This window comes from Bos taurus, chromosome 5 (genome assembly GCF_002263795.3).
Source record: "Bos taurus isolate L1 Dominette 01449 registration number 42190680 breed Hereford chromosome 5, ARS-UCD2.0, whole genome shotgun sequence".
NCBI lineage: Eukaryota > Metazoa > Chordata > Mammalia > Artiodactyla > Bovidae > Bos > Bos taurus.
In genome coordinates this window covers 32,449,826-32,518,867 of record NC_037332.1, presented here as the reverse complement: position 1 = coordinate 32,518,867, position 69,042 = coordinate 32,449,826, and the positions used below count along the sequence as shown (strand labels likewise).

General features: G+C 54.9%; 2 protein-coding genes and 1 long non-coding RNA gene across 16 annotated transcripts; 2 read left to right on the top strand and 1 right to left on the bottom strand.

Annotated features, from left to right (window-relative positions):
- The first annotated feature begins 11,041 nt into the window (after window positions 1-11,041).
- SLC48A1 (solute carrier family 48 member 1) lies at window positions 11,042-19,884 on the top strand. The gene is made up of 3 exons (NM_001191205.1): window positions 11,042-11,267; window positions 16,892-17,059; window positions 17,679-19,884. The coding sequence occupies exons 1-3, from the start codon at window positions 11,132-11,134 to the stop codon at window positions 17,813-17,815; spliced, it is 441 nt and encodes a 146-aa protein (NP_001178134.1). The 5' UTR covers window positions 11,042-11,131; the 3' UTR covers window positions 17,816-19,884.
- HDAC7 (histone deacetylase 7) lies at window positions 19,851-56,653 on the bottom strand. Of its 14 annotated transcripts, XM_010805039.4 has the most exons (27): window positions 50,740-50,862; window positions 50,451-50,534; window positions 40,234-40,284; window positions 36,765-36,952; window positions 36,576-36,666; window positions 36,157-36,268; window positions 35,250-35,365; window positions 34,954-35,079; window positions 34,525-34,616; window positions 34,241-34,336; window positions 33,923-34,103; window positions 33,543-33,739; window positions 33,145-33,318; window positions 31,761-31,980; window positions 30,092-30,225; window positions 29,819-29,939; window positions 29,528-29,577; window positions 28,246-28,353; window positions 27,332-27,387; window positions 27,048-27,135; window positions 25,572-25,691; window positions 25,253-25,350; window positions 23,954-24,072; window positions 23,198-23,331; window positions 22,796-22,880; window positions 21,203-21,341; window positions 19,851-21,058 (listed from the first exon to the last, which is right to left on the bottom strand). In XM_010805039.4, exons 4-27 carry the CDS (start codon window positions 36,903-36,905, stop codon window positions 21,013-21,015), a joined length of 2,844 nt encoding a protein of 947 aa, XP_010803341.1. In that variant the 5' UTR covers window positions 36,906-36,952; window positions 40,234-40,284; window positions 50,451-50,534; window positions 50,740-50,862; the 3' UTR covers window positions 19,851-21,012. The 14 variants fall into 14 exon arrangements, 13 of the variants coding, with proteins under 13 accessions (XP_010803341.1, XP_005206426.2, XP_005206429.1 ...); XM_005206369.3 differs by lacking the exons at window positions 50,451-50,534; window positions 50,740-50,862 and adding an exon at window positions 56,350-56,653; XM_005206372.5 differs by lacking the exons at window positions 50,451-50,534; window positions 50,740-50,862 and adding an exon at window positions 56,336-56,557.
- Window positions 50,776-64,465, top strand: LOC101905666 (uncharacterized). The gene is made up of 4 exons (XR_009494495.1): window positions 50,776-50,856; window positions 51,147-51,588; window positions 55,049-55,249; window positions 59,986-64,465. It is a non-coding gene; the product is annotated as an uncharacterized lncRNA (long non-coding RNA).
- The last annotated feature ends 4,577 nt before the right edge of the window (window positions 64,466-69,042 follow it).

The window sequence follows — 69,042 nt, the reverse complement described above, 5'->3', positions numbered from 1 at the left end:
AGCCCAATCTTGGCACAGCTGAATCTCAAGGCACAAGATTGGAGAATGCTGCCCCCTAGAGCCAGGATTAAAGAATTCTTCACAGACAGCTGGCCATTCTTTCCTTTAGTTACAGAACAAATATTTATTGAGTCCCTACCTAAGCCCCTGGCATTACACTAGGAACTGGGAATTCAGAAGTGATCATGGCAGGCAATAAGACCTCTAACCATGAGAGTTTTCCATAGACTCAGGGATTTCTTGAAATGTTGGACCTGTGATGGTAAACTCAGCACAGTCCCAGACAAAACTAGAGGAACTGGTCCCTAACAGATAAAGCCCCCCACTCCAGTACTCCTGCCTGGAAAGTCCCATGGATGGAGGAGCCTGGTGGGCTGCCGTCTATGGGGTCGCACAGAGTCGGACGCGACTGAAGTGACTTAGCAGCCTTCATGGAGGTTTATATTAAATGGGATGGCAAGGGTGAGGGTGAAAAGATTAAACAAATACATAAGACAATTTCATGTAGTGATAAGATGTCACTTATCACAAGGTGTAAGACAGAGTAGGGGGCTGTGCTGCTGCTGCTAAGCCCCTTCAATTGTGTCCGACTCTATGCGACCCCATAGATGGCAGCCCACCAGGCTCCACTGTCCCTGGGATTCTCCAGGCAAGAACACTGGAGTGGGTTGCCATTTCCTTCTCCAATGCATGAAAGTGAAAAGTGAAAGTGAAGTTGCTCAGTCATGTCTGACTCTTCTCGACCCTATGGACTGCAGCCTACCGGGCTCCTCTGTCCATGGGATTTTCCAGGCAAGAGTACTGGAGTGGGTTGCCACTGCCTTTTCCTAGTAGGGGCTGTACTTTAGAGAATAAGGACAGGATTGCCTCTCTGATGAAGTAACATGTGACCTGAGGCTTGAATGATGAACAATCAATCTTATGAGCACTCAGAGAAGAGTTTTCCAGGACTTCCCTGGCAGTCCAGTAGTTAGGACTCCACACTACCACTGCTCGGGGTGTGGGTTAGATGCTGGTCAAGGACTAGGATCCCACATCCTGCTTGCTGGGCTTTCCTGGTGGTTCAGACAGTACAGAATCTGCCTGCAATGTAGGAGACCCAGGTTCGATACCTGGGTCAGGAAGATCCCCTAGAGAAGAGAATGGCAACTCACCCCAGTATTCTTGCCTGGAGAATCCCATGGTGGAACCTGGTGGGCTATAATCCATGAGGTCACAAGAGTCAGACACAAATGAGTGACTAACACTTTCACTACTTTTTACTTCATCCCGTTTGCCACAGTTCAGTTCAGTTCAGTTCAGTCACTCAGTCATGTTCTACTCTTTGCGACCCCATGAACTGCAGCATGCCAGGCCTCCCTGTCCATCACCAACTCCTGGAATTTACCCAAACTCATGTCCATCAAGTTGGTGATGCCATCCAGCCATCTCATCCACTGTTATCCCCTTCTCTTCCTGCCCCCAATCCCTCCCAGCATCAGAGTCTTTTCCAATGAGTCAACTCTTTGCAAGAGGTGGCCAAACTACTGGAATTTCAGCTTTAGCATCATTCCTTCCAAAGAACACCCAGGACTGATCTCCTTTAGAATGGACTGGTTGGATGTCCTTGCAGTCCAAGGGACTCTCAAGAGTCTTCTCCAACACCACAGTTCAAAAGCATCAATTCTTCAGCGCTCAGCTTTCTTCAAGTCCAACTCTCACATCCATACATGACCACTGGAAAAACCATAGACTTGACTAGATGGAACTTTGTTGGCAAAGTAATGTCTCTGCTTTTCAATATGCTATCTGGATTGGTCATAACTTTTCTTCCAAGGAGTAAGCGTCTTTTAATTTCATGGCTGCAGTCACCATCTACAGTGATTTTGGAGCCCAGAAAAATAAAGTCTGACACTGTTTCCACTGTTTCCCCATCTATTTCCCATGAAATGATGGGACCAGATGCCATGATCTTAGTTGTCTGAATGTTGAGCTTTAAGCCAACTTTTTCACTCTCCTCTTTCACTTTCATCAGGAGGCTTTTTTAGTTCCTCTTCACTTTCTGCCACAAGGGTGGTGTCATCTGCATATCTTCCAGCAATCTTGATTCCAGTTTGTGCTTCTTCCAGTCCAGCATTTCTCATGATGTACTCTGCATATAAGTTAAATAAGCAGGGTGACAATGCATGGCCAAAAAAAAAGAGAGAGAGAAGAGCTTTCTAAACACAAAGTTACTAACATCCTAGAGCAGGAACAACCTTGGCACACTCAAGAAACAGAAAGAAGACCAGTGTACCTGAACAGAAATGGGCAGAGGTGAGACTGGTTGGAGTTGGCAAGGCTCTGATTTGCTTACCTGAATTGCTACGGAAAATATTGAGGGATTTAAGCAGGGGAGAGCTGTATTCTCGGAGAAGGCAATGGCACCCCATTCCAGTACTCTTGCCCGGAGAATCCCATGGATGGAGGAGCCTGGAAGGCTGCAGTCCATGGGGTCGCTGAGGGTCGGACACGACTGAACGACTTCACTTTCACTTTTCACTTTCATGCATTGGAGAAGGAAATGGCAACCCACTCCAGTGTTCTTGCCTGGAGAATCCCAGGGACTGGGGTGCCTGGTGGGCTGCCGTCTATGGGGTCACACAGAGTCAGACATGACTGAAGTGACTTAGCAGTAGCAGTAGCAGAGCTGTATTCTGGTTGTTATCTTTAAAAGACCAGTCCAGCTGCTGGCTGCAGAGTGGACTGGAGGGGCAAGAAGGAGCAGAGGAAGATGGGTTAGGGAGCTGCTGCAGAAGGGTAGGTAGTGACAATGGTGCTTAGACTAAGCATGGGGACAGAGAGAAAAGAGAGGGCAGACCCAACTGTGCTTGCTAATGAATTGGACATAGGGGTGAAGCCATAGTGAATAAGGATAAATCCCAAAGGACATCAGAGTTCCCTCCATGTGGGGATTAAGAAGCAGCGAGGAGGAAGCCCTGACACATCCAATAAACTCAATCAACTGGCGTATAGCTCGGTAGCATTGTGCTGTTGTTGTTCAATCATTCAATCATGTCCAACTCTGCCACCCCATAGACTGCAGCATGCCAGGCTCCCCTATCCTTTACTGGCTCCCAGAGTTTGCTCAAATTCGTGTCCATCAAGTCAATGATGCCATCCAACCATCTCATCCTCTGTCACCCTCTTTTCCTGCCCTCAATCTTTCCCAGCATCAGGGTCTTTTCCAGTGAGTCGGCATTGTGGGAGGAGATCTATGTCTGGAATGTGCCTGCTTAGGAGGAGTGAGAAAGAAATGTCTTAGGAGACAAGATGCCTATGGGTGGGAGTTAGGAGTCTGTCTTAATATTGATGTGGTCCAATAAAAAAGTGACATCAGAGGTTATGCATGTAAGAGATGTTTACATGACCTGAAATGGAATGAGGGATGGTAAATTAGGGTAATGAGGTTAATTGTAACAAGGCTGAAATCTCAGTGACTTAGTGCACACACACAAAAAGTGTTTTTCATTCATATTACAGTCCAGGGAGGGTCTGGGGAATGGAGTGCGCAGTTCTGTTCATTCATTCATTCATTTAAGGGTCCCAGGCTCTTTCTGTCATGTGGCACAGCTGTCTTCAACATGTGGCTTCTAAAATCATCACAGAATGGGAAGAGGGAATGCACGGTGCACAGGAGACTGTATGGGTCCAGCCTGGAAATGGGGCACATTGCTTCTGCTTTGATTCCAATGCTCAGAACTTTCTCTGATAGCATCAACTTAACTGCAAGGAAACTGGGACATGTTCAAAGTTCCAATTCAGTAGGTCATGGGCCAGAAAAAGAGATGCTCATGATGAGCACTGCTGGTCTCTGCCACAGGCAGGGAGAGCGGCTGCCTCTCTTAGGGATGTTGGGTGAGGGGGGTGGTGTTTTCTTGAGTTAGGATTGCAATGAGAGCTCGCTCTCTGAAAGCCCCTTGGAAGGGAAGCTGATGTGGGGAGAAGAGCATGTGTGATGCACACCTGTGTGTTTGCAGCTTCATAATCCTTCCATGCTTTCACCTTCTCCTGGCCTTTCTCCAGGTAAGATTTTTTTTTTTTTAATTTGGCTGCTCCAGGTCTTAGTTGTGGTATATAGGCTCTTCAATCTTTGTTGCGGTGTGCAGGATATTTTAATTGTGGCATACAGGATCTAGTTCCCTGACCAGGGATCAAACCCAGGCCCCCTACATTGGGAGCTCAGAGTCTAAATGACCACCAGGAAAGTCCCCAGATAAGATCTTTATCCCACATCATATCATTAAAATAGCATTGTGGATGCTTTCCCCTCTACAATTTTCTTTTCCCATCAAATCTAACTTGGATACTAAAGTCTAAATAATCTTTCCTAAGACATGGTTTTTGTTGTGCTATCCCTGTTCAGTAATAACAATAACAACAATTTCAAAAATGGCAATAATAATTTGTCAGATTACCGCGTTGAGTACTTTAACTTCAGCATCTCAATATTTCTCAGTTGCTGTAACAAGCTGATTACACATCATTCCCACCCTGCAGATAGAGCAGCAGAGATTCTGAGACGTTCCTGTACTGTCTAATGTGCTGCTTAATATGGCAGCCACTAGCCATGTGTAGCCACTAGCCACTAGGTGTCTGGTCCCATCCCTTCATGGCAAATAGATGAAGGAAAAGTGGAAACAGTGGCAGATTTTATTTTTTGGGCTCCCAAATCACTTCAGATGATAACTGCAGCCACGAAATTAAAAGACGCTCCTTGAAAGAAAAGCTATGACAAACCTAGACAGTATAGTAAACCTAGACAGCATATTAAAAAGCTGCATAATCAAAGCTATGGTTTTTCCAGCAGTTGTTGCGGATGTGAGAGTTGGACCATAAAGAAGACTAAGTACCAAAGAATTGATGCCTTTGAATTGTGGTGCCAGAGAAGACTCTTGGGAGTCCTTGGACTGCAAGGAGACCAAACCAGTCAATCCTAAAGGAAATCAAACCTAAATATTCATTGGAAGGACTGATGCTGAAGCTCCAGCACTTTGGCCACCTGATGTGAAGAGCTGACTCATTGGAAAAGACCCTGATGCTGGGAAAGATTGAGGGCAGGAGGAGAAGGGGGTGACAGGAGGGGATGAGATGGTTGGATGGCATCACTGACTTAAGGGACATGAGTTTGAGCAAACTCTAGGAGATAGTGAAGGACAGGGAATCCTGGTATGCTGCAATCCATGGGGTCACAAAGAGTTAGACACAACTGAGCAACTGAACAACAATAAGCCATGTGTAGCCATTTAGATTAAAATCAATTAAAAATTTAGTTCTTCAGTCATATTCAGTTCAGTTCAGTTTAGTCGCTTAGTCATGTCCGACTCTTCAGGACCCCATGAATTGCAGCATGCCAGGCCTGTCTATCCATCACCAACTCCCAGAGTTCACCCAAATTCATGTGCATCGAGTTGGTGATGCCATCCAGCCATCTCATCCTCTGTCGTCCCCTTCTCCTCATGCCTCCAATCCCTCTCAGCATCAGGGTCTTTTCCAATGGGTCAACTCTTCGCATGAGGTGGCCAAAGTATTGGAGTTTCAGCCTCAGCATCAGTCCTTCCAATGAACACCCAGGGCTGATCTCCTTTAGGATGGACTGGTTGGATCTCCTTGCAGTCCAAGGGACTCGCAAAAGTCTTCTCCAGCACCACAGTTCAAAAGTCATATTAGGTACATATCAAATACTCAACAGCCACATGTGACCAGTAGCTACCAGTGTAGAGAGGGCAGATATAGAAAATTATTTTCCTCTGGGCAGAAAGTTCTCCTGAGTTAGGGGAAACCTACTCATGTGACATAGTAAGTGGTAACCGCATCTGAGCATGAAATTCTTCAACAGCTCCTTATTGCTTTCACAGTTAAGCCAAAGTTTCAGCCTGCTTTTAATCTTCTTGTGTTATATTCTGGGCCCAAGCTACTGTTACATAATTATCTCTCGTTATTTTCTTGCACAACCTCACTCTCCAGTGTAACGAGTTTGTTCACTCCTCTCCAATAGTCCTGACATGTGCATTCATAAATATTTTTGCTCTCCTCCTTTCTATCTCCCCAGCTAGTTAATTGCTACCTGACCTTAAGGTTCAAATAGCATAAATATTTCTTGAATCAGTTCCCTCTTTCCCATTCTCGCTGACTCAGCCTGAACCACCTTTCATTCTCCCCTCACCATCTCTTGCCCTCACAGCCTTTCCACTGCTACTAACCATACTCGCTGGTGTTTATGAAGCACCTGCTGCATACTAGTCATTCTTCTAAGCACTGACTCCTCACAAAATACTTTGAAGCGAACAACACAGCTGTTTGCATTTTACAGATGGGACAACTAAAGCATAGGGAGATGAAGGATTTGAATGGCCTCTCCGCTTTCTGGTCTTTTCAAAGGAAGTTCATCCTCACACTATTACCCTGGCCACATTTCTTAAACACAGAACTGTTACTTCCCTCCCCTGGCTCCACAGAGAGGGGGAAACCTTCTAAGAAGAGCAAGCAAGGCCATTTTCGTTCAGAACAATTCCAACCTCAAAACCCTTTACATCACCCACAGACCACAAACTACTTACAGTTTCCCAAACCTGCCATGCTCTTTCTTCCTTCTGGGCTGTCACCCAGGCTGCTCCCACTGCATGGAGCGCTGCCCTGCAGGCCAGCTCTGAAGTCATCCACGGCAGTGCACTCTGGACCACAGGGCCTGCTCCCTCCTCGGAACAGCCAGCAGTAACTCCCTCCATCCGCAGCTCCCAAAGGAGGGCTGGATACCAAGCTCACCAAATTAAAATCACTTCTCATTAAAAAAAAATATATACTTCCAAGATTCAAACTTAATAAGGCAGAGGTGGATTCTGGGGTCTTTTTTTTTTTTTTTTTTTTTTTTAAGAAGCTCCCCCGACTATTCAGAAGTGAAGCAAATACTTCCTTTGTAGCTCAGAGGATAAGAATCTGCCTGTCAATGTTGTTAGATCCCTGGTCTCAGGAAGACGGCACATGCCTCAGAGCAACTAAGCCCCGGCCACAACTACTGAGCTGGCACGCTAGAGCCTTCTTCTCCTGTGCTCCACAAGAGGAGCCACCGCAATGAGAAGCCCCTGCACCCTAAAGAAGAGTAGCCCCCACCTGCCGCAACTAGAGAAAGCCTGTGAAAAAGCAATGAAGATCCAGTGCTGCCAAAAAAAAAAAAAGTGAGGCAAATGTGGTTTACATCATTCACTTGGCAACTAATCATGTCCTGACTACATTTCTTGTATATGATCTCCTTTATTGTTATTTAATTCTTACCTTCATTCACTCACATTCATCCACTCAACAAATGTTTTCCAAGGGGATTTGATGTGCTGGAAACTCTTTTATGTGTTGGTGTGAATGAAACAGGCACAGTTGCTGTTAATGGAGATGACATTCCAGAGAGATGTGATAGCTGAATAATGGGCCACCAATGAAGCAGGGCAAAGACTAATAGAGTTTTGCCAAGAAAATGCACTGGTCATAACAAACACCCTCTTCCAACAACACAAGAGAAGACTCTATACATGGACATCACCAGATGGTCAACACCAAAATCAGATTGATTATATTCTTTGCAGCCAAAGATGGAGAAGCTCTATACAGTCAGCAAAAACAAGACCAGGAGCTGACTGTGGGCTCAGACCATGAACTCCTTATTGCCAAATTCAGACTTAAATTGAAGAAAGTAGGGAAAACCACTAGACCATTCAGGTATGACCTAAATCAAATCCCTTATGATTATACAGTGGAAGTGAGAAATAGATTTAAGGGCCTAGATCTGATAGATAGAGTGCCTGATGAACTACGGAATGAGGTTCGTGACATTGTACAGGAGACAGGGATCAAGACCATTCCCATAGAAAAGAAATGCAAAAAAGCAAAATGGCTGTCTGGGGAGGCCTTACAAATAGCTGTGAAAAGAAGAGAAGTGAAAAGCAAAGGAGAAAAGGAAAGATATAAACATCTGAATGCAGAATTCCAAAGAATAGCAAGAAGAGATAAGAAAGCCTTCTTCAGCAATCAATGCAAAGAAATAGAGGAAAACAACAGAATGGGAAAGACTAGGGATCTCTTGAAGAAAATCAGAGATACCAAAGGAACATTTCATGCAAAGATGAGCTCGATAAAGGACAGAAATGGTATGGACCTAACAGAAGCAGAAGATATTAAGAAGAGATGGCAAGAATACACAGAAGAACTGTACAAAAAAGATCTTCATGACCCAGATAATCACGATGGTGTGATCACTGACCTAGAGCCAGACATCCTGGAATGTGAAGTCAAGTGGGCCTTAGAAAGCATCACTATGAACAAAGCTGGTGGAGATGACGGAATTCCAGTTGAGCTATTCCAAATCCTGAAAGATGATGCTGTGAAAGTGCTACACTCAATATGCCAGCAAATTTGGAAAACTCAACAGTGGCCACAGGACTGGAAAAGGTCAGTTTTCATTCCGATCCCAAAGAAAGACAATGCCAAAGAATGCTCAAACTACCGCACAATTGCACTCATCTCACATGCTAGGAAAGTAATGCTCAAAATTCTCCAAGCCAGGCTTCAGCAATATGTGAACCGTGAACTTCCAGATGTTCAAGCTGGTTTTACAAAAGGCAGAGGAACCAGAGATCAAATTGCCAACATCTGCTGGATCATCGAAAAAGCAAGAGAGTTCCAGAAAAACATCTATTTCTGCTTTATTGACTATGCCAAAGCCTTTGACTGTGTGGATCATAATAAACTGTGGAAAATTCTGAAAGAGATGGGAATACCAGACCACCTGACCTGCCACTTGAGAAATTTGTATGCAGGCCAGGAAGCAACAGTTAGAACTGGACATGGAACAACAGACTGGTTCCAAATAGGAAAAGGAGTTCGTCAAGGCTGTATATTGTCACCCTGTTTATTTAACTTATATGCAGAGTACATCATGAGAAATGCTGGGCTGGAAGAAACACAAGCTGGAATCAAGATTGCCGGGAGAAATATCAATAACCTCATATATGCAGATGACACCACCCTTATGGCAGAAAGTGAAGAGGAACTAAAAAGCCTCTTGATGAAAGTGAAGGAGGAGAGTGAAAAAGTTGGCTTAAAGCTCAACATTCAGAAAACGAAGATCATGGCATCCGGTCCCATCACTTCATGGGAAATAGAAGATGGGGAAACAGTGGAAACAGTGTCAGACTTTATTTTTCTGGGCTCCAAAATCACTACAGATGGTGACTGCAGCCATGAAATTAAAAGACGCTTACTCCTTGGAAGAAAAGTTATGACCAACCTAGATAGCATATTGAAAAGCAGAGACATTACTTTGCCAACAAAGTTCCGTCTAGTCAAGGCTATGGTTTTTCCTGTGGTCATGTATGGGTGTGAGAGTTGAACTGTGAAGAAGGCTGAGTGCCGAAGAATTGGTGCTTTTGAACTGTGGTGTTGGAGAAGACTCTTGAGAGTCCCTTGGACTGCAAGGAGATCCAACCAGTCCATTCTGAAGGAGATCAGCCCTGGGATTTCTTTGGAAGGAATGATGCTAAAGCTGAAACTCCAGTACTTTGGCCACCTCATGCGAAGAGTTGACTCATTGGAAAAGACTCTGATGCTGGGAGGGATTGGGGGCAGGAAGAGAAGGGGACGACAGAGGATGAGATGGCTGGATGGCATCATTGACTCGATGGACGTAAGTCTCAGTGAACTCCGGGAGTTGGTGATGGACAGGGAGGCCTGGCGTGCTGCAATTCATGGGGTTGCAAAGAGTTGGACACGACTGAGCGACTGATCTGATCTGATCTGAAGATGTCAGTGTCCTGATCCCCAGAATTTGTGAATTTATTGCTTCACATGCCAAAGGGATTTTGCTGGTGTAATTAAGTTAAGGATCTTAACGGGGAAATTCCTTTGGATTATCCAGGTTCTTAGTCACAAGGGTCCTTATAAGGGAAAAGAAGGAGGCCGCAGAGTTAGTGAGAAAGTAAAGATGATGTAATGACAGAAACAGAGGTCTAGGTGGTGTGACTGTTGGCTTTGAAGATGGAGCTGGCTTCGAAGACACTCAGGAATCAAGGGATGTGGGCAGCTCTAGAAGCTGAAAAATGCAAGGAAACAGCTTTTCCCCTCATGCCTCCAAAAGGAAGGCTGCGCTGCCCTCCCCTAGATTTTAGCCCTCTGAGTTCCACTTTTGGACACCTGACCTAGGGAACTGTGAGATAATAAATCTGTGTTGTTTGAAGCCACTAGATCTGTGGTAATTTGCTACAGCAGGGAAAAGAAATAAATACAAGGTATATTGGATACTTACTTCGTGCCAGTATGCGATGAACCTCCTCCACTATATTTTAAGTGTTTGAGGGCTCCGTGTGCTACATTTTGATCTTCCCTGCAGGCTCCCAGCATGGCGCTGGGCCCGCAGCCGTAGCTCAGTACACACCTGCTACAGATTCCAGTCTCTTCCTTGGCTTTGTCTGACTCTGATGCAAGTGGCGTTCGGGTAGATTTTGGGTGGGAAGGGTACGCTTGTGGAGATGAAAGAAAGGAGCTGTCCTTGACGGGAAGGAGCCTGAGGTCAGAAGACGAGAAGGGTTCCGAGAGAAGCGTCTGCTGAGACTGCTTAACGCCTGAGGAGGGAACCTGATGGATAGATAGGCGCGAAAGCAATCATATTCGCTGTATAATTTCCTATATCTTAATTTTTTATAATTGATTTTTAACGAGAAATTTACATCTGAAATTTTAAACGAGAACGTGATAAACTTTAAAAGCAAATACCGCAGCTGGTTTGTAGAGCTGAGTGTTTCCGGGCCCCGCCGAGGCCTAAATATCCTGATACTGTAGCTCAGACGACGGGCCCCAGAACCTGCCCTTTAAGGCGGCATCCCCAAGAGATCCGGGCCGCAGACTGCAGGCAAGCCCAGGACGCGCTCGCCGCGGTGGTTCCGGGCGCGGGCGGCCTCCGGCCGGGGAGGGCGCTGTGTCGGCGACGCAGGGGGCGGGCCGGGGGCGGAGCGCGGGCGGCCGGCGGCTCCGGCTCGGCTCGCGGCTCCCCGCTCCGGCTCCGGGCCCTGCACCTGTGACCAGCGGCCGCGCTCGCCCTCCGCGCCCGGCGCCCGCAGCCCGCAGCCCTATGGCCCCGTCCCGCCTGCAGCTCGGCCTTCGCGCCGCCTACTCGGGTCTCAGCTCCGTGGCCGGCTTCTCCATCTTCCTCGTCTGGACGGTGGTCTACAGACAGCCGGGCACCGCGGCCATGGGGGGGCTCGCAGGTACCCCGGGGCGCGCGGGGGGCGCTGGGGTCCGGCTCCCGCGGCTCGGGCGCCCGGCTGCGGGGAGGCGCCGGCGGCTGCTCCGGGAAGCTCCTCCCTGGCGGCGCTTCCCCGGGGAGTGGGTGGCGTGTTTACCCAAGACTGGCCGTGGGCAGAGCAGGCCCCTCGTGGGCCCGGGCTTCTGGGCATCCCTAGGGGACCTCGGGGACCCAATGCCCGCCCCACGCCCAGGGCCCCGATGTCCCGCCTCTGCCGTTTTCACCAGCCCCGCAGCCCCCAGGTTAGCCCGTCCGCTCTCCACCCTGTGCCTCGGTGACAGCGCCCCTGTGCGCCCGCTGCCCTCGCCACCTCCTATGGGCGGCCAGGTGTGAAGACACCCAAACACACACGCACTTGTTCTGGGGGATCCGCGCCCCTTCCCTGGAGGCTGGGTGAGCTCGGAGAAGGAGTCAGTGGAAAGGAGGGCTGGGTTTCCCGGGGAAGCCCGGCTGCCTCCTTCCAGGGTGGAGCCCAGCCCCGGCAGAGTCCTCAGCGGGGGCTCAGGACTGCGCTAGGGGTTTGAGGGAAATTGACGTTTTCTTTCCACCACGTCGGTGTCTCCGTGCCACCCTCAGGAGCTCTGGCTCCTGAGTCAAGGTCCGTTCAACCCCGCCGGCCTCCCTTTCTGTGCCTCCAGTAGGGCAGAGGAGGCTAGCACTGGTGTTGAGAGCGTCAGCGCGCTGGTGGAGGTCCCGTGCTTACCAATGCTGCGCTCGCTCTGCATCTTTGGGCATGTTGTTCACTTCTCTGTGTTGTAGAGTTGGTGAGAAGACGAAACATATTTTTTCTACTTGCTCACTTTTTTTTTTTTTTTTTTAAACGCTTTCTATGTGTCGGGCACCCTGTTAAGCAAACTGCTTCTGTCATCTCATTTAATCCTTAATTAGTCATTATTCCTGTGTCCATTTTACAGGTCAGGCTTAAACTGAGGCTTAGTGTAAATAAATAGCTTACCCAGGGTTACACACCTCCATGAAATAATATGTGTGGGAAAGCACTCTGGGAAAAAAGTACATGTGAGGATAATGCTTCTACATTAGGATGATCTTATTGGTAACTAAACTCTGCCAAAAGAGCCCTAAATGGACTAACTAAAAATAACTAGATTTGCTCATTGCCCTGAAGCTTACTGACTACGATCTGGATAGAGAAGGAACGGAGGTGGGGTTTCTGCCTTGTAAGAGGGGCATAGGTTACCGCAGCCTAAGCAATGCCAAGCCGAGCACTGGGGGTCTCCAAGGAAGGTGAGTGGGTGCCCGGCTGGGCTGCTCCTCATGCCCGCCTGGACTCCCCACCTGTGGGTTCCTGTCCTCCTGGGGGGAGCCTGCCCACCTCTGCTCAGTTATCTGCAGTCCCCTGGCCCCTTTCCGCTCTGCACCCCGCTCCCCCCGCCTGCCATGCTCCTCCTGGTTCTCTTGTCCCTGTAGAGTATTCCCATTTCCCTCGGCCCTGCTGCTTTCCCCTCTGGATGGCAGGGTGACTCCTCAGGTGAGACCCAGGGGTTGCCCTGATGAGACCGGACAGGAGGGGGCTGCTTGGAGCTGAGGAGGAAGGGCCACCCCTGGAATCTGAGCTGGGTGTGTGGAGTCTGACCCATGGAGGCGTGTGACCGTAGGCACATCAATGCCTCCTGGGCTCGGTTTCCTCTTCTGTTAGGAATGGGAGGAGATGCTGCCTCACAACAGGCGTGTTGTGTGAGGCCCCCATTCAGGTCTAGAATGTAACAGCTGTCTGTCCTCTCCCTGAATCACCCATCTTGCAGCTTCCTGTTGGGGGGCAGCCCTGGGGAGTCCCAGGGTTTCCCTCTAACCCAGTCCTGCCTTCTCTCCCTCCCTGAAGACATCCCTTAGCCTCCAAGACAGGCCAGCTATGTATGGAGCTGCATGCAGGGAGAGGTGTGAGGGCAGCAACAGCTGGGGCAGGATCCTGGCACCTCCCTGACAGCCATTGCAGAACCGAAGATGCCCGGTGATGGTGGGAGCGGCGGCCGTGGTTGTGGCCCTCGTGGTAGCAGCGGGGCAGGTGGGGGAGGGGCAGTGAGGGCCACACGCCCGCTCCACGTGAATGAGTGCTGAGAGTGTCTGCAGCCAGTCAGCCTCTTCCTCTTTTGGGGAGAATCATCAGCAGATTTGTGAGCACCCCACTTCTGACTTGGCATTTTCAGAAACTGCCGAGTCACCAGAGGGCAGCCCCAGTGCACTCCTTCCCCTGTGTGCCGGGCGGGGCTGCTGGGGGGGTGCTGGTTTCCTGGAGCCCCTGGGAAAATGTGCCTGGGTGGAGACCCACTCTCCCTGATCCTGGTGGTTGTCCAGGAAGAAGTGGCTTGAGAAGCTGGAGAAATGATTTTGCTTGGGAACCCTTGGGAAGAAGACTGACTCTAGGTCTAGTAGACCAAAATAGAGTAAGATTGGAAAGCTTGGCTGGGTATCTAGCGGGCTCTAGGTTCTTCCCGTGAGCTGAGTGAGAGAAGCTGGGGTGGGGAGAGGGGTGTGGGAACAGAGGGGGCCCCATGTTCAGTGGCTCACTCATCTGCGTTTCCCTGTGGGCCCCCCAGTCTCCTCCTGGCTCCTCACCTCTAACCCAGCCACTGGGGGTTCTTTCACTGACCAGCTGTGTGCCTTTGATGCCCCAAGCCAAGCAGGGCCCTACTCCTTGAGGCAGATGGGCTGGAGCAAGGAGTGAGGTTTGGCATGGACACGCAGCTGGGTGAGGAAACTATCCGCTCTGCCCCGAGTCATGCAGACCAGGCTTCCTGCAGTCTAGAGTGTCCCAGGGAAGGGAGCAGGGCTGAGGCGAGGGAGGGACCCTGGGGACTCTTGCTGCCTCACTGACCACCTGGGTGGAGTTAGGGGCGGTCTCTCTTCTATGGGCAGAGGCAGGAACCAGGATGAGTGGGGATGGGCCTGCTTCCAGATGTGGCTGGTGTTTATCTGGAGGCCAGGCCTGTGAGCAGGGGAAGTGAGAGGTGGGGGCAGGTTGTGCCTGCTTATTAACGGAGAGCTGGGATCTGGAACACCCTGAATGGTCATCTTCCTCTTCTTCCTGCTCAGCCCTTTTTACTACATGGATGGATGTGGGGGTGGATACATGGGTGTTTGGGAGGCACCGCTGGAGCACAGCTAGTAGACTAAGAGAGGGCATCTCACAGGCCCTTATTTCAGCGTTTCCTAACCCAGAGATTGCTGAGTCACAGGGGAATCGCTCTGACCTCCTTTTTTTTCCCCTAAGCTGGCTTCCAGAATCTTTAAGTGTAAAACATCAGAGAGCCATCTATTTCAGCCCCTCCATGGTGACAGAGGGCAAGTGGAGCTGTCACAGAGGTGCCCATCTGACGGCTGCTTGGATGTGCATAGTGACAATACCCTTCCTTCCTAGGGCCCTTTAAGAAACCAAACAGCTCCCCCAGTGAACACTTAGGATGCACGTGAGATGATTGGGAAAGATTTCTGGGAAGGGTGACTAGCACAGCATCCATTCAGATCATGGAAGACGTACGCAGAAGCTGGGGGGTTGGTATTCTGTCCTTCTCTGGCCTGGACCCGCTTCCTGCCTAGGCAGGGATGAGGACATGCTTGTCCTGGCTCAACCTGACTCTAGGGCCACATTCCAGATCCCTAACCCCTGAGGGAAGTAGGGGTTGAGCGTGGGTCAAACACCATGGGAGAGGAAGCCGCAGGTGTTGGCGGAGGTGAGTCCTCACTAGCGGGGAGCCTTATGTCACCCAGTTTCCAGGTTGGTGGGAACTTCGGGCGTCTCTTCTTTCAGATGTGGAGGCTCTGAGAGTCACGAGCAGCCCTGCAGTGCCAAGCCCAGGCTTCCTGGCTGGCAGCCTCGTGGTTCTCTGTCCCTTGCCAGGCTGCCTGAATTGTGACAGCTTCTGAGGTGGTAACCAGAGCAGAGATCTGTGATGACTCCCCCTCCACCTTCTTATTTTCCCCCAACTTAAAATATTATGAAATATTTCAGGCTCATAAAAAGGGATAGACAATTTAGTGAACTCCCTTAAATATCGTAGATTCAGTCAAAGCATTCTCCCCCAGCCCGATCTCCCTATCTGCTTCCCCTCCCTCTCTCCCCTGCCAGAGCTGACCACCGCTTCCCCCAGCCTCCCAGTGCCCCTCTGCGTGTAGTGTGTGCGGCTCACTTTCTGGAAGGCCTCCTGACTCTCAGGATACAGCAGCCTCCACACAGCTGACTCTGCCTCATTCCTCATTCCTCCCTTGTCGGGACCCTGCAGCTCTGCCCCAGACCCTTACCAATGGAATTAATATTTGCTTCTCTCTTTGGGCTGCGGTGGCAGGCAGCGCCTGGCACAGAGGGCACTCATTGTATTGGCTGACTGGCAGCTGGCATTGGAGGGGAAGAGCCCAGCCAGGCCCAGAGGGCAAACCTACGACCAGCTGGGGGCAACTGGCCTGCCCTTTCAGCAAACAACTTAGGAAATGGAGTCTAGCAGGGGACTTCCCTGGCAGTCCAGTGATCAAGACTCCACGCTTCCACTGCCGGGGGCATGGACTGATCCCTGGTCAGGAGACTACAAGCCTGAATGCCACATGGCACAGCCAAATAAGTAAATAAAATGGAGTCTGTCCAAGAGCAAGAAGAAGGCCACGTGGGAACTGGATGGTCCTGGGGGTTTTACCACTGGGCCTCCCCATCCCATAAAACCAATACATGGAGTTTGGGAAGAGCCCCACTGCCCACGCCATTAGCCTTTCAATGTGGTGGTGGTGGCCTCTGAAGGTGAGGGAGCAGGAGCATCAGAAGAAGTGCTAGTCACTCAGTCATGTCTGACTCTTTGTGACCCTATGGACTTTAGCCCCCAAGCTCCTCTGTCCATGGGATTCTCCAGGCAAGGATACTGAAGTAGGTTGCCATTCCCTTTTCCAACGGATCTTCTCGAACCAGGGATGGAACCTGCGTCTCCTGCATCACAGGCAGATTCTTTACCGCTGAGCCACCTGGGAAGCCCAGGAGGAGCACCAGGGTGGGAGCAGTACCCCCACATCTGTGGCCCCAGGTTGGGTAGTAGGGAGTCCTTGGAAAGCAGGTTGGACTGCAGTGGTCCCCAAACTTTCTGACTTCAGGACCCCTTTATGCTCTTAAAATGTGGGGAAACCCCAAGGAAATTTTGTTGATGTGGGTTATATCTATCAATATGTACTGTATTAGAAATTAATACTGAGGAATTAAAAATTCTTAACTATTTTAAACTATAATACTAAAAATAACATTGTGATAAGTAACTTTTTTTTTGGTAAGAAATACTCAGGTTTTCCAAAACAAACAAAAAACTAGGGAGAACGATGACATGGTTTCATATTTTTGCAAATCTCTTTAATGTCTGGCTTACTGGGAGGCAGCCAGAATCTCTCAGCTGCTTTTGCATTCATGTCCTCTTTACATCGCAGGCCACTGTGGACTCCAGCAAACTCCGCTCAACAGGGACAGAGAAAAGGCCCATACTACCTTACTGTTTTTTTTGTGAGAACAGTCTGGTGTGGGGGGACCCGCAGGGCCCTGGGGGTCGGCATGTGAGGACGGAAGGGCCCCCGCCTGAGCCTCTTTCGGTCTCTCCCCGGCAGGTGTGCTGGCGCTGTGGGTGCTGGTGACGCACGTGATGTACATGCAGGATTACTGGAGGACGTGGCTCAAGGGGCTGCGCGGCTTCTTCTTCGTGGGCGTGCTGTTCTCGGCCGTCTCCGTCGCCACGTTCTGCACCTTCTTGGTGCTGGCCATCACTGGACACCAGAGTAAGGGCTTCCGCCGCGGCAGAGAGTGGGCGGGCCGCTGGGTGGGGCGCTCAGTAGACCCCAGATTACCTTGCTACGTCCAATGTTTATGCCCACAGGACTGGGCAGATCACTTAACTTCCCTGTACCGAGGTTTTCTCATTGTTAAAGTGGGGAGAATGGACCCCCGCACCCCAGCCTCTGGGTTAGAAGGGGTAAGTGTGAGCTGCAGTCAGCATCCAGGAGTGTGTGGTTAGCAGTACCTTTAAGCCTCCTGCCCAGCTCCGGGATGGGAGCGCCCCCTGGTGGCTACAGTAAGCAAGTAGCCAAAGGCCCTTCCTGCCCGCTCCGATGCTGAAGCAGATTGGAAAGTAGAGGTCTAAGGTCAGTGTCACAATAGCAGGGTGGATGATGATACAGACTTGTGATTAGCCAGCCCTGACCTAGCCTCATCCCCACTGCTTCCTGCTAGCAAACTCTGAATGCTCTGGAACCTCTATTACACCTAATCTCTCCACTGGATCGGTTCAGCCTCTGTTGGAGACTGTGGGGAAGAATGGCCCGGGGCTTGTGGCATGGTGGCTAGGGGTCAAGGCCAAGGTCCTCTTGAAAGTCACAGTTGGATTCTTCTGCCCTGCAGGCCTCACAGACCCCAACAGCTACTACCTCTCTTGTGTTTGGAGCTTCATTTCCTTCAAGTGGGCCTTCCTGCTTAGCCTCTACGCCCACCGCTACCGGGCTGACTTTGCTGACATTAGCATCCTCAGCGATTTCTGACCCCACGGGATGAGGGTTCTGCACCCTGATGGTCCTCAGGACCTGGACTCAGCCTCTGAGACATCAGGCGGACTTGTACACCCCCTGGGAACCCCAGAACTGAGGCGGAAAATCTACAGCAGGAGGACGGATGGTGTTTGTGAAGCTGTCCTGTCCCCTTTGGGGGAGCCCTGGCTGCTGTGGGGAGGGGCCCCGCCGTGTTGCTCATCAGCCTGGCTGGAGGGCAGCTTTAGACCTTTAAAACGTGGCTCTATTTTCTTAGCACTCAGCGGGCAGTCTTTGTAAGCAGGCCAGGGCTACAGTCAAGGCAATGGAGGCCGTGCCTGGGGCCCAGGGGCAGGCAGTATGGTCTCTGCTGCCCTGGGCCCTCTCCCTCAGGCAGGGTGGGACCCTGGGGAGGTCAGGTCAAATAAGGGGTCTCTAGTAAAGGCTTCTCAACCCCCTATCCCAGCACCCCCATCCTTGTGTCCCCCAAGTGTCAGGTAGTTGAACTCATTGGTCCCAGGGGTGGGTGACATTGGCTGTCTTTTCCCAAGGCCTGGGGACCTGGGGGGAGTTCAGTGTCCCTCTCCCCACTCTGTTCCCACAGCACTGGCTCCAAGATTGTGCTAGAGCCGTTGCCCCTTCACCACGTACATCAGAGCAGGATGCCCCAAATGAGGCCAGACTCAAGGTCTTGGGGGAGGTGCTCCTGCCCCCTAAAGGGCTTTGGGGAAGGGGGCAGCAGATTGGGCTAGAAGAAACTCTCAAGTGAGGCTTCTATAGCCCAACATTTCCACTCAGTCTTCTCACATCTGCTCCTCCTGGCACCCGAGTCACTGCAGCCCCCAGACGCGCCCCACCCCCATTGCCCCTGCCAGCTGCCCTTCATGAGAGCTTTTTATCTTTCAAAATCTCCCTTCCAAAGGACAAAATCTGCTTTACCACCTATACACTGGCCCAAGGGCTCACCGCACTCGGGAGGGAAGGGGCCGCATTAATCTTTTCTTCGGCTGCCATTTTGCACGGTCCACCCCTTTCCCACCCGATGCGTCCTGCCCCTCAGCTCTTTGCCTTATCTGTGTCACTGTCACTTTAGCAAAAATACAGCAGCCATTTGTATCAGCCAGCCTCCAGTGCTTTCTTGCGGGATGGACTGTGGGAGCAGTGGGTGGGAAGGGTGGGGATGGGAGGGCTCTCCAGTTGTCTCATTAAGTAAGCCATTTCTGTAATAGAGGAGGTTCTCTCCCTCTGGTCCTACTTGAGGGACTCCCCATGGGGGAACCCCCAGGCCAGCAGCACACCCCCAGCCCTCTCAACACACCCCCAGCCAGGGTGAGGATGCCCTTGGGCACAGCTTCAGCAATGCCTGTGGGACTGAGTGCCTGTCGCCCAAGAGGCCAGGACAGAATGGATGAACATGCTTTCCTTGTGTTCTCCAGGCTCCGAAGACTTGGGGCCAGATTCTAGCTAACAAGGCTGCTGCTTCTGCTGCCTGAAGAAGCCTGGCCATCTCGGAACTGTCAAGACAGGTGCCGGCAGCCCCAGCACCTCACAGTGGGTGAGCGTGCCCAGTCCTGTAGCCTCACCATTCTCTCTTCTAGGCTCAGTAGATGCTTAAGGAGTCAAGGTACATTAGAGCAGGCAGGAACGCAACAGTGTCTATTTCAGGAGACTTCAGCTGATAAACAGAGGCCCCAGGAGGTGACTTACCTGACGTGACTTACCAGTCCCACTTGGGACTGAGACTCTTTAGGGAAGCCCGAGTGAGTGGGTCTGCAGGCCTCCATGTCCCCCACCCCTTAACCAGTCCTCTGTCTGTGGACCCAGAGCTGCCGCCTCCCTGTTACCCAGAGGTGGGGCAGGCGGGGGCAGCCAGGGTGGGTTCAGGATAGATTCTTCCTGCAAGGCAGCTGCCACATATCAAGGAGCTGGAGGGAGCTGCCTGCCAGCCCAACCCGTCCCTTCTCTTCCACGTCGAATAAGGTATAAACTGCTGTGTAGCTGCAGGCCCACTGCCCAGCCCTCATCCCCCAGAGGCCCTTTCACATGCACCTTTAAAGCAAATAAAACATTTATTGTTCAGATTTTTTTCCATTTTTTTCCTTTTTTACAAAAACATGCATACATACACAGGGTATAGTCTTGGGGAAGACACACGCACTTGCACGCACACACACTCCCTCTCTTTCACTCGCACACGCGTGCATGCACGCGCGCACACACACATACACACAAATACTTTCCTTCTTGGCCCCAGGCCTCAACCCCAGAAGCCTCGAAGACTGTGCCAGGGTAGCCTCCCCCTCCCCCATGTCTTCCATCCACTCTCCCACCCACTCTCCCCTCAGCCAAGCTAGTCCTATGTAGGGCAAGAGTCAGCTGGGGTCCAGGAGACCCCAGAAAGAGAGAAGGCTCATGGAGGGGGGCATGGTGACTGAGGGAGCCCTGGGGGGGTCATGCTGTGCTTCTGAGGAGAGATGAAGGGTTTGGCACCATTGGATCAGGAAGCACGGAACTCCAAGAGCACCTGTCTGCTCCACCAGGGCACTGAGATGGTCGACGCAGGGAGTCCTCTGGCAGGGGCAGGGCCCAGATGGGAGGCCTGCCGTGCCTGCTCTCAGAGGGGGCTTTGCCTCACTGCCCCGTGGTGGGGAGGAAGCTTCCAGAGTCATCCGAGGGAGCAGGAGAGGAGGAACTCCCCTGCACCCAGGGACATGGGACCCCTCAGCTCCTCCTAACCATCCTCCCCCGACTCCAGCCCCCAGAGCCTAGGAAGGGCCACTCTGGCAGAGGCCACGTTCACATTTCTGTGTGAAGCCTGGGGCTGTGTGCAAAGTCCGGGGTCTACAGAGCCTAGAATAGTGGTTACGGGCTGGGCCCAGCTGAGCCAGTCCTCCTCTGTGCGGTCCTGAGGAGCCGGGCCCAGCCGGGGGCCGGGACCCAGAGGGGTAGACTCTGCTTTGGGGAGAGGCCTACCGGGGCCCGGCTGGCTGCGCAGCCTGCCTTCTCCAAGGTCCTCTGGTCCCTGTCCTAGACCCCGGGCCTTCTCAGGGTCCTTGGGGTGACTGTCAAGGCTGTTCTCTGGCCCCGACTACCTGCCCGAAGGATCTCTGAAGACCCCGGGAACCGGTACTGCTGCCAGAAGTTGGAGGAGAACCAGGTCCGCGGGGTGGGGCAGGGCGGGGTGCAGCGGGTGGCAGATCCATTCTGGAGCCTCAGAGATTCATGGGTTCCTCCTCCTCCACCAGCTGCCCTGAGGTTCTGGGAGAGGGACAAGGGTGGTGCTGCCAGAGAGCTTGGGGCTGCAGGGAGGGCCGGGGCCCAGCTTCCTGAGAAGCCTGGAGTGGCTGTGCCGGGACCTGGGGGGATCCCCGCAGGGGAGGGGCTGTCAGCCCAGGCTCTTACCGCTCTTCAGCCAGGATGCCCACGGAAAGGGATGCCAGCGCCGTCACTGCCTCTACTTCTTCTGCATCGGCCCCTGGCACCCTGTGCACCCAGGAGTCTGGACGGGAGGCCAGGCGCTGCATGCAGCCCCAGTATTCACCTGGACAAGAAGCTGATTCAGAAGGGTCAGGGATACGAGGCCCCCCCACCTGCCGGCCACATTTACTAAACTGGTACTGAGGCTGCACATCTCAGGCCAAAGGCCCAGAGTAGCAGACGTGTCCTCAGCATGGGCTCAGTTCTCAGCTGCCTCCACCGCCACACAACACCCTCCCCAACTTGATCCCCACAACCGTGAGAAAGTGAGGGTTCAGTGTGCTGTGAGGAGCTCTCACAAAGCCCAGGCCACTCCCCCACCCCTACGGCTGACCCATTCCAATGGGTATAGGGCTCCCATGAGCACCATCTGGGCCTCTTTCCCCTGGATGGGGTCTGCATCACAGTGACCTCATAGAGCCCTGAGTCCCAGCCTCCTGGAGCGCAGGGTCCCCCTCACATGAAGACCCCAGCAATGCTCAGCCCAGCACAGGACAGGGGAGGTGGGAAGGACACAGAAGGGAGAGCCGGTCAACACTGCGGCCGCTCTGTATGGCCGTCGGAAGTCACTTATCTGCCCGGGGCTCCCACTGCCCCATCTAGACCGTGGACATGACCGTCTTGCCTACTGTTGTGAGAAATAATGTCCATGGAACATGCCCAGCACAGAGCCTGGCCAGCTCTGTGAGGGCTCCATGCCAAGTATAGCAGCACCTTCAGTGTCATGTATGACCCCATGCCGAGCCCAGGTGTGGGAAATCTGTTTTATTCATTTTGTATCCCTAGCACAGATCATGGGGCTTCCCCAGTGGCTCAGATGGTAAAGAATATGCCTGCAATGCAGAAGACCCAGGTTTGATCCCTAGGTCAGGGAGATCCCCTGGAGGAGGAAATGGCAACCCACTCCAGTATTCTTGCCTGGAGAATTCCATGGACAAAGAAGCCTGGTGGGCTACAGTCCATGGAGTCTCAAAGCGGTGGACATGACTGAGCAACTCACACACACACACACACACACACACACACACACACAACACAGATCATGGGTAGCATATAAAGTGCTGCATAGATGCTGAGCTGAAGTTGAAAATTTAAAGTGCTTTCCAAATGTGGGGTTAACCTAGGACTCAGCTCCCAAAGCAGGTGGAGTTCCTAAGACCCTGTGGCCAGAACTGAGGGTCAGGATGGGAACAAGCTCTTCCACAAACGAGGCCTGAGTGCTGCTGGGGGCAGGGCCCTGGCCTAGGGCAGCAGCTGGGGAAGGGAAGCCAGTCCTGCCTGGTCCCCACCGTCTGCCCATCCCTGCTGAGTCCATCTGGAAGGCTCTGAGGGTATTCACCTGTGGGGGCGCCTGCCCCCCATTACTATGGGGTACTTTACAGAATGCCTATTCCAAAGCAGCAGCAGCTCCCCTGGGCTGGCTGGGGTTGGAAGACCTGGGGCTCTGGTCCCTGGGGGCAACAGACCCCCGAGTTTTCCCCAAGTCTGGGGTCAGCCGTGTCCTCTCTCCACACTCACTGTGCACTCGGATCACAGCTTCCAGGGAGCGGATGGCATTGAGGTTGGGTTTCTGCTTCCAGCCTTCTTCTGAGAGGGGATCCACCTACAGAAGAAGGCATGCATCAGTTGCCTGCCTCACAGCGACCCATAGGCCCAGCTCTCCCCCATCCCAGGGCCCTCGCTTTCCAGGCTCAGATAGGCATGTGCTCCTGGCTCTGCCTGGGGCAGGGGACACTGACCTGAGGTCTGACCCAGAGAAGAGGCATCCACTCTGTTCCCCTCAGTCCGGGCCTGGCCACCCTTACCCTGCCCATCGGCAAGCCCCCAGGGAGGCGCCCCAACTGCCTGCTGCCTGGGCTGCTCCTGGGAAAACTGGACTGCCTGCCCCACAGATGCACGGATCGAGGGCGGGCACCTCACCTTGTTGCCCAGAAGAGCAGCCACACAGGCCTCGGAGGCATCACAGATGGCTGTGAGGTCATGGCCACCCTCCAGGGCCAGCACCACCGCACCTCCGGCCAAGCTCATGAGCTGCTGCGTCATGTACCCAAAACCTACAAGGTGGATGAGGAGGGTTAGGAGGGGCCGGGGTAGAGGAGGGGAGCCCCTTCTACCTCTGTTATTTCCCTGCTTGGCTCCTCCCTTAGAAAGAGTGACTCAGGTGACAAATCTCTACTTTACCGATGGCTTTCACACGGAACCCCCTGTGAATCCTATTAGTGTGCCTCACTGAATGCTCAATGAGGTTAAGGGTGGCTAGTAAGTGACAGGGCGAGGACTCGAACCCGGGGTAGGGACTCCAGCCCATGTCTTTTCCACTGAGACACACCATATTCCTCCCTGTCCTCCAGGCTCTGCACTGCTGAGTGGGCTCCCTCTGTTCTGAGAACTCTGCTCCTCCCCATCCACCCCCGCCCAGGAGAAGCTGCCCGCCCAGCCTGGGAAGGACACAGGGTGGGAGAAGTCCTGTGACCGAGCCTCCAGTCTGCGGGACTTGAGTCCCCAGGTGTGACTTAGGCCTTCCTCAATGAACCGACCTGACCTGTGCATGATCCCCGTCCCATGCTCATGGCCCTGGGCCAGCCACTGTCACCTCCCTCTTGACTTGGGCAGCGCTGCCCACCCCCCCGGCCCACCTTCATGCCCTTGCCGCCCCCCTAGCAGGGGCCTCCTTACACTTGGCAGAAACATGGTAGCCACCCAGTGGGGGCGGGTGACCCTCGGCAGCATCAAACCCAGCTGACACCAGGACCAGGTCCGGAGAGAACTCCCGGGCGATGGGCATCACGACTATCCTGTGTGCAGGGAAGGGGGGCTCACAGGCTGTGCAGGGCTGCCCGGCAGCGGAGGTGGAGGGCCCTACCTGGGCCCAGTCCTCTCCCACCAACTCTATGGGGGAGCACCCTACTTTCAGGACTCCCAGCAGGATGAGCGGATGCCTCTGGCTTCCTCGACCTTGGCCCACCATCCATGTCCCTGGTACAGCCTAAGGACTCAGCCACCCAGGGCTCTTAACTGGCAAGAGGCAGGAAGGAGCCAAGGATGAGGGGATGAAAGAGGAGCTGGTGCGCTGTGTTCGGTGGGGAGTGGTGGGCAGGGCCACAGGGAAGGGGCAGGTTACTAAAGCCTCAGGGCAACACCACAAACACTCAGCACTCAGCTGCCACCTGCTTAGGACTGAGTCGGCCACACGTCACCACTCACCACCTGAGAGCTGACCCGGGCAATAGATCCTCTGAGGTCCTGGGCCACCAGATCCATGCTCATCCTTTGCACCTGCCAGCCCCTCCTCATCCCTCACCCATCCCTGGGTCCACTTTGCTGTCCTTCAAGACCCTGGGTGCACAGATGCCAGGAACCCCAGCCCAAGGCTCCTACAAAATTAACTCCCATTAAGAATACTCCCAAAAAGTCTACGGAGACCTATTTCCAGGCTTCTCTTTCTCCAAATGGAATCTAGGAACCCCCAGAGAGAAATACACAACAGCTCCTGAGCCAAGTCCCCCTTCTAGAATGGCTTTTCTTAAGCAACAACCCCAATATGGACATCACCTGCTTGTTTTCCCTCTTCCTCCACAGTTTAGGCTTCTCAGCTCCTATGCAAAGTCCACCTCCTCCAGGCAGCTTTCTTTGCCTTAACATAGCAGCTCTGCTCAGTTCCCCCTGCCTGTCTCCCTGCACTCAGCTCAACACTGGCTCTTGGTAGCGTGTGACATTATAAAGTACACCTTGACCTTTTCAGTCTGTTTTCCTGTCTTCCCACAGGGACTGGATGCCCCTAGAGTCTAGTGTAACCATGCCTTTCCCTGTCTCTCAGTCCACAGACCCACTCCAGGGCTGGCTTATAATGTCTAGTGATTAGATGAGGACAAGCTGACAAGCCACCTCATCACCTCCAACCTGGTGCTGCTGGAAAAGGGGAGGAGAGGGTGGCCCTGCTGGGCCAGGCCTCCTCTGGGCCCCTAGTGAGCTTACCTGAAGGCAGCCAGGTACTCAGGATCCCCCATGGGGGGGTCGAGACCTCCAGCCCAGGCCACGTTGACATTGAAGCCCTCACCGCTGCCAGCTCCCACCTGGAACACAGGAGGCAGGAGAGATGTGAAGAGAGCAGTGTCCTGGGATCCAAACCCCTGGATGTCAGTGCTACAAGAGCAGCTCATGCAGCCCCTTCCCTTCCAAACGTAGAAACGGAGGATCAGAGAGGCTCAGCAGCCTACCCAGGATCACACAGCTAGCTGTGACAGAGAGAGTTAGGGCCACTCATGAGAGTCAGCGGGCCGGAAGATGTGGTTACCTCATCCACAGCCCCACTGCCAGGGAAGAAGTTGCCGTCGTCATGGCGATGAAGGGAGATGTACAGCACATTGGGGTCCTGGTAGAAGGTCTGCTGGGTGCCGTTGCCATGGTGAACGTCCTGTGCAGGGAGATGGGCAGTGGATTAGGGCAGGTCTGAAAGCAGAGAGATGGGGGCTAGGACAGGCTGGAAAGGTCTCCAGGTCAGTGACCATTATGCAGGTCAGGAGTCTAGACCTGGGGGTGAGAACACGGGGACTCCTAGAGTTAAACTGTCCAGGGACCCATGGGTGCTTTGTAAGCCTCAGTCTCCCCACCTTATGTACAGAAATGTACATAACACGCTAGGTGGGGGTGATGATAACATGAGACCTGGAAGGGGAGGAGCCGCACCGAGGGCAGGCCAGCCAGAGCCAGAGGGAGAGCACGTGTTGGGGGAGGGTGAGTGCCAGGAGAGGGAAGCTTCCAGGGTCACACATCAGGAACCCTTACTACTGCGTCTTGCTCAAGGTCAGGGCGTGATGCAAGCGATGGAAACCACACTCCATTAAAGAGGGGCTAGGACAACGAGGCCCAGCACCATCCTCAGAAGAGCGCCGAGCACCACCCCCAGGCTCCTGCCTGGCCTGGGAACGCGAAGGTGGACTGTGCACGCGCACTAGTGTGGCCCGTGTCTCCGTTCTGCGTTGGAACATCCCATAAGTAGATGTGAATACGAAGTGGTTAGACACAGGTGCTCCAGGGCTAAAGGGCCTCGGCTCTCAGGGCTTACAAGGTATACGGCTGTGTACAGGTTAACCTAACCGCTCTGTGCTGACTTCCCTTATCTGTAAACCAGGGCAGAGTCAGGATTAAATATGTGATGCATGAAACCATCAGTGTCTGGATTTGATTAGTGGTAACTGGATGCAAAGGCTGACTCGTTGGAAAAGACCCTGATGCTGGGAAAGATTGAGGGCAGGAGGAGAAGGGGACTACAGAAGATGAGATGGTTGGATGGTATCACCGACTCAATGGACATGGGTTTGGGTGGACTCCGGGAGTTGGTGATGGACAGGGAGGCCTGGCGTGCTACAGTTCATGCGGCTGCAAAGAGTCGGACAAGACTGAGCGACTGAACTGAATTGAGGTTGATGTTATGTGCTATTATTGGCACTCTCAGTACCTGCAGGGGAAAAGCAGAAGTGACCAGATCTACAAAGGGAAGCCAACAGAGGCCCAAAGGCAGCATTCAGATGGCTCCTCCCCTGTGGGAGCCAGTTACGGCTGAGCCCTTCCCACAGGCCAACTCCTCTGGGCCTCCGAAAGGCCCCGTGATGGGGGCACTATCCTCACCCACATTTACACACGGGGAAACCGAGGCTTGGGGAGGCAAATGCAGAACTAGGTAGGACACAAAGCCACGTCTCGGGTCGCCAGGCTCAGGGCTCTTTCCACAGGGCTCTCGGACCTGCAGGGGCCAGGAGCTGGGACCTACCCAGTCCACAATGAGGATCTTGCTGGCCTTGCCCTGCTGTTGCAGCTGCCGGCAGGCAATGGCCACTGAGTTGAAGAAGCAGAAGCCCCTGGGAGGAAAAGACAGAGGTCGTGCCAGCCTGTTCGCTCCCCGTGCCACCCCCACCCCACTTGTCTCCAGCCCGGCCCCAGAAGGCTGACAGGAAGGAGGGGGAACCTGGCCAACCAAGCCCCCCCAACCCCCAAGAGGAGGGCCGTGAGGGCCTGCCCTCCACTCCAGCCCATCTAGGCCTCCCCGGGCCTTACATGGCTGTGGAATGGTCTGCATGGTGTCCTGGGGGCCGAACCACAGCAAAACCATTCTGGAAACAGAAAGAATGCTTGTCAACCAAACAGCCAACCGTCTGACCCACACCTCTATGAAGCCGTCCCCCAGCCGCAGGCTCTTCCCCTGAGAAGGGACTGTAAGACAGTGTGACTGACCAAGGGGCCCTCTGCTGACCCCCAGGCCGTGAACACAGAACCTCCCATCCTGGGGGCTCCTGGCTGTTATCACTTTGTAATAACAACAGCTATTATTTATTGGGCAAAATCTATGTGCCTGGCCCTGTGCTAAGCACAGGGTTAACACTGGATTTCACCCTCAACGCTCTGAGGTAAATGTTACCTAATCTTCATAACATCTTCATAAGGTAAACATTGTGATTATCTGCTTTACAGACAGGAGAAGCCTGGAGCCTTAGGTGGATTTAATATTAATAACTCGTGCGAAGTTGCCTGATAGCAGAGCTAAGACTTGGGCCACGAGCTCCTAAACAGTGGGGGCTCAACACAAGCTCCCATAAGGTGCCAAGCCCAGAGCAAACAAGCTCGAGTGTCAGCCCGGTGTGTAAAACTTCAGCACCACGAAGGGCCACTCTGCCAGTGCGTGGGGCCCTGGAGAGGCTCCGCGACTTGCCCGCGGTCACACAGCAAATATGTTAACTGACCCCGCATGAGCATGGGCCTGCCTCTCTCAGAGACCACAGGACCAGGGGCCCAGTGACTTGATTCCTCAGCAGGTAACGTGAGCCTAGGATTCAGATCTCATCTGTCCCTCCCGAAACCCTGTGGTAATCTCCAGGAGGAATGTGATGCTAGGCCCTGGGTCTGCCTCCCCCGCTGCCCGTTCCCTGCCTCCTTCCTCCGTGACTCACCCACCCTCCACTCAAGCCTCCTACCTTTAGCTCACGGGAGGCCACTTTGAAGGCGAGGTCGGTGACGCTGCCAGCAGCCCAGCGGGCCGCGTTGGAGGAGTGCAGCTCATTCCAGATGGTGTCGGTGTCCACCTGTGGGGGCCAGAGTCAAGACCCGCCTCACCCACGGCCTCCCACAGGAGCCAGGGCCTCGGGGGCAGTGCCCACCCCATGGCTAGGACCCCAGGGGCAGGGAGCTGGGCAGATGGCTGCCTCCCCCATGCCCCACCGCCCAAAGGCAAGGCCTCCCGTGTCCCCCAGTCCCAGCACAACTTCTTCCCAGCTTCAGTCCACATCACCAGCCCGCATCTGGCCAGCACTCTGCCGGCAGCATCGCGCCTGCCCCCCCAGTCAGAGGAGGGGGCATGGCGTTACCTGGGCGGGACTTGGGGTTTGGGCCTGGAGGGGGTTTTAAGCCCCCGCTGACTCTGCTCAGGCCCTCGGGATGGTCGGAGCTCGAGGGGCCGTCTGCACCACTGTCTTCCACTCAGGGCCCCTAGCCCAGGCTGGGAGGCCCCCCAAACCCAGTCCCTGGGCCTCAAGGCTAGGGAGGGGCCGGGGGGCGTGATGGGGAGATGGGGAGGGCGAGGCGGACCGAGAGAGGCGAGGAAGGCAGAGAGAGTCGCAAGAGGCTGGAGAAAGAGAGAAAGACAGAGACAGAGAGGGAGAGGAGGGAGGAGAAAACAGAAGCAACAACAGTTGGAAAAATCAGAAAGTGGCAAGAAATGGGAAGTTGTGAACAGGGCGCTGACCGGCTCCCACACAGCCTCCCAGCGACAGTTCCCATCCCTCCAGGACTAGGCCTCCATCCCCTGCTCTACATTCCCGGCCGGGACACCACCACGGGGACATTCTGAAGGGAGGAAGGGCACTGCCAGGAGGCAGAAGTCCCCAGGCAGAATGAGAAGGAGCAGGGAAAGCTAGGGCATCAGGACATGCCTGGGTCTCCAAGGATGCCAGAGGCACCCCACAGCCCCAGGCCAGGTGGCCTGGAGGCCAGCGTGCTCTCAGAGGGAGATGAGCCCAAGCCCCAGGCTCAGCCCCGCTCTCTCAGCCTCCTCAACCTCCACCAGAGGCCTTCAAAGTGCAAGGCAAGGGGCTCTACACTCAGGAGGACAACCCACCAACGAGGAGCTTCTAGCCGGCAGAGGAGGCACTAGGGGAGAGCCCCGGCCCACTGGGCCCGGCAGGACCACCGAAACAAGCAGGCGGGGGCTGGGCCTGGGGGAATAGGGAGGGAGGAGGTCTGGAGAGCCTGCATACTTACCCCAACGCCGCCGCAAGGCAGCATCACGAACATCCGCTGTGCCAGGAGGCCTGCAGGGAGAGGCCCAGGCGCATGAACTGAACCCGCTCAGCCTCCGGCCCGGCCCGAAGCAGGGGGGCCCCGAGAAGAGGGCCGGCAGGGGCTGGCATGGGTGGAGGTGGGCAGCACGGGGATGCCTGGACGCCGAAGGGACAAGCTCGACGGAGTGAGGACGAGAGCATAGGAGGATGCTCGGGCTGGGTGAGCCGGTGGCATGGGGTGGTGGGGCAGGGAGGGTCTGGGGGCCCCTACCTGCCAGCTTCCCATTGTCCAGTTTGAGGCGGCTGAGCGGGTTGGTGCCGTAGAGGAGTACATGCCGCTCAGAGTGCACTGACTGCAGCTCCTCCAGGGAGGCCTTCCGGCCCCGGAGAGACTGAGGAAGGACCCACAGAGCCCCTGAGCCTCTGCTTTGGGCAGCCCTCCCCTGCCATTCCCACCGCCCAGACTGGCTCCAGGCCCTCCCAGCTCCTTCCCTCCCACAGCCCTCACCCACTCTAATCCCAAAGCCCCCACCTGCCTCCTCACCTCACACTGGCTCCGGAGCCCCCGTTCCAGCAGCCGGGACCAGATGCTCTGGATACGGCCCGCGTGCTCCGGGTGCCTGCTGTTGTCCCCGCAGGAGCACTGGTGCTTCAGCATCACCGAGTCATAGACCAGCCCTGCGGGGAGTGGGCTCAGGGGTCAGGGCCCTGGGGAGCCCCAGACACACCCCACAGTCCCCCATGCCCCATCCTACCCCTCGGCGCCTGCACACACACCCCTAGCTTCTTACCCAGGCAGCCTCGGGCACCTCACCCACACACCACGCAGCCCCAACCTACACAACTGCCACATACTACTGCCTTCCCGACTCACTGACCCTCCTCATGTGGCCCAAGGACCATGACCAGGACCTCAAGAGCTTGGAGCCTAACAAAGGGAGGCCTGAGGCTGGGGGCTCGCCTGGATATGATGACCCAAATAGGAGCCCCAAAACTGGGAGCTGGGAAGCCCACAGAGACACCGGGCCATGTGACAAGACAGATGTGGCTTTGGGGAAATTCAAATAGGGGAAAATGAATAACCACCTAACTGCTCGACCAATAAGAAATGTTTAAACTAAAATACTATGATGACACACTATAAAATCTCATTTTTAGGGCTTCCCTCGTGGCTCAGTGGTCAAGAATCTGCCTGCCAATGCAGGAGACATGGGTTTGGTCCCTGGTCCGGGAAGATCCCACATGCCAAGGAGCAACTGAGCCCATGTGCCAGAACTACTGAGCCTGCGCTCCACAACAATAGAAGCCGGTGCAATGAAAAACCCACACACCACAACTGGAAAGTAACCTCCACTCACCGCAACTAGAGAAAAGCCTGCATAGCAATGAAGACCCAGCACAGCCAAAAATAAATAAAATTACTATTTTTAAAAATCTTTAAAAAATTTTTAAAGATTAATTATATCACAAAGTATTCATAATGTGTAAAATGAATAGGGTATAAAATGTAGCCACAAAACGTAGTGTATATGGGATTTATACGTGTGGCTAGAACGAAGACTGGCCTGAAATACGGCATCGTTTATGAGGGGCTGCCTCTGGGTGATGGGATATTGGCTCATGATTTTTTTTTAGTAAATTTAAAGGTCACACCTATATTTTTTCCTTTCCTTTTTAAATATTTATTTATTCGGCTGCACCAGGTCTTCGTTGTGGCATGCAGCATGTGAATTCTTAGTTGCAGCATGTGGGTCTAGTTCCCTAAGGATTGGACCTGGGGCCCCTGCATTGAGAGCATGGAGTCCTAGCCACCGGATCACCAAGGAAGTCCCCTGGCTGGTGGTTTTTTTTCCATTCTTATGCTTTTCTATTATTTTTCAAAATTTCTAAAATGCTCTTGAGTTCTTCTCACAAGCAGAGCAACAATGTAATTTTTGAAAGGCCTGAATTAATTGTCAGGAGACCTGAATTCTTAGCCTGGCCTGACTGCCAGCCAGCTGTCCCCTTGATTTCCCGAGCCTGGGTCTCCTTAACTGTAACATGGATACAACCACCGGCTCCATGGGACACTGAGTAGATCTCCTCAGACTAAGAAAGGGCTCTGTGGTCTCGAAACATGTCCAGAGTGAATTATGACACAGGGAATTATGGACTCCCCTCTGAGCCCCCGTGTGCCCCGGCCTCTTCCTCCTGCCCTCTAATCCAAGCCTTACCCGTGGTGAAGGGCAGGGTCCGGGCAGGGGTCTCTGAGCTGGGCAGGATACGGGCCTGGCTGGCGGGCTCTGGGGTCGACAGCGAGGCAGGTGCGGCCGGGGATGACTGAGCCCTGGACAGGGGCCGGTGACTGCCCGGGGCCAGGGGAAGCAGCACGGAGTCTCCAGTGGCTCCTCGGGGGAGCCGCCCGGCCAGTCGCTGCTGCTCCCAGAGGAACACCTGAGGGACACAGGGGGCCTCAGGCTTCAGGTTCTCAGACCCTGCTCCATCCGCCTCTGCCCACAGCCAAGAAATCTCCCGTCAGGCCCCTCTTCTGCAGAAGCCTCTGGCCCTGCTGCCCAGCTGGGCTTTGAGTCTCTGAGCTCCCTACCCATATACTCCCCCAAAGATCTGCAGCCTAGACTGACCACCCCATTGCCCCAGTACTCCCTGAGCCCTCGAGACTCCAACACCAGAACTGGAGTGAGGGGCCTCAGGTCGGCTCTGACCAGGATCTCCTCCTGGTCTCGAGGACTACCCACCGCTCAAGGACACAGGGACCTGCGTGAGCCGCTGCACTCTGTGGACTGTTACCACATCTTATGGGCTGAGCTGTGTCCCTTCCCACCTCGTATTTAGGATAGGACACCCAGTCCCCTCAGTATGTGACCTGATTGGAGATAGGGTTTTCACAGGGGTACTCAAGTTAAAATGAGGTCATCAGGGTAAGCTCCAATATGATTCTTATCTTTATAAATAGGGGAAGTTGGGATACAGACGTGGACAGAAGACAATGTGCAGACCCAGGGAGAAGGCGGCCATCTACAAGCCGAGGGAAGAGGCCTTCCTTCACAGGGCTCAGAGGGAGCCAACCCACCAACACCCCGATTTCAGACCTCTAGCCTCCAGAACTGTGGGGAAAGGAACACCTGCTGTTTAAGGCACACACTTTGTAGTACTTGTTACACGAGCCCCAGCAAATGAAGACTCTATGGCTTGACTCGTTCAGTTGAAGGGCCAAGCCTGGCTCTGCCCCACCTCCTGCCCTAGCACCTTCCTGGAAACAGTACTAACAGTCACAGGGGAGAAGTCCTAGAGCAGGAATGCATGGGGCTCCATGAAAGGCCAGTTTCACCACTGGAAAGGGACATGGCTTCAGCCTGAGGCTGGAAGGCTGCTGGAGGTGCACATACATGTATGTGTGTATGAATGCACATATGCATGTGTGTGAATGCGTGTATGCCTGTGCGTATGTCTGTCTGTACCTCAGTGTGGGTTTGGCAGAAGAACCATGGTCCCAGAGCTGTCCCCTGCACTGACGTCCTATCTCCCTCCCTTCCACCACTACCAGGCCCCAGAGTCTCCTGACTCTACCTTCTGAGAGGCCCCTAGGCCTGACCATACCTGCTGGTGCTGCTGGAGAGGAACAGTGCCTCTGGCCTCCTGCTGCCCATGGCTGGACTCCCTATGTTCCAGGCCATCATCCCGCAGTGGCCCCACGCTCCCACCATCCGTCTCGAGGTCCTCAGCTGAGGGTATCTGCCGCAGTCGGGGCTTCTCACTCGGCTTGGCTGACCTCTAGGGGTGGGGGAGATGTCTACTGAGGAGACATGCTATGGCACAGGACGTGAGGTGGGGAGTGGTGGTTGGGGCCAGATCGTCCTGCATCCCGCTGAGACTCTAGTGGTCACACAGCCCCGGGCCCCACACATCCCCTCTCTGGCCCTGCCCGCCCTGAGTCTCCCTTCTTTCAACCCCAGTTCAGCCACCCCTCACTGCCTCCCCTACCCCGTCCCCCTCACCTTGATCAGCTGGACGTGAGGTTTGAGCCGCTCCAGGCGGGGCTGCAGGGGCCCCAGCAGTGAGGGGGTAGTGGCGCTTGGGGGCAGGGGCTCTGAGCGGGTCCGGCTCAGTGGCCGGTGGAGGCCTGATCCAGAGGGCCGCTCGGTGGTCAGTAAGGACTGGGCAAAGTGGAAGGGCAGTGGCCCAAGCCCGGGCACTGGAAAGAATGGGGTGGGGGGCATAAGGAGGAGACCACAAGGAAGAGTGGAGGGAAGCCAGGGTGGAGGGTGAGGCGAGCCAGGGACTCAGCAGCAAGACGCACAGGAGGACGGGACCCTGGCCATGCTTGGCCCTTGGCAGGGTGCTGGGATCCAGCCCTTCTGGAGAAGCTGGGACTCACCAGTCAGCAGAGGGGTGTGAGTCACTGAGGGATCCAGGAGGAGAATGGGCTGCAGGCGAGAGGGCAGGGGGCCCCCAGCCTCGGGCTCCAGGCCATGGGGCAGGAAGAGGTGAGCATGGGGGTTCCCCAGGACTGGGCCCCGAGGGCCCAGAGTCGCATGGGTCCTGCGGTCACCATCAGCCTGCGGGAGAGTGGGGGAACGTCACTGGCGAGAAGACCCTGGTGGGGAGGACAGTGAAGGCCAGGGGCGGGGTGTAGGAGAAGGAATGGAGAGATCTCAGGGTGTTTGGGGTGGGGGAGGGCGCCTCAGCCACTCACCCTGGCAGGGGCGGGCAGCCCCAGTGTGATTGTGGGCAGCAAGGCGAACGGGGCCAGAGAGGTCTCCTGCAGCCGCAGCCGCTGGCCCAAGAGCGCCTGCCATGGGAGCAGGGCAGGGGTCACCGGTTCCAGACCTCCACCCCTAGGCGCACCTTCCCCGGAACACCCCCAGAGGCTTGGGTGGGGGCTGCCCAGATGCTGAAGCCCCAGCCTGGCCGGGCTGCCTGCTGAGGACCGCTGAGCCCCAGAGATGCCCCGGGGCGCCCAGCCTGCCAAGGCCTTACCTCGGAGCCCAGGACGGGGTTGGGGCCATGCTCGCTGTCGTTGGGGGAGCTGCACCCTGATGCCGGCGTGCTGCTACTACTAGGGGAGGAGTCTGAGGGTTGGGGAGAGGGGGGTGCTCAGTTAGGAGCCAAGAGTGGCTAGGAGGGGGCCAGGAACAAGCCCTTTCCGCTGTGGATGGGCTCTGCTTCCTGCTTTCTTCCAGAAGGACAGGAAGGCCACCACCAGCCTCCAGCACCTCTGAACACTTGGTTTTTTTAAGATGCCCCTTCTTTTGGGCAGACGTCAGATTAGCCAATGGAGCAAAAGCTGGGTTCAGCCCCAACTCACCCCCTGGCAAGTGTGTAGGGCACCCTGTGACAACCACCCACAGGGGCCCTGGGGGAGGGCACCAGGCCTGCCTGCCACCCACCCACCCTGCCGGGCCTCACCGCCGAGGGTCTCTGCTGGCCGCCGACGGAGGCTGGGAGGGGCGCTCTCCTTCCGCAGTAGCGGGTTCTTCCTCCGCTCCAGGGACTTCTTGGGCTTGTAGCGCAGCTTCAGGTTGGGCTCAGAGACTGCAGGAGCGCCGGGATCACTTGGTGCACGCCCACCGGGTCTCTGCCCTAAGCCCTCCCTTCCAGCCCTCTCTGAGACAGGCAGGAGAAGGCAGTACCCCTCCCTGACCCTCTCCCAAGGCTCTTCCCCCTTAGCCCCTCTAGAGGTCCCTGCTGGCCTGTCCACGCACCTGTCTTGCGCAGAGGGAAGTGTTCTGGAGGGTCGCAAGGCAGGCTGGGAACAGGAGGCAGGAAGCTGCTGAGCATGGAACGGGCAGCTCCCTCCGTCTCCAAGGGCTCGAGAGTTCTGTGGAGTGAGCACCAAGGCTGCTTCAGAGGGGCAGGGATGCCCAGAGGCGTAGCAGCCACCTTCTTCCACCCTTTGGGACCTGTCGGGGAAGGCAGCGGGGCTTCCCAGGTGGCGCTAGTGGTAAAGAACCCTCCTGTCAATGCAGGAGACATGAGATGTGGGTTCGATTCCTGGGTTGGGAAGATCCCCTGGAGGTGGGCATGGCAAGCTACTCCAGTATTCTTGCCTGGAGAATCCCATGGACAGAGGAGCCTGACGGGCTACAGTCCATGGGGTCACAAAGAGTCGAACACGACTGAAGCGACTTAGGATGCAGGCATGCTGGAGTGGCAGCAGCCAGGAGGGCCAGGCGGAGTGCATGGCCAGTATGAACAGGGGCCATCTCCAGGGGGCAGTACTGGGCCACCCATCCTGATCTGTCCTTAGGAGCCAGGGTCCCAGACAACAAAGGGAGGAAGCTGTTCTAAGAATCTGGATATTTCTGTGCTTAGGGGAAGACACAGAGGAGAAAACCAGCGTGGTGTGCGTGAGAGAGTGTATGTGGGGGGAGGAGAGGCTTGTAGGGAAGAAGGGCCTCAGGCGGGGTGAGAAGAGATAATTAAAGGCCAGAGGAGGGCAGGTATCAGCTGGGAGACAGGGTCGGAGAGGCACTAGGATTAGAGGTGAGGGGTGAGGATTAGGTGAAGGGCAGCTGAGAGCAGCGGTCTGCGTGTGCTGTGTGCTCATTGGCGGACATCCAGAGGGGGGCGTGGCAAGGACACAAGGAGTCGGGGCGGAGAGGGAGTTACCTGTAGGGAACGCTGGGGCTATTAGGATGAACCGTTCTCTCTAGGGCCGCCTGTTGTTTCTTCAGAATCACCTCTGCCAGCTTCTGCTTGACCACACTGCTGGCTACGGCACCTGCAGGGGTGGAAATTATGAGTGGTTTGGGGGGTGGATGGGTGGGTGGCCTCCCTGGAACGTTTTCTGCCCATTGCGCTGATCACGCCCCCCGTGCCCCAGACTAGGCTTCCCAGGGCCCCTTTATGCAACAGCCAAGCCTGAGGCTACACCCCTTCTGTGAAGCCCGCGGGTCCCCCTTCACTTCCTCCCACGTTCACCCCCAGTGCCTGGCAGGCAGAGAGCGACCCCGACTGGAGCTGGCATCCTCCTTCCCCCCGCCCACACGGGGGGCCGTGGACACGCCGGGGGAGGCTTCCACCCTTACTTCGCTTGCTCTTGTCCTTATTGAGAAGCTGCCGCAGCTCTTGTTCCTGCTGCCCCATCTGCAACTCGGGCATCGGCGTGTCCATTGAGAGCTGTGGGGAGGGGGCGAGGAGTTGAGGACAGAGGTGGAGGCTGAAGGGAGGGCGGGGCCGCGTCTGGGCTTGAGGCTTGGTGGGAGCTCTAGCTTTACCCGCATGGGCTCTGCCGAGCGCTGGGGCTGCAGGCCCGCCAAGAAGAGGTGGTGGTGGAGGCGCTGGGGGTGCTGCAGGGCCAGCAGTGTGGGCTCCGGCGGGGGCTCCACCGGGGGCCGCTGGCCCACCCGCAGGTCCATGGGCTGGGGCTGAGGGCCTGGCGTGTCTGCGCGGGGCCTGGGCCAGCCTGAGGGCGCACAGAGAGGGCAGGGTGAGCGGGAAAGGCCCGCAGGTGAGCGGTTACCTAATCCGCCTCCTTCAGACTCACTTGACAAGGCACAACACCCTCCAGGGGCCTTCCCCTTGGGGGCCCTCAGCACAGTCCTGCAAGGTAGGTATTTTCAATTCTGTTTCACCCGTGAGAAAGGAGGTCATATATACCATGCCGTTAGTCTATCGCTGGTGGTGGTGAGCTGATCCTTTTGACCCCAAGTGTAGTTTTCTACTAAATATATTGCCTCTCCAGGCCACGGTTGGGGGCTGTGGGATTTAGGAATGGGCTGAGTACCCTTTAGTGATACATCCTGGGCCCTGACCTCTCCTTCCCTTCTTCCCCACTGGAGGAGGATTGGACACACATGCCCTCTGATAAACTGATCTCAAAAACAGCGATAGGACAGGCAGTTCCCTTTGTTCTGTCTCCAAGCCCAAAGGGCACCCCAGGCCCTCAGTTGCCATCCTCCCTACTTTATCCCAGGTCACAGGATAAAGAAGAGGTGCCTCAAACCCACAGCCAGCCCTGGCTAGCACCCTAGGCCTACATAAGGCCCAGGTGCCCAGGGAGCTCCTAGGTGCCCAGGGAGCTCCTAGGTACCCTCACGCCAGCTCTGGGCCAGGCATGGCAAGGACGGCAGCTTCAGGGCCTCTTCTCAAGTGTCCCCTGCACCCACACCAGGAGCACCCTGCCAAGGCCATGGACGCAGGGGCTATATATAACCAGTTGCCAGACTAGGTCCCACACCAGCACCGCCAGCTGTGCCAGGCTGTGCTCAGCAGCCAGACATTCCCAGTTATCCTAGAAAGGAGGTCACAGGTGGGGCTGGGAGCAGGTGAGATCACACAAGCGGAGGAAGCTTTTCAGAGAGGCTTCCTTCAGCTAATGCAGTGCTGGGCATCCCCTATGGCGGCAGCCATGGGCTGTCTTCCAGGCCTGCATTGAGGAGGACTGGAAGGCGCTGGGGCAAAGACCAGCCAGGGACTCAGGAAACACAGCCTCCAGGTCCAGCTGAACCATTATCTTAACATCTACAGCACATGTGCCGACTTGCTGCAAACCCTTTCACCTCATCACCCTGGGGCCCTGGGAGGGAGCTACTACTATTCCCACAGGAAGAAACTGAGGCTCAGGTGAAGGGACCTGGCCAAGGCCACCAGTCCAGGGCACAGTGAGCTCAGGTTCTGTCCTGCTGAGACCGGCGCTCTGGCTCCATTTTCCCCTCCACTTTCAGGAAGCTGCCTCCCCTGTCTCTCACCCCAGGATGGGTTTCTCGCTGGAGAAAGGCAGAGGGGCTTGCAGTAGGTGGTCACTAAGTGGTACCCGCTCTTATATTCTCTGACTGTGAGATGGAGACGAGAGAGGAGCAGAGCAGGGAGGTGCCTGTACCATTCTCTGGATGTTAAGAGACCAGAGTGGGTGGCTGGGCACCCAGATACTGACAACAGCAGGCAATGCACCACTTTGATGTCCCCACTTCTTGCTCATGCCTCCATTCAGGGACCCCAAAGTCTCATTCTGGGTTGAGTTTGGGCTTCTGATGCCACTGCGCTGCTGCCCCAGGAAAGGTCTCAGTCCTCTCATGGCAGGTGTCCTGGCTTCCTGGGGGGACTCCCTCAGTGATGCACGAGGGTCCTCAGGGCAGGCCCCCTGGACTTGCGGCCAGCAGCTTTGGCCGCACAGACTGGGAGCAGCCCATTCCTCTCTCCCTCACTGCCTCAGCCTCCAGAGCACAGGCTGCTGGAAAGGTGGGAGGGGGTCTGCCTTCAACCCTGGGAACCCCTCTCAGGGTGAATTAGCATTTGAGGGTCTCCACAATCTGGTGCTAAGCTGGTCTCTCCCCACCTTGTCTCCCACATCTGAACACAGACCCTCTATCTAAGCCATCAGCTCATGTACAGCCCATGTCTCATCACAAACCATGTACCTTCCGTCCTCTGAGCTTTTGCTCACAAAGTCCCCCCGCTGGTGCTGTCTTCACCCCTCAATTCCACTTTTCTAGATCTTGCCAGACTTCCAAGCCTTGCTGGAGTCTTTCCCCTTTCCTGAAGCCAGCCCAGGGTCCCGTGTCCAGCCCTCCTCTGGATTTCCATCATGCTGGTGGTTCTGTCCCCTGAAACCACCAGCGAGGCAGGTACCAAATCTGAGTTAAGCTCCAAGGGCAGGGACTTGGTTCTCCCTATGGCTCACTATCCCAGCACCTAGAACCAGGACCTAGCACATGACAGGCACTCAGCAAATACTGTCTGAATCAATAAATAAATCCCTATGTCCTCTGTGCCCTGGAATAGAGATGGAGTTCATTCATGCTTCTTTTTCCAATTTCTGTCTTTCAATGTTTAGAAAATTACACAGCCAGGAGGACTATATGACAGTAGATGGTGAACTCAATGTTTCTTGAATGGATGGATGAATTCCTTAACCAGCTGCTGCCTCCTTTCACACAGATCACATACTACATTCTACCATTATTTCTCTTTTTATCTGTGTGTCTCATCTCCCCAGGTCTGCAAGCTTTCGACAGCTAGGACTGGCGCAAAGAGGACATGCCCTTCCTTTCTCGCTGCCCTAGGCTGGGTGTCAGGTGTGGAACCTGCACCCAGAAGGCCCTCAGTGGATCTGGTTGAAATGAAGGACAAAGCAGCCCTCAGTCCGTCCAGCCTCCCCAACCCCCCGCCCAACCATGGGTACATCCTAAACCATGGGCATCCACCCCCTCCCCGCCCAACACAGCCTGACAGCAGCGGGGGTGTGGAACGCTGAGAGGATCACGGAGGGGGGTCCTCGACCTCCACCCAAGTGCCACAAGGCATCTTCCCATCCTGCAAGGGCTGCTGTGCCCACCCCGCAGGGCCGGCGTGAGGACCACAGAGCCAACAAACAAGAATGCACCCCCTCCCCAGAGCCCCCAAGGCAGGGACCTGAGCATAAATATTAGCTTCCTACTTGCCTTCCTGTTTCGCTGCCCCAGCGCAGACAAGGAGAGCATCCTGCCTTTCCTTTTCCTGTTGTGCTTCCCAGCTCTGGGGCCCGCCTGGATCCAGAATTGCCTCTCTTATCCCCCACCCTCACCTCTTCCCCACAAAACCCCAACTTTGCCCTGTCCCCCAGAACCCCAGTCTCCCAACTCTCTGGCCCATCCTCCAGCCACCCTGCTGAACCACCTTCTGTCCTTTTCAGCTCCTCACCCTCCTTTGTCCTTTCCAGCCTCATCTTCTATTCCCCACCACACTCCCCCTACGGCATACTCTTACCTATGATGGGTGGGCTGGAGCAGGGGGCAGCCGGGCTCACCTGGGTCCCATCTGTACAGAGAAGAGAGATGGAGTGAATCAGCTGCCAGGAGAGGAAGGGCAGGGGAGGGAGAGGAAAGAGGGCTAAGCCAGGCAGGCTGCCTGCCTGTCCAGGAGGCCCCACTCCAGCCCGAGCATGCCAAAACCTGGCACCTCCACCGGAAGCTAGCCAGAAAGTCAAGATCCCACCCCATTCCTTTCCTCGAACTCCCATGCCGCTTAAGAGTGATCCCCAGCTCCATCTTCCTCATCCGATCTATCAAGTGGCTGAGATATCTCGCTCTACTGGAGCTCAGTCCTGGACAGGAAACTCGGGTGGTTCATTTACCCAGCAGTGTCAGGCTTCCCTGAGGTGCCCAGCCTTCTCTGGGCAGCCGAAGCAGGCTCCCAGAGTTGGAAGGGGAAGGAGAGGGCTGAGGGGTGAGGCGGACAGCAGGCTGGTGAGACTGCCCTAAGGACGCCTGGAGGGAAACAAGGGGAAGGGAGAGCAGGACTGAAAAGGGAGCTGGGCCCCCCTCCACAGTTGGGGAGGGATTAGGTCATGGCCTGGAGGTCAGGTCAGATCTGCTGGGAGCTGCGAAGGGGTGGATCTGGAATGCACAGCTCGAGGACCCCATAAGAGGAACCCCCTCTTCCTACTGCCCCATCCTGGGTCTTGCAGCCTCTGTGCCCCCAGAGAAGGGAATCGCTCAGCCTCTGTTTCACGGATAACCTGAAAGAAGAAGTCTTTCCTTCTGGAAGCGGCCACCTCTCCCAGACTCCTCGGTCCAGCTCAGGATCCCCAACCCCACCTCCATCCAGTTCAGAGCCCATGGAATCCCACGGTAGGGCAGTCAGCAGCAGAGAGGCCTACGGGAGCCCAGGGGCTGGCTGGGGTGGGGAAAGCTGAGTCCTGAGGCCACTTTGCCCTCCTGCTGTCCAGCTCAGGGCAGAGGGGACGGAGCTGGAGACCAGAGGCCTCCTGGAGGGGCAAGTGGAGGACATACAGAAGCCCTCCTCAGACCAGATTTGGGGCAGAAGGGGTGTTTTTCTGAAGGTCAGCTGGCAGGCACTGCTCTGTGGCCTAAGGGCAGCCTCAGTCATCTTTCAAAAGCTGGACAAGTAGAAGTCCCTGCAAGCAGGTGGGGAGGGGCGCCTCTGGGCACAGAGAAAGAGACTCCCACCAACTGCCCCCAGATACTAGTGCCCCGTGCCCGGATGACATTTGGTAGGGAAATGTCACTCCACCTATTCAAATGCGGCCTATCCTCTCAAGTCCAGCCGGAGCCCATCTCCGCAGGAAGCTCCCCCTGACCCCACATTCCTCACCTCCCCAAGCATCCACTTGGTACCCACCACCTCGACACTTCCGTAATCGGGGTCTCTACAGTGCCACTGGTGAGCTATGACCTAATACCTCGCTGGGCACATGGCAGACTGTTAGAAACTGGTGACTCGAACACATGACACTCTCCTGACCCCATGCCTAGGACACGGCATGAGTATCTCTCAAGGTTTGTGAGCCTCAAGGAACAGGAGTGCAGGAGGCAGCCTCCTATTCCCAGAATGGGATAGCCCCCCACCCCGGGGCTCTCTCAGGACCTCGTTCTCCGAGACAGGCTTCAAAACTAGGCTCCCAGCTGCACGTCCAGAGACCATAGGGTCCTGTGCCTCCAGTCCCTGCTGCTGGGAACTGTCTCCTTCAGCCCTTGGTCCTTGCCTGAGGGCTGGCCAGCAGCATGCACTGTGGGGGCACAGCCAGCTTCTCTGCACCCCATTCCCCTGTAACCACGGGTTCTGGACACCATGCACCCTCTGGAGGGGACAAAACTAATGGCCCTGAACTCCGAAGTGTTTGTTACAGGGCTCAGAAGAGACATTCTGTGATGATGATATGATGTAAACTCTGTTTAGGAAAGCTGGGTGTGTGTGTGCATGTTTTGCCTACCAACAGGGGTGGATTTTAGAAGCAATGCCTGGAAAGAGCTCTGCTTCTCTCAAGCCCCTGGGTCCATGCTGAGAGACCAGGGGTTCAGAAGCGCCCAGAGCAACCGAGATAATTGTTAGGGAGCAGCTCTCCTGTGTCCCAGAGAGAAGAAAAGGCACCCGGTCAGCGGCTGACCTGAAACCACAAAGTAACCATCTGGCATCTCAGACTTGGGGATGAATTTGGGCGCCCTTCTCATCAGCCCCTCTCACAGTGCTATTATCACTAATTTGGGTGCAATCAGGAGTGAAATGTGGGCTTCCCTAGTGGCTCAGACAGTAAAGAATCTGCCTGTAATCCAGGAGACTGGGGTTCGATCCCTAGGTCAGGAAGGTCCCCTGGAGAAGGAAATGGCTACCCACTCCAGTATTCTTGCCTGGAGAATTCCATAGACAGAGGAGCTTGGCGGGCCACAGTCCACGGGATCACAAAGCATTGGACACGACTGAGCGACTGACACTTTCACGTGTGAAATACAATCAGGAGTGAATGGACCCAAGAGATGGAAAACACAGCATAGGTCTGGCCCTTTCCCACACTGCTCCCGGCCTTCGTGGACAGCTTTCATTTCTGGAATTCTGGTCACTCTCTATTCCTACCTTCTTTGGAGGCAACTGCAGTCAGGCTGAAGAGACGGTTTACCAGGTGCTGAAGTTTCCATCAAGTCACCTTCCCCAACTGGACACCTGATCTTACCCAGAAATTCTGCCCCAGTGGGTCCGCCCTGGCCCTCAGCCACCTCCAGGGTAGACATAAATGCAGCTCTCCCGTCCCCGAGCACCTGTACAAGCTGGCCTCCCGCTCCTCCCTTGTTTCCCCTTGGTCCTCACCTGCCCAGCAGATGTGACTGGAAACCTGAGCTCGGCCTGGCCACCTGCTCTCCCCGGTGCTGCCAGTCTTATGTCAGGGGAGGGAGCATGGCCATCCACAAGCCCCCTCTGAATGCTTTCCATGTCTTTGTCAAAGCTGTGTCCCCCTCCCTGGTCTCCTGAGGAGTTGAAAAAGGAGGAGCAGCCAGACCCCTGCCCTGCAGGCACGAGGCGAAGCCCTGGGTCCAGGGCTGACTCTCCCCCTCTCCCTCCCCCAGCCCCCTCAGCTCAGGTCTGCCTCACCAAACAAAGCTTGACTCCGCAGGGGGCTGGCAGAGAAGACAAAGCTGGGAGTGAAATGGCCACGAAGGTCCAAGAATCAATAAACAGAAGAGAGAACGTCACAGTTGCCCAACTGACAGAGTGAGGACTGTGTAGTGTTATGTTAGGAGCTGATGAGGCTTCAGAGATTGTGCAGGCAACACTCTCACTTCCCAGAGAAGGGAAAGAGAGAGGGGAGGGAGGGCTAGGTCACAGTCACCCAGCGGGGCAGCGGTACAACCAGGCCAGACCAGTGCGGGGAGGAGAACCCAAGAAGTCGATCCCAAAAGCAGGTTCTAATTACCTCTCGATGAGGGCACTGGTCTTGGGCTCGAAGGAGTGGAAAAGTGATAAAACCTGACTTTTACTTTCAGGAGTTTCAACTCCAGACAGCCCACGATTTTTTAAAAATTGAAAAGTATATGACTTGTAGACACTAAAAACATTTCAAAGAGCCCCCCAAAGTATGAAACTAGAAGTTTCTCACTCATCCAACTCCCTAGGACTTCCTTAGACTCAATTCCATTTAACAGTTTCTTATGTCCCTCTTCCAGAAATTCTCTTGCTACTTACTAATTCTATTGCTCATGATCTTGGCACCAAGCTGCTTATTACTCAGATTTATCCAGAACCCAGTGCGCTGCAAGCTGGATGGGAACTCCGGCCCCATGAAGTGAGAGAAGTAAGGGTCCGCAGCATGGAGGACGTTGGCTTTGAGGTTAGATAGTCCGGTGTTCACACTCCGACTCCCTCAGTGACCGGCAGGGACAGCCAGGGACACGCTGCAGCTTGGGCAAGGCTTGGCTGTGCCTCCGAAATTCAACAGTAAGAATATGGACCAGAAAGAGGTCATTTGAGATGAGCGACGCTGCGCGTGAAGCACGGGGCACATGGCGGGTACTCCCCGCTAGGGTCGTGATTCATCCTGTTTGCCCCTGAACTCACCTGCAGCCGCCCTCTGGCATAAGCATCTCATCGTCTGGTCCCATCTGCGTTCTCCCCTCGTCTCTCAGTCCACTTGCTCCCAGATGCGTTCCTGTCCAGTCCCTTATCTCCTGACTCTCCCAACTCTTCTTTTTCTTCTCCATCTGAACTTTTGTAAACTAGCCGTTTACTATGTGCCCTGTGTTTGCTAGTTCATCTGACCCTGATGACAAACCTATGTGGTGGTTACTATTTTTATCCCTATTATATAGATTAGTCAACTGAGGCCCAGCAGTATTAAATAACTCATCTGGAGGCACATAACAGGGAAGTGGCTAAGCTGGGACTTCAGCCAGACAAATGGGCTCCAGAATCCATGTTCTTAAGCAACACTCGTGGCTGCTTTTCCCCAGCACCTCGACTCTACAGGCTAGTGGGTGGACAGCGAATGCAGGACCTGGCTGGGCACAGGGAAAGATAAAAATCACACAGCTCCCAGGAAACCTGAACCAGCGGCAGACTCCAGTCCTGCTGCAGGTTAGAGGGCGGAAACTGCCTGTCTCATCTCTAGGCCCCGGTGAAGACAGTCCTCCCAGATCACAGATAAATACCAACTGCTGACTCTGCAGATGCCATGCCAAGCGATGATTTCGGACTATAGGTGGGAACAGGGGCTGGCAACTGACAAGGCGGGAACTTGGACGAGCACCGCCTTCATCTTCAGGCTCTCCGGCATCCTCCTTTGTCCCTTCCTTAGATGCTCCCAAGGGCCTCTGAGGCTTTCTCATTAGCGTCTCAAAGCAAGCTCCACCAGGCAGGCAGGAAGGCTGGCGGGCCTGGGGTGGAGGCTCCCAGGTGAGCGGCTGGGGACGCGGGCCTGCCCAGACAAAGGCCTCCAGTCAGGCCGAGGCAGGGGGCCCAAGCTCGAAGGCTCCGCAGCTATGCGGCAGGCAGGAGGCTGGATGTGAGGGCCGCAAGGCCGGCCCTCCACCTCCGCCTCCGCAGCAAGCATGCCCCTTTCCCCGCGCCTGGGGCCCTGGGGCAGCTATTTTTAGCTCTTGACACCTGGGTATTTTGCAGCCGCAGGATGTCCGGTTTGGAGTCTCTTTCTGGGAATCCCACATGCGGCTGTTGTAAACAGCCCCACGCAGCGGTGGCCTGTGCTGGGAGCGGGCACCCCCCTTTCTGCTGTTTGAGATGAATCAAACAGGAAGCAGATGTAACCATGGCAGCAGCAGCTTGAGCTCCCTGGGGGTGGGAAGGCGTCCTCTCTGGCTTCTTGTCCCTGCCCTGGGGTCCAGTCCCTTCTGTGGCCTCTCCTGGCGGATGGAGACCACCCTGAGGCAGGGGAGCTGGGCCTTTCTGAGTCCTGAGGGGTTGGTGGTTCCTGGGACTGGCGCTCTCTGGGGCATCTCACTGCCCTCTGGCAAGGGAAAATGGGAGTCTCTCCAAACCCCGCAGCTCCCGGGGCCTCGGGGCCACTGCTCAGTCTCCCCTGGCTATTCTCTGTGGGACGGGGAGGGTAGAACCACTTGCTCAGGGTGTGTGGCATCTCAGCAGCAGGCTCCCCCCAGTCCCAGGCCAGGCCCCCTCGTCCAGACTGCCCTAAGCTTTCTCAGGTCCCAAAAGGCCTCAGAAACCAAAGTTGCCACTTACCCTCAGCCCTCTGCTCCAGGAGCACCAAGCCCTGAAATAGGAAGTTCACCACGATGTCTGCCCACCATCTGTCTTTCCTATTACAAGCAAAACAACCTGAGCAGTCAAGATGGGGCCCCCATCTGTAATTCGGGGAGAAGAGCTGAGTTTCTGTCAAGCTTCTGCCTTTGTCTCTTCCCCTCCCCCACCCCCTGGTGCCCCACTGAGACCAGCTGCTCCCTCTTAGCCGCCAGCCCCAGCCAGTCTTTCTCAAGGGCCAGCGCTTGCCCCAACAGGAAGCACGGTCACCGCCCTGGGGCTGTCTCAGGGCTGCTCCTTTCTCCCCTCTGAGGTCTGTGTTCACTCCCTCGCCCTCACTGGTCCCCCAGCTCCTGGGTCCTCCTTGGCTAGACCCTGCCTCCCTCTGCACCCCACTTCTGCCTCCCGCCGGTTCTCTCTCTCAGCTATGCCTTTCTGGCTCTGCTCACTGGTGCCATCCACGAGGCCACTCAGCCCACTCCAGAGACTGCCAGGGAAAAGCTTAAGTTATATTAATATCAATCATTATTATTTTATTATTACCAGTAATTAGTAATGTTAGTAAGGATCAACAACCATGTACTGAATGCTTACTGGGTGCTGGTTACTGAGCTAAGTATCTGACTTGTACTCTCTCATTCGGTCCTCACAAGCACCCTATAAGGTCAACACTGCTACCATCCTCAAATTACAAAGGAGGTAACTGAGGCTCAGAGAGGTTATGAAACTTGCCAAGGTCACACAGACAGTAAGTGGAGCTTCTGGGACTCCAGAATCTAAGCTCATAATCCCTACACTGGTGTGTATAATGAGCCCCACCCACTGAGGTGAGGTGAGGCCACCTGGGGGTCACTGGACAGAGTGTGGTCCCAGCATCGGAAGGCCTGGGGGTGACTCACGTGTTCCCACAATGCCGGCACTCCATCCAGAAGATAACAAAAATAAAGACAGGACCATCTCTGCCTATGCCTCCAAGAGGCCTCCAAGAGGCACTCCCCAATTCCATCTTTACTTCCTTTTTCATCCTCTTCATTTTCCCTGCTTTTTAAATGTACTTGTTACCATTTTATCATTTCCTGTAAGCTGCCCCCAGCTGCGCGCATATAACTAAACAAGCAAACCCCCAAGGCTGCCTCAGAGGACAAACGCTGTGTGAAGGCACTCTGGAAACCGTCAGGCCCTGTCTAAAATGCAGGTTACATAACCCAAGCAAGACACCCACGGAGCGGCTACTCGGGAGTGAATCCCCAGGGAGAAGATGCTCTCTTCTCTCTCCCTCTCTTGCCCAGGCTTTACACACTCCGGCAGGCCATGGGCAGGAGTGGAGGGAGCCCCGCGTGCAAAAGAGAGCCCCCATCCTCAGGGCTTCCCTGGTAGCTCAGTGGTAAAGAATCTGCTTACAGTGCAGGAGACCTAGGTTTGATCCTTGGGTTGGGAAAATCCTCTGGAGAAGAGAATGGCAACCCATTCCAGTATTTTTGCCGGGAAAATCCTATGGACAGAGGAGCCTGGCAGGCTAGTCTATGGGGTCACAAGAGTCGGACATGACTTAGCAACTAAACTGCCACGATCCTCAGGGCAGGCTCCTGAGGGGCTAGGAACACAAGCAAACAGCCATCAGCACCCCTAGACCTGGATGTCTGGAGAGAGACAGAGATCACGGTGGAGACCCTGGCCTGCTCCATGGCCTGGGGCATCATGGATATGAGTCCATGAATAGTAACAAGCTATGAATGCTGGCACTCACAGGATGCCACATTAATATTCATGACAGTTAAATACCAGATCCCCATCCCAGCTAAGCCCCGGAATCCCACTCATTTCGCCTGTTATTTTTGGAAGGTGGCGGGTAGATTCTCCAGGTGACACAATTCCCTTTTGCGGCCAGGGCTGCCCTTCAGGCTTGCTCGGCTGGGGTGTCTCTAGACCACAGATCCAGCTAGGGTGCATGCACAGCTCTCAGGGAATTCAAATGCCAGATGCATGGTACTGGGTACTGATTTGGGCCAACCAGCTGTCTTGGAAAATTTCTAGCCAACTGGGGATTTGATGAGATGAAAATTTACTGTAGTGGAAGGTAGAGATCACTGACTGAAAAAATGGCATACACTGTGTGGTCTTGTTTTGGTAAAATGCACAACACAGGAAGGCAAGTCAGGAGATGGAAAGGTGCTCAGAGGGACCGTGGCAGCGATCTCCCATTGCTGGGCCTGGCTGTTTCTTACTCTTTTACCTTTGCTCCTCTGTGTTGTCTGACATCTACGAGGTGCATGAACTGCCTCTGTAACAATGAAACAGAATTGATATGTATATATACAGCCCTGCACGATCAAGATGGCACTGCCAACGGGCATGTAAGCTCTGGGTCCCGTGAGAACGAGGACCCAGGGCTCTCACTGATTCCTCCTATTCTTGGACCCCATATCCTCGGGGGTTCTGCATTATCTACAGCCCAGGATCCTCGGCCTCTCCCTGAAGCACACAGAAGGCCGAGCACGGGCCTGGGCACCAAGTCAGGACTGACTTAATGGATGCCTGCAGCCTGAATAATGATCATTTCCTGAAAGAAATGCCTCCTGCCTCTTCCAGGGCCGCTGTGCTGGGAATAGAGACTGCTGACATCACTGACCTTCTCATCCTTCCCCTGCCTCATGCTCCTTTTAAAAGTTGCCAGGGAGGGGCTAAAATAAAGGTCACCCCGGCAGATGCTGGCAAGGTACTTACTGCACAGCAGGGCCATCGGGGCCAGTCCCATCCCAGACCTTCCCTGTGCCAGCTGGCAGCGAGGTCCTAGGGTCCCTTGCATCCTGCCTCACTGGGAGAGGCGGGGGTGAGGGAGTGAAAGAGAGAAGGGGTCCACCCTGTGACTTCTGGCTACAGACTCCTGCTGTTCCAGGCCCTTATGGGTGGAGGAATCTGTGAATTTGGCCTGATTTTTCTGTGAACTGGGGCTGAGCCCAGTTTCTGTTCTTCATGTCTTTAACATTCCCTATCCCTGACCTTCAAAAATATGAACAATAACATCAATGATGGTGATGATGTTCTCTGTGCACTGACCTCATACTGGGCACAGTGCTAGTCTTACTTACTTGAATCTTGAGAGCAACTCAAGGAGCTTGAAGCAATTATTACTTTCATATCACAGAGATGAGGAAACCGAGGCACAGAGAAGAGCTACACTCGGTTTTTTGCAGGAGGAGAATAGGGACGCTACCACCTTCCTCCCTGTGACCTCACTGGAGGGCCCTTCTGCAAGCTCTGCGATGGGCCCAGGAGAGAGAAGGTGATCACTCACATTCCCAGGGTGCATTTGAATCTGCTGAGGGTTGACAGGCACATACGAGTAAATCCCCGCTTGAAAGATTAGGAAATCAGGTGTCAGAGTCCTTGGCAGCCTTGCACAAGGTTCCTCAGCCTATTCGACTGGGATTCAAACCCAGGTCTCTGGTCTGAGAATAGTTTCTTCCCCACTACCACACTAGAGGACTCTGAAGGCCTGGAAGGGAGAGGCCGTCCTTCCAGTGCCCTGGAGCAGAAGTCAGGGCCCAGCCCCTCGCCCGGTGGGGCGGGGGTGGGGGGCTGTGCCAGCGCGCCTCCTCAGCTCCACCGTGACTCACTCCTGGGACCCAGGGGAAACACAGCCCTGAGCTGCGGGCAAACACGGCCTGCCGCCTGCCCCGCCTCCAGCTCCCCGCCTCCACATTTGCTAACCGAAACCCGGCTGTTGCTATTTTTAACCCTCCAGCTCCCCCTTGCCTGGGGCTCCCCCCTTCACCCCACCCCGCCCCCCCGCCCCAACCGGGTGCCACCAGCCTGTCATTCTGAGAGCAGTTCCACAACCTGAACGCCCCTGGGCGTAGCGGATGCCCGTGCAGGTTTGTGGGGCAAGCAAAACAACACAGTTACAGCCCTGTCGCCCCAGTCGCCGAATTCCCCCACCCCGACTCTTTCCGAACCTGTGACTCCCAGCCTCCCCTGCTTCTCCCTGTCATCCTGGCAGCGGGGGAGGGAGAAATGGGACTTCAAGGGCTGGGGGGGCAGGTGGGGGGAGACTGCAGGAGCCAGAGCTGGCCTCCTGGGGGTGAGGGAGCTGAGCTGGACTCCTGAAGGAGTCCCCCTCACTCTCTCCAGGGTGCCAGGCTCTCCCTGAAGGCCCAAGGTCTCTGCCCACCAGGATTTCCAATCCCTGCAGGCAACATGGGGAAAAAAGGAAGTGGCTGGTGACGGGGTGGGGATGGTGAGTTTAGCCCAGGGCCCTCCTCATGAGCCATCCTCTCCCCCTCCTGGGCGGAAGGCCGGGGAGACACAGGAGTCCAGGGAGTGAGTGCACCAGAAGCCTAAAGGAGGCCCAGGGTGGAAGGACTCCAGGAGGGTGGTTGGAGGCCTCTTCTTTTGCATGAGGGCTCCTCTGATACACAGCTCTCTGGGGAGAGGGCTGGACCATCCTGCAGCCCACAGCTCTGGGGGCCCCCAGGAAAACCTACCAGAAGAGGCTGGAGGCGAGAGGGTCTGAAGGCTGCTGGCTGATGTGAAAGGTAACCTTCTGAGAAGGGGCCGAAGGGGCAGGCCTGCAGGGGGACCAGAGGGGCCCGGCCTTCTAGCTGTCTTCTGCGGCCCCCACCAATGCCTCCCAACCCCGCCCCATGCACAGAATCTCTCCCGGTTTGAGGAGCAGATTCCAAGGGCCCAGGAGAGGCTCTGCGGCGCCCAGCCCAAGGTCTCCTCCTCTCTCTCTCCTGCCCCAGGCCCTACTCGGCCAGCCTCAGCCCTCACTTTGCTCCGTCCTCACACAGGCCCCGGCCCGTCCTTTTTTCTGGTGTGTCCTCTCTTCCAGGGCCCAAGTCCTCTCTACGTAGGATCCCCCTGTCTCCTCGGTGACTCCTGAACCAGGTAAATAGATCCCAGTGGCCACAGAGGCAGCCAGGCTAGACCAAGAAGGGAGGGACTTGGCACAGGAGTTACAGGGTGGCGAGAGGGGGAGGAAGGGAATGAGGAGGGAGGAAGGTGAAGCAGGAGGGTCAGGAAAGGGGTGGCACTTTGCTGCCACCTCCCCGGCACCCAACACATCCACGGGGCCCTGGACTCAGCCCCTGGGAGGGAAAGAGGCTGCTCCCCCGAGCGCTGAAGCAGCCTGAGGTCAGCCCTGTCCAGCTCCCCCTCCTCTTCTCCCCTTTCATCAGCCTCTGTGGATTGCCTGAGGAGCCGAGACCCTGATGTCTTCCGCACCAGACCAAAGGCTGGCCCTCGGGCTCTAATCCTCAGCCTAGGTCCCTCACCTGGATCCAGGTGGTTGCCAAGCATGGCTCAGAAGCTCCGAGGGCTCACTTCCAGCCTGGGGAGGTGAGCGCAGGCATCCATTTCACTTCTCGGGCAGACCTCCCCTGGCCTCCCTGTCTAAGGAAGTCCCCCTTGTTATTCTCTCTTGCTGCGCCAGGTTCATTTCCTTCTTAGGGTTCATCACAATGGGTAACTAAATGTATCTACTCATTTCTTGACTTGCTTACTTGTCTTACCGTCTCTGCCACTAGAGTGGAAGTTCCCTGAGGTCAGACGTCCTGCCTATGAGATCACTGTGTATCTGTGCCCGGGACCTGGCATACAGCAAGGCTCAGTAAGCACCCAGTGAGTAAATAAATAGCTGAATGCTTAGCACAGCAAAGGGGGCCTTCTGGTTGCCAACGTCACTTTTAGGATTGATGAGCCACAGGTCCAGGATTTCCCCAGGGAGAAGGAAGCAGGATGTAAAAGGAAAAGCAAGGTCAGGAAGCCCGGGACCCCAGGGAAAAGGTCAAGGCCAGTGAGCATCCACTCCAGTTCCGTCTGGATCCACGATGTCATGCTGAGTGTGGACATGTACACAGTTGCACACCCAGAGGACGCATGGCTGAGTCCTGGACTGGTGTTGAAAGGCTTGGATTGTGCCCTGGTTCTTGTCTTACTATCCTTGTGTCCTTGGACAAACCACATACCTTCTGCGGGTCTCAGTTTCCTCAAAGGAAAAACTGAAAAGGTTGGCCCAGATCAGCAGTCCTCAAACACGGCTTGCCACCAGATCACCTGAAGCACGTGTCAAAATCCAGACTCCCAGGCCCCACCCCTGCAGATTCTGAGTCTGGAAGGGGGCCTGAGGATCTTTATTTTGAATACATCCCCAGGTATTGAAATGTACCTGGAATTGGAAATGTCTTGGAAGCCAAAATGGGAAGGGAGGTGTCAGATTTAAGGACTCCTCCTAATACTCAGACCACTAAGGAAAGGGTTGTCTGGGGGCACTTTCCTGCAGTTCCAAATGTCCTGAACTCTAAAGCAAGTGGCCTGGGAACCAGCATTTGAAGAGAGATGAGCATGCTTTCCAGCAAATACCTGGACTTCAAAAAAAAAAAAAAAAAGCCATTCCTGCACAGGCATACATCCCCTCCAAACACATCCATCCACCCCATGCAGAGCCAAGAATGCAAAGATGCACAACTCTAGAGACCACACACATCCATACTACATGTGTGCATGTTCCCCAGACACCCAACAAAGAGCCACCGCATGGACTGCAAATTGCCATGGAATCACCACCTCTACATACAAGCCTAGGGGCACACGTGCAGACCCCCACCACTCACTCAGTGTGCATACACACCCATCACGTGTTGATCCACACGAAACAGACACTATCCTGAATTTATTCGGCCTCTGGGAAGTGGTGCAGGACCAAAGGAGCTATGCTCTGCTGATGACAACATCTCTCCTGCCTCTGCCACTCCCCCCTCACCCTTTGCCCCAGGCAGCATGATGTCCAGTTCCCTTTCACAGGGGGAGAGCTGGAGGACAGTGGAGAGATGGGATGTGGAGAGATGGGATGAGAGGCACAGAGTCCCCTACCCCAAAAGTCCAGCAAAAACGTCTCTTCTGCTTCCCCCACCAGGAGGTGCAAAAGGGGCTCCACCCAGCCCAGCCACCCAGCCCCCACCCCCAATGCTCACTTACTTGCCTAGATTCCCAAGCTCTGGTCCCTAGGAGCCAAAATGGTAAGGGAGGTGGCCAGATTTAAGGACTCCTCCTAATACTCAGACCACTAAGGAAAGGGCTGTCTGGGGGCACTTTCCTGCAGTTCCAAGGCCTGGGTCCCCCTGGGAAGGTTGCCACAGAAACAGGGGGAAATATCACAGGGAAACACAATACCCGGCAGGGTCACCTGCTGACCAGGCTTCCTGCTGTGTTGCCCACCGCCGCCCCGCCTCCCCATCTCATTGCCCTCTTGGCCTCCTTCTCTGGCCTTACCCGGGGCCTCCTCACCGAAGCTCTCCTTCCTGCCTCCCCTGCCTTATGCAGAAAGCTCTGCTCCTTTTGGTTCCAAACAACATCAGGGATGGCCCAGAGCTGAGTCCCCCACTCCTAATCCTACCAGCGCCCCCACCACAGGAAATCAAAGCTTCCTGCCCCAGAGGAAGTGCCCCATCTAGTGAACAAATCCAACACAGAAACGACAGTCCCAGAGCCTTGGAAAGACAGATGCCAGCTCCCAGGCCTCACCCTGGCCCTGCTTCCAGCAGTACCCCTCACCCCACCACAGGCCCCGGTGTCAGGTCTGCCTAAGGACAGGTCAGGCCAAGGCATGACGAGGGCATGCGCGGGACCTGAGCCAGGCCGGGGAGGAGAAGGCCAGGAGTATGGGCGCTGGCAGAGTTAGCAGGTCTGGTCCTGGCCCCACCTGGCCTGCCATTCCCTGGCTGGGTGACCCCGGGCCTTACCTTAGCTTATCTTCTCTCGGACCCCTGACAACTTCAAAATTACCAGCTCTTAAAATGAAAGGCCAGGAGAAGGAAGGCAAAGAGGTGGTGGGGGTTCTGCCTTGGGCACAGACGCCTGCAGCCCCAGGAGGGTACCCATTCCTCACACCCATCACACATGAGATTCTAATTTCCAAGGGCTTTCTATCCAGATTGAGGAGAGGATGGTGGAAAAGAAAGTTCCAACTCTCATTCCCAGAAAAGAATGAAAGCTGGGGTCCACCATTACTGAAGGAAATGGGGGCCATATCAGCCCCCATCCTGGACACCACCAGTCCATCTCCTATTGTCAGCCTCTCCTTCTCTGTGGTCATTTTATTGATGGGGAAACTGAGCTTCAGTGTCAAAGTAGAGTGACCAGTTTAGACTCTTGGAATGGTCAGTGCAAGACCTGAATGCAACCTTCCCAGCCACAGGATAACAGCTTAAGACTTGGTGGCCAGAGACACCCACCCCTGGGCTCAGGCTAAGGAACACAGAGACCTCAGGAGAACACTGCCCCGGAGCCATTCCAGGCGTAATACCAAGAAGCAGCTCTGAGCCTGGCCTTGGTGGGGCCCAGGAACATCATGGGACTAAAGGCCGAGGAAGAGTCCCAGCGCATCCCAGACCTCGTTCCAGTTCAGGTTCACTGGGAGCAGCACAGCGAGACTGCTTTGTGCCTTTGTTTCCCCAGCAGTGACTCCACGGAAGAGGAACATTACTTCTTAGTTCAGTGGGTAGAGGGGACAGAGAGAAGAAAGCAGGGAGGCTGAGATGCTGAGCAATGAGCTCTGCAAATGGTCTTGCAGAGGCTGGAGAAGGAGCTTCCAAAAGAGTTGGTATGAGGAAAGGAGTGTGTGGCTGCCCAAGCCACTCGGAGGACCTGACCTATGGGGTCCTACAGGGGAGAAATGGGCCACTGTTAGGGAGCACGGAAACTGAGTCACAGTGGCTCGGGCAGGGGTCTTGAGGAAAGTCCTCATCGACCCAAATGCATGTCCAGGGAATAGGATGATAAATCCAGATGCTGAGTCCCCAGCAGGGCCACTGAAACTGGCAGGCAGAGCTGGGCCTCAAGCAGATGCTGAGTGAGGGTGTGGGGAGGGATGGGCAGCAGCAGGACAGGCCCCGTCCAGACGCAGGGGGAGGCCTCTGGGGTATGCAAGACGGCCAGCAGGGACAAGGAATGGCCTGGACTGGGTGGGAGGAGCCCCAGTGGCTGGCCAGGTCAGATCTGAAAGGGTAGCTTGGGCAGCAGGAGAGAAGGAAATGGGGGTGGGGGTGCTGGTTGGCCTGCAAGTCCCACGGGTCTCTCTTAGTTCACAGGCCCAGAATCAGAGCTCAGCCCAGCTGCCGGATTTGCCGCCTGCTCTCACTCCCCAGGACCAACAGACCCCAGGTTTGGGGGGCACACATCCTGTCCCCCACCGCTCAGGACACAGCCTGCGGTCCCCATCTTCCCGCGCCCCGCCAGCACCTCCACAGCTCACTTGAGCACAGGTGTCTCTTCACCCAGATGGGTGAGCAGGGTTGGGGGGGCGGCGGGCGGGGGGCGTTGCTGTCAGAGACCCTTCCTCATAGGGATCACTTTCCCCAGCGGAGGGGTCGGAAAAGTCCAACCGGGGTCCGCGGGCTGGGGGCGCTGATATTCGGGGCTCAGATTGTGGCCCCAACTCAACGGGTCCTGCCCTTTGCCCAGCGCTTCCAAACCTTCCGCCCGGGAGCACCGCCCCCTCCCGGGGCCGCGGCGGCCGTCCCTCCCTCCAGGGTCCCCCGTTCAGTCCTCCCCGTGAATGGGGGTGATGGGACGCCGGGCCCGCGCACCGGCGGCCCGGGGCCTCCAACTCCCTCCCTCGGGCCTGTCGCTGCCCCGGGGCGGGCGGATGTGGGCGCCCCGCAGGAGGCCCTTAACCCTCCGGCCCCGGAACCAGCCCGGGCCGGGAGCCTGCCAGAGCCCCGCGGAGCCGGGCGACGCGGGCACGATCGCGGGGGCGCACGCCGGGCTGGGCCCGCGGGGCCGCCCGGAGCCCCGCGCGGGAGCCGGAGCCCAAGCCCAAGCCCGGGCGGGCGGCGCTGGGTGCCGCGCGCAGGGCGGGGCGGACGGGGGGCGGCAGCCCAGTACTCACCAGCGCCGGGGCTGTGCATCCAGGGGCCGGGGCCCTCAGAGCGGGGGGCTCATGGCGGGGCGGGGGGCTGGGGCGCCGGCCTCACATCCCCCCGGGTCGCCGGAGGCTGCGGAGCGACTGTGAGACGGCGAGAGGAAGGGAGGGGGCCGGGAGGGGGAGGGCCCTGGCAGCCCGGCCGGCAGGGTAGGATGACAATGGAAGGAAATGCTTTATCTGAGTCTGAGAGCGGGCCAAGGGGGAGGGGAGGGAGGGGGCAGGCGCTCGCGGCCCGGGGACGCACCACCCGGCAGACACGGCGCGGCGCCCGGGCTGGCGGACGGGCGGGCGGACACCCCGCGCGGCCAGATCGCGGGGAGGCAGCGCCGAACCCGGAACGCGGGGGACGCGGCCCCGACCCGCGCGCTGCCGCCGCGCTGCAGCCCAAGTCCCGGCCGCCGCGCGGCGCAGCGACCCGCGCACAATTCCCGGAAACCCAGATACCTGAGCGCACGCACCCTCGCGGGCGACCGGGGCCGCAAGCAAACATCCATGTTGGCCCGGGGCAGAGTCGTCTACACAGACACGCCGCAGGGAGGGACCCCCGCGCTCAAAGGCACAAGCACGCACGGCCCACCAGCCAGCAGTTACACGGGGAGGGGCGGGAGGCCGCGGGACGCGCGTGGAGTCACCGGTCCCGGCGAGGAATCCCAGACGGACACCCCCGACCCCGCCCCAAGCACAACGTGCCTGAGGAAAGTTCCAGGATCTGATTTGAATCATTGCCCAGCCCTCCCCCTCTGCCATGCCCCCCCCCCCCCATGCCTGCTGAGGGGAATAGAAGGGTCCAGCCTGTTCCTATTAAAAGAAAAAGGGGGTGGGGTGGTGCCGATTTTGAAAGTTTTCTTTTTTTAAAGAAATTTCTCAAGGGATTTCCTTCCCTCCTCTCCTCTTCCTCTCTTCCTCCCATTCCTCTCCCCCCACCACCCTCCCCCCCTCTACTTTACCCCTCCCGGTCCCTATGAGTCAAACTTCAGCAATGTGCCCAGTGTCTCCCAGTGCATTACAGCGGATCATAGAAATGTTCCAGTCTGTGAGTCGGAATGTAGCCGCCTCCAGCCCTCCCTCAGCTAATAAACTCAGCTCCGGGCTGGCTTTGCACAGCAGCCCTCCCTGCCGGGCTCCCTGTTAGCAAGACTAGAAGGTCAGGGTCAGGGGTCAGGGGCTGAGGACCTCCCCATTGTGCTTCCCGGCCTGGTCTGTCAGCCCTGTGCCTCTGGCAGTCTGCTGGGTCAGAGACACACCGGCTCCGTCGAAGTGGAGAAGTCTACAGGAAGCGCTGGTCTCTCCCTGATGGTGGGGGGCTCACCCCTGGAAGGCAGAGGGCAGCTTCCCTTTGACTCCATCCTGCTTCCCTCAATCCTGGGAAGCCTGGAGTCCCACGATGCTACAGAAAAAGAAGAAATTGAGGCTGAGCCAGAGACATGTCAGATTAGAAGCAAGAGTCCCAGTGGCCTAGGAGAGCTTGGCCATGCTGAGGTCCAACATCTGACCATAGCTACCCTGTTCCTGCAAACCTGGCTCAGGTCCCACCACCTGTTGCTCCTGCTTCCTACCTCAGGCCGTTTTGTGGTCCCAGCGCTCACAAAGCAGACAGATCTAACCGCTTTGCACTTGTTCACTTATCCTCACAGACCCCTTTCCCAGCATGAAGGCCTCCTACAGCATGGCGCCACACACACCTCTCTCTCTTCCCTCCCCTTCCGCTGTTCTGCTCAGGGCCTGGAGGTACTTAGTGCTCAGTACTTAGATGTTAGTACTAAGTACTTAGATGTTAGTTGCTGTTATTACTATTATTATTTAAGCCAAACCGGGCAACTGGCTGTCCCCCTCATGTCCTTGTGCTGTCCCATTCCCCTACTTTGGCTCATGCCATTCCCTCCAAAAATGAATGTTCTTCCCCTCCGCCCCTGCTAAAATCTGTCTAATCCTCAAGGTCTATCCCACTTCTCCAGGAGGCTTTCCCTGATTCCCATAGCCAGAGGGATTCTTTCTTCTCCTTGAAGGACTCCACTCCAGCATCTTGTCAGTCTTCCTCTGTACTTTGACCTTCACCCACTTGTATACTTGTCTCAGCTCTCTCCTGCTTCGCAAGAATGTTCCAGAGTGGACGTCCCCTGAGCCCAGCTACTGCCTTAGTCAGGGGTGCATTCCTTGTAGTGTCTTGCTGAGCGCCTTCCACAGAATTCAGACTCCCTCTGGGTCATTTTTGGAATTGAAACAGATTCATGGACTTCAAGGACCATCCCCCAGTGGAACAACATCAATTATACCTTTTTTCTCATGACTCTTAAAGACACATGTTCTTCCGCCTCAGGTGTGTTTTTCCCAGTCTTTGCTTCCAAACCAAATCCCTCTCTGTGCCCATGGCCTCCATATCCACAGCCTCCAGAAAAATCGCTTGGTTGCTTCAGACGCTCAGCCTCTCCCCTGGTGTCTGTCTCCTTTAGCCTCACAATGCTCCCTCCTGATACCACCCCCAGGACTCCTGTAGCTATTTCTGGACTGAAATCAGGCATTTGTTTGCTCATTTCTACCATGTGCATCATTCATGTATTTGTTTGTGAGTTTTCTTGTTCTTTTTGATCTAATCACTGAGTTCTAAGAGATTTGTGCACAAAGTTTATCTCCTCTCAACCCCTACCTGTCCCCTCGGTTCTCCACACATGGCTTTCTACACACACCAGAATTCCCTACCTGAAGTCAAGGCAGAGAGAAAGACAGCAGGTGAGTCCTACATCCAGAAGCTGGACTGTTCCCCTTCTTATCTTGCCCCTTTACTTACCACCACCCCACCTGCATCTCATGGTCCAATCTTAATCCAGTTTCTAAGTCACACCTCCCTTGCTGAGGTGTGTTAGGGAGTCTCCAGAAAAGAGACCTGAGGCAGAAAAGTGCAGGCTACCTTTTTCTTCTCTACCCTGGTTACCATGTGGAGAGCTTTGTTTTGTTTTGTTTTTGCACAGACCGCTCAGTTAAGTGCTCTGCAGAAGAGATGAGTCTCATAGAACCTGCCTTGGCTCCTTGGTATCTTCCTTGAGGCTCTGGCCATACATAGGCTGAGGGCACTGCCTTCTGCTTTCTTTGGGGCTCTGGGGCTACCTGACATTCTCTTTCCCTTCTTTCCTTCCCTCGCTTAGCTACCTTTTACTGTTTACCGTGTAGCAGCCCTATGCCATCCCCCTGGCAAATATTAGATCATTTTATTCATAACAGTAATCCTTGTTATGCTTGTGATTACGTACGGATGACAGCTCATAAAGGCTGAGAAACCTGACCAAAGTTACACAACTGGAAATTGAGGAGGGTATTCATCTATTCAACAAATGTTATTGGGTGCCCACCTTGTGCCAGGGTTTAAAGCTCCATCCAGAGTCATCTGGTCTAAACCTCAGGCCTCTGAGACCACTCTTGACCCAGCTTTCTAGATGTGGTAGCTGAAGCCACAATCCCTCCCCTAACCCACACTTCCCCCACACTCTCCACAAGGCCAATCAGAAAGTGTTCATCCCTGGCTTGGGTAGATCTCAGAGGGACAGCCACTTCCTTGGGTGGGTTGGGCCTTGGATTCCAGTTTCTCAACCTGGAATCAGATGCCAATGCCTAGGGTTTGGACTAGAAATATAAATAGGGGAGATAGATCCCCATCTTCAAATAAAGTGTTTCATGGAGCCAGATATAACAAGTGGAAGGAAGGAGAGGGAGGGTAATTAGGATTTATCCAGAGGCTCCTTTGTATCACATGCTGTTCAAGGCCCTTTCACTTATACCTCAGTATTATCCCCACTGTTTTAGTTAACGAACTAAAGCTCAGTAAGACAAAGTGTTTTGTCCAAGGCCAGAGCTTCCCACATGGCTCAGTGGTAAAGAATCTGCCTACAATGCGGAAGACCTGGGTTCGATCCCTGGGTTGGGAAGATCCCCTGGAGAAAGGAAAGGCTACCCACTCCAGTATTCTGACCTAGATAATTCATGGACTGAATAGGCCATGGGGTGACAAAGAGTCAGACACAACTTAGCGACTGGGCACGCACGCAGGCATAGAACCAGTAAGTGATTCAATTGCAAATGTGCCTGATTCAGAGCCTGTGCAGTTTCTTCTAACAGATCAAAACAATGCAGAAGTTGTGGCCAGGTCTCCTTCTCCGGTGCAGCCTGGTTACTAGAGATCCCCGCTGATCAAGGAATGCCATTCTAGATGCCAAGTTTCCTTCCTCACCAACCCCAGTCATGTTGTCTCATCCCCGGTCCCCACCTTTGTCTGTTGCGTTGCTCTGGAGGGATCAGAGGAGCTATGTAAGTATTCTGGCTAGGATGGAGGGGTACGACTTTGGGGTGCAGCTAGGCAGACTCCCACTCAGGATTTTAGGATCTGAGAGAAGAAGCCATACATCCTCCTGGATCAGAGTTAAATTTAGAAGAGGCTGGGTCATGGCCACCAGTTCAGATAGCCCAAGCTGGGAGGTGAAATGACTGTGGGGACAGAGGCAGGTGGAGCAAACTCAGCAAGTTCCTTCCTGGTCCTCCTACCTCCCTCATCCCCCTACCTCCCTCCATTGTCAACAAAGGTGATGTGGTTTCCCCTGTGGTCTGTTGCCCTAGACACCTGCAGTTCTGGGTATGTATGTGTATGTGTGTATGTGCCAACCATGCCCTAGGGGGACACAGGGAGAAAGCAGTGGGACAGGAAGCCAAAGATGAGGCCCCCTCACCCCAAGGTGAGGAAGGCACAATGACTGGGGAGGATGGCAGAGGCCACCCCCTTGGCCACTCCAGGTCCCAGCCGGAAGCCCAGGAGAGCATCGTGGCTGTCAGGACCCCGGGCTACGCTGGGAGCCACGGAACTTGAGTTCTAGGCCCAGTTCTGCCATTAACTTCCTGGGTCACACCTTCCTAAGTCTCAGTTTCCTGCTTTGTAAAATAGTAAGGCCTTGGTTATCTACCTCACAGGACTAGTCTGAGATTGTACGAATAATATATGCAGAAGGCTGTACCACTGTGAGATTTAGAAATATTATAGTTGCCCCCTCCACACAGACACACACACACACACCCCATAGTGCAGATAAAGAACAAAAATAAAAGCAAAAGCACAGTTTCTGCCCTCATTTTGCTCACACTGTGTTGAGGAAATAAACACATAAAATACTTGAAAGCCTCTTGTGCAGCCAACTATTTTAAAAATCTCACCACTGTGTGATCTTGGCTAAATCAAGACCTCTCTGGGCCTCAGGCTGGTTTCTCATCTATTAAATGTGAGAGCGGGTCTAAGTCATCTCTACTTTTCTGAGTCTGAGGCAGTTTTCTGATTCTGTTATTTCAAATGTTCATGGCAAAGAGGAAAGACCTGAGCAGATCATAGCCTAAATGAAGTCAGTGAGCTTTAAACTGGATTTTGAAGGAGCCCAGAAATGCGAATCGGTGTGGGGGAAGGGGGTGACATTCCAGGTAGAGAGAATGGCATGTGCAAGGGCGAGGCAAGGAAGCAGAGGGTGGCAAACAGATTAGTGAGGCTCAGGAATGAGGTTGGTGAGGACTGAGGGAGCCTGGGGAGGAAGTGGGACCGGAGGAGGAGAAGGGTCAGTCCCCAGGGGTGAGGCTGCTGAGACTGAAAGTGGGGCAGGAATATGGATGGGAAGACACTCTCCCAGCTCCTGAGGCTGGTGCCAAAGCCCATCCAGCCAAACTCCACCCAGGAGGGAGAGAAAGAAAGGTCCCCTGACTAAGAGGCCCCACCTACAGGGACGGCCCATTCCTCCCTTCCTTTCTCTCCCAATTCTGCTCCAGCTGGGAGGTAAGCGAGCCCCGCCACCTCCCCCAAGCCAGAGCCCTGTTAGTGACACAAACAGAAGAGGGCACTGCCATGTCCCTCCCTAACAATAATGCCAGCCGTGAAATAATAGAAAGAGTAATGATGATGATCAAAATACTGAAATACCAGTCACTGTGTTTTGTAACAGAAACCAACAGAATGTCGGAGGTCAATTATGCTTCAAAACAAACACACAAACAAGTTCCTCAAGAAAGAGATGAGATTTGTGGTCACCAGAGGCTTAGAGGCAGGGAGAATTGGAGAAAGATAGTCAAACAGCAACCCACTCCAGTATTCTTGCTAGAGAAATCCCATGGACAGAGGAGACTGGCGGGTTACAGTCCTAGGGGTCACAAAGAGTCGGCACAACTGAGTCAAAAGGTACAAACTTCCAGTAATAAGATAAATAAGCACCAGGGATATAATGATAATGTACAACATGATAAATATAATTAGTACTGCTTTATATCTAGGAAATTGTTAAGAGAGTAAATCCTGAGTTCTCATCACAGGAAAACATCTTTTTTTCTGTCTTTGGTTTTGTGTCTATATGAGTTGATGCGTGTTCACTAAGCTTATTATAATACACATGATGTATACGAATCAAATCATTATGCAGTATACCTTATACAGTGCTATAGTGTCAATTATATCTCAACAAGACTGAAAAAAATAGTAATTGATGATGATGATGATGATGATGAAATAAACTACCCATCACATGCCCTCTGATAAAACCCCACAGCACCAAAACCTCTTGTTATGGCTGTTCCATTTACTAGAATCTTTGCTCCTAAGAGCTGCAAGCAGTGTGTAAAACTATCCAATCTGTAGGATCTCCCAAACCGGACATTATATCAAAATCACGCAGAAGAACCTGTGAATAGCAGATTCCTGAGCCCTCTCACAGTCTCTACCTTTTGGGGTGCTGGGGGTGTGGGGTACCTAGTAATCTGCAGCTCCCCAGGTAATTCTAAGGTGTGGTTAGGTTTGGGATGCTCTGATCTATTCAAATCACTCCTTTCTAGTTGAGGAGGCCGAGGACTCAGTCTCCTTGCTGGAGGTGTCACGGTTAATCAGTGGTGGGGAGCAGGCAGAGAAGTCAGGCGTCCCAGCTTCTAGGTCAGCGCTCCTTCCCCAGCCTGCACCGCCCAGCCCCGGAGATGCCTGTGCCAGCAGAGATTATGGTCAGGGAGGCAGCCACTGGGCCATACCCTAATCATGGGCGAGAAGAAATTCGTCTGAGTTGCAAAATACCTCTCTGCGGCCAGCTCACAATTACTCGCTCCAGTGGCCCCTGCAGGGATGCTGCAGTCCACCCACTGGTGGGCTTGGGAGTTCGGCTTTGCTACATGGCCCAGCAGGGCCCTCTCTAGCCCCCGTGACTCTATCGACTGGAGGGCAGGATTCCACCTTGTTACCTATCCTAATGGTCCCTCTTGAGAGGCACTTACCTCTGACCCTGGAATCTCCAGCAAAGACCTTGAGGAGGTCTTGGCCTAAGAACACTCACCTCTCTTCCCCAGGAATGTCTTTAGGGTGGGTTTGAACTAGGCTCCTGTGTGCAGTAGAAGAGCTTCAACATAAGGTACGGGTGAAAGGGGCTGAGGGTAACTACACACTGGGGTGAGTGGGAGTGTCCTTGCTACGACCTTGAAGTATCTGCCCACATGTGACCACCACTACTATTCTTTTTCAATAAGTATGATTTCTTATTTTTTGAGCATCTCCTCTGGCTCAGGTTCTTGGGCCCAGAGGCAAAGGGAGCCACAGTCCTTATCCTTGGTGAATTCATCATCTCCAGGAGCAGGATACGGCCAAAGAAAAGAACCTGAAATGGAGAAAACTGTCAGATGAGGGACTACAGCACCAGTGCTGCAAAAGATGCTGGGTTCCCGAGTCACCGGAGCTCCACACTGGAGGGCACTGGTGGATCATCAGGTCCTTGTGGGTGAGGGCAGTGGCTCTGCTCTGTCCTGCCCGCTCTGTGCCTGGAATGGTGATTCTAGAGGTCCCCGTCCTCCTCTCACGGCTCTCATTCTAGCTTGGCCTGAGTGGCAGGGGCAGGAGGGCACAGGAGGCATCGAGACAGCCACTCTCCCCCTGGGCAGACCCTGAGGCTGGGCTCCAGGCTTCTCTGCGTGCAGCTTTCAATGAACCATTTAAATAAAACCCATGGGGACCGGCTGAGGGAGCCCGTGTTGTCCTGTTGTTAAAACTGAGACTCTGGAGTCAGGCTGCTTGGGTGGAATATCTTGGTTTTCTCACCTGCAAACTGGGGCATGAAGTGCCTGCCATATTAGGGTTGCTGTGAAGACTGACGGGACCAGGACGTGAAGTGCTCAGTGCGGAGCCTGCCGTCCACTGAGTGTTAGGGATGAAGCCCGAGCTGACGTTAGTAATAGGAGACAGCGTCCTGTCCCTTCCGTCCCTCTCTGTTGAACTTTTCCCCTACACAGTCAGTCTCAAAATGAGCACTGACCTAATTTATGCAAAGACATCCAAATGGGTCTTTCCTTAGCTGTCCATTCTCCGATCTGGAATGTGGAAGTGGAGAACATGTTGGGGGACCTTCCCCCCCACACCCCCCACCCCTTCTCAGGTGTTGTTGACTCGGAGCTGAGGAGGGGACGGACCCCAAACCAGGCTGCAGGGAATGCCCGCACCACCTGAAGAGAGGCCCTCGCCTGCCCTCCCCCTTGTCCTGGCACTGCACATCTGCGGTGGGCTGAGCATCTGGCTGCATCCCTGGGGCAATGGCCACAGCTGCTGACATTTGCGGGAGGCGAGATCCAGCTCCTCATTCGGGGCCTGGGGGCTATAAATAACCAGCTGAGAGGGCCAGGGGGACGAGGTTGACCTTTGTGGGGGGGTGGGAGGTGCGGGAGCGGCTGGCGAATGACTTCCCCCACCTCCTTGGGTCCAGAGCCAGAGTTTTAGCAAAACAGGAAGAGGCAGCAGCAGCTGCTGGGAAAGCAGGAGTGGCTCCCCATCCCCCACTCGCCTGGGGCCTGCGGATCCCAGCCAGGACCTAGGAGAGGTGGAGTCCTCTCGGCTGGTCGGGCGGGAGCTGCTGGTGCCCTCCTATGGCAAGGCTGGGGCCCGGGCAATGGGAGGATGAGCCAGAGCAGGGCAGCCCAGTGAGTTGTGCCTGGCTCCCACCCCGACAACCCCAGCCACCTCCTGTTCCCTTTCTGTTCTTCTATCACTGGGACAAGAGGAAGGATAGGCATTAGAAATGGAACATAAACCATGTCTGCGGCCCAGCTGGTGTATCTAGAGGCCCACCTTCCTCTCTCATCCCCTCCCAGCCCACACGTGGGCTGAGCCAAAGCCCGAGTGGGTGGGAGGATGCTTCTGGCTCCTGCAGAAGGGTCTGGCCCCAGTGGAATGATGGAGAACTTCCTCAAGAACTCTTGAGGGGGGGAGAGATCCAAAACTCTGGGGGACCATTCTGTTAGAGTAACTTGTCCACAGGAACAAGCTCTGTAGAATCGCGCGCCAGCTCAGAGGCTTCGTGAAGTCCAGGAGGAAAGTCGTTGTCCAGGAAATGTTGCTTTGCTCTGCCTTGCCTGGGGGAGATGCGCCACTGCCTGGTTAGTGACATCTGGTTGGACTTCAGCTGGCCTGCATCTCCAGTGGGTCTCTATCTGCATCTGTCGTGATCCCTCAATGGAGCCACTCAGCCTAGGGCCTGGTGTTCTGCCTGCTGGGAGGGGCTAGACCAGCACCGCCCAGTAGTAACAGAATGGGAACCGTATTTGTAACTTGGTCTTAAAAAAAGTAAAAATACATTGGTGACGTCCATTTTAATAGTATATTTATTTAACCTAATATATGTAAAAACATCATCCCAGCATGCAATCAAAGCACAAAATTGTTAAAGAGACCATAATACATGCTTTTTTTCATACTAAATCCTTGAAATCCAGTGTGTATTTTAGTTGCAGTACATTGTAGCCATGTTTTAGGTGCTCAGTAGCACTGGTGCCTAGTGGCTACTGTATCGAACTGCACAGGTTTAGAAGAGATGGCAGCTTAACCTCTTCTTCAGCCCTTCTAGTCCTTTGCTCGGAGAAGGCAATGGCACCCCACTCCAGTACTCTTGCCTGGCAAATCCCATGGATGGAGGAGCCTGATAGGCTGCAGTCCATGGGGTCGCTAAAAGTCGGACACGACTGAGCGACTTCGCTTTCACTTTTCACTTTCATGCACTGGAGAAGGAAATGGCAACCCACTCCAGTGTTCTTGCCTGGAGAATCCCAGGGACGGGGAGCCTGGTGGGCTGCCGTCTGTGGGGTCGCACAGAGTCGGACACGACTGAAGTGACTTAGCAGCAGCAGCAGCAGCAGCAGTCCCTTGCTGGGGAAGAGGCTCAAGAAGTGAAAGAGAAGGCCAGTGAGGTCAATGTCCAGGGTTGATTTGCTGTAGAAGGACGGTATCCCACTTTGGCTTTCAAGCACCCATCGCTAGACCTCGGTCCAGTCCTGGTCTACAGGGAAGCAGGGAGACTGAGTCGCAGTGGGCCATCTTCCTAGACAATAGTTGCCTCCTCCTCTTCCCAGTCCTGGTCCTAAGCTGAAGACAGAATCTCATTGGTAGAATCTCCTTTCCTCTTCAGGTGTGTTAGCCTCTGTGCTCCTCTTTCTCCTTCCAAACATCACCCGAAGGCCTTCAGGCAGCAGAGTTAGGGGATATGGAGTGAGAATCAAATTTGGAGTGAAAAGCAGAGTCAAGCTATGGACATGTGGACTGAGGTGCTGGTGGGGCAGGCCAGGGGAAGTTGAGTGAACAGTTGGTCTCTGGAACGCAGAAGAGCAGGGAAGGACCAATAAAGACCTGGGATCACTGGTGAGAGTGGAGAGGGAACGGTCAGAGATTTAAAAGAACAAGAGGAAGTGCCATGTCAGAGTCCAAAAGAGAAGGTCACAAATGAGAGGTGTCCACTCAGTTGCTGTGGACGATGCTTTAAAATCCTTACAGAGAGAAGCTCACACAAATTGGTAATAAACACTGAAACGGGTGGACTAAAACTCAAAGCACAGAAAGGATTTTTCAAGGAAAGGTGAAACATAGCCAGTAAGCAAATGCGGGGGAACATGCAACCTGCTTGTTGTCTAAGTGATGCCAATTAAAACAAGTTGAAGGCAGGCACCCTTTTCAAGCATTAGTGAGAATGTGGTGAAATATACATGTTGGTGGTGGTGGTGTAACTGCTTTTTGAAATTAATTTGGCAATATATAGTAAGAGCTAGAAGATGTTTTTACCGTTTGGCTCAATAACCCCACCCAAAATACCCTAAAACCAAAATTCAAGGTGGGGCGAGTGGAATACGTGCATAGTAATGTTCATCACCACATTCTTTACCATATGGAAAATGAGAAACAATCTGAACACCTACAGTTGGAAAATTGCGAAGCAAATTATATTTCCACTTAATAGAAAATTACGAAGCTACTAAAAAGATGTTTTGAATGTGACATAGCATGGCAACAGAATGCAGATTTCCCCAAGCCCAGTGATGGTTGCTGTGTTTAAAGAAACCCGGTGTAAGCACAGAGGAAAAGATTGAGAGGAAATATGAGTGGCAGGGAATGATTGTGTGGCGTGGTATGAAGGCACACGTTTTTCTAGTCTTTTTCTTTTTGGTTGTGCCACACGGTATGTGGGATCTTAGTTCCCCAAGCAGGCTCAAACCTGTGTCCCCTGCATTAAGAGCAAGAAATCTTAACCGCTGGACCTCCAAGGAAGTCCTTCTAGTTGTTTAAGAATTGTCAATGTCGTGAAACGCTGTGGAGATTGGGATTGAGGGTTGACCACCAGCTTCCACTGGGCTACAGGGAGGGCCCTGAGGACCAGAGGGAGGTCCTCAATTCATTCCTCCAGCGGATATGTTAACTGGACCATCCATCTGCCGGACCATCACTTCGGGCGCTGTCCACTGAAGGCTCCTGGAGCTCGATTGGCTCTCGAGTCCATGCTGGGGGCAAGACCTTGTGCTGGGGCTGGAAAAGTGTTAGTCGTTCAGTCATGTCTGACTCTTTGTGACCCCATGGACTGTAGCCCTCCAGGCTCCTCTGTCCATGGGATTCTCCAGGCAAGAATACTGGGGTGGGTTGCCATTCCTTTTTCCAGGCGATCTTCCTGACTCAGGGATCGAACGTGGGTCTCCCACATTGTAGGCAGATTCTTTACCGTCTGAGCCCCTGGAAGTGTTAGTTGCTCAATTGTGTCCAACTCTTTGCAATTCCCTGGACTGTAGCCCGCCGGACTCTTCTGTCTATGGGATTCTCCAGGCAAGAATACTGGGGTGGGTTGCCATTTCTTTCTCCAGGGGGATCTTCCTGACCCAGGAATCAAACCGGGGTCTCCTGCATGGCAGGCAGATTTTTTACCCTCTGAGCTACCAGGGAAGCCCCTGAGCCCCTGGAGGGACGGCCCAAAGAGGACAGACACTGGGGAAGGGAACAGTGTGTGGGGGTAGTGGCCCCAGGGAGGTTAGGGGAGGGCTGGGGGATCACCAAGGAGCTTAGGGTGTGTGAAGGCTGCTCTGTCCTGGGGGAGGGGTTGGCAGGCTGTGGTCGGCCACCTGCTGTTTCACAGCACGAAGAAGGTGACAAGAGACGTGAGTGGGCCATCACCTCCACCGCCCCCCCACAGGAACTCTACCTGGGCCCCCACCTACAAGCACCATCCGGCCTGGGCCGCCTCCTGCTCCTCCCCCCTCAGCTCTCTTCCGACAATGCACACTGGGGCCTTGAAATAACATATCTTTATTTATGCCATCATTTCCACATAATTTGCCTATGATTCATCTGTTGTTAAGAGGCATTAAAACCTCCAGCCTCAGCTCCCAGGCACCCACCAGTCCCCATCCCACTCTCTCCTGGGACCCACCCTGCCCCTTCCCACAATTTCTTGTCCAGCTCTCACCCAACCCCAGCAGCCCACTTCGCAGTGCCTCTTCCTCCACAAACGTCCCCACCCCAAGCTCCTCCCCAATGGGCTTTGTTGGGGGGGTGGGAGGCAGGGGCTGGGACTCTCCATCCTCTCCCCCAGCCCAGACCCTGGCCTGAGGCAGGCCCTGCTGAGACTCCAGATGAACTAACACACACAGGAAAAGGGAAGAAACTTCTCCAGGCCCAGAAGCAGGGAGCTGTGGAACCCCTTCTGGGACCCCCACCCTCTACTTCCTCAGGCTGGATTTTCCTGGTACCTCAAGGCTGGTCCCTGAGTCCCTCCTTCCCCTTTATTCTGCTCTGACAGGGCACGGGGGTGTAGAGTTTCCAGTGTGCACGCTCGCGTGTGTGTGCATGTGTGTTGGGGGGTAGGAATAGG

Excerpts from the sequence above, each read along its gene's own strand:
- HDAC7 (XM_005206369.3), bottom strand. The coding sequence starts at position 56,638 with ATGGCAGAGGGGGAGGGCTGGGCAATGATTCAAATCAGATCCTGGAAC. Across the intron at positions 36,953-40,233 it reads CTCCAGCCCACCCATCATAG|GCTGGCCCAGGCCCCGCGCA; the intron begins GTAAGAGTATGC and ends GTGCGCCCTCAG. Across the intron at positions 21,342-22,795 it reads AGCTGTGATCCGAGTGCACA|GTGAATACTGGGGCTGCATG; the intron begins GTGAGTGTGGAG and ends CTTCTTGTCCAG.
- SLC48A1 (NM_001191205.1), top strand. The coding sequence starts at position 11,132 with ATGGCCCCGTCCCGCCTGCAGCTCGGCCTTCGCGCCGCCTACTCGGGT. Across the intron at positions 11,268-16,891 it reads GGCCATGGGGGGGCTCGCAG|GTGTGCTGGCGCTGTGGGTG; the intron begins GTACCCCGGGGC and ends TCTCCCCGGCAG. Across the intron at positions 17,060-17,678 it reads GGCCATCACTGGACACCAGA|GCCTCACAGACCCCAACAGC; the intron begins GTAAGGGCTTCC and ends TCTGCCCTGCAG.